The 60,948-nt window shown below is 47.9% G+C and overlaps 1 protein-coding gene, 1 long non-coding RNA gene and 3 other non-coding genes across 5 annotated transcripts; 4 read left to right on the plus strand and 1 right to left on the minus strand.

Annotated features, from left to right (window-relative positions):
• The first annotated feature begins 8,623 nt into the window (after positions 1–8,623).
• LOC144496116 (dnaJ homolog subfamily C member 5-like) lies at positions 8,624–30,611 on the plus strand. The gene is made up of 4 exons (XM_078217089.1): positions 8,624–8,730; positions 16,955–17,168; positions 24,730–24,904; positions 30,517–30,611. The coding sequence occupies exons 1-4, from the start codon at positions 8,624–8,626 to the stop codon at positions 30,609–30,611; spliced, it is 591 nt and encodes a 196-aa protein (XP_078073215.1).
• A 6,420-nt stretch (positions 30,612–37,031) lies between these two features.
• On the plus strand, positions 37,032–37,120 carry trnay-gua (transfer RNA tyrosine (anticodon GUA)). Its single transcript is given in 2 exon segments — positions 37,032–37,068; positions 37,085–37,120. It is a non-coding gene; the product is annotated as a tRNA-Tyr (tRNA).
• Positions 37,121–38,220: 1,100 nt separating this feature from the next.
• On the minus strand, positions 38,221–38,293 carry trnar-acg (transfer RNA arginine (anticodon ACG)). Its single transcript has one exon. It is a non-coding gene; the product is annotated as a tRNA-Arg (tRNA).
• Positions 38,294–41,336: 3,043 nt separating this feature from the next.
• Positions 41,337–41,425, plus strand: trnay-gua (transfer RNA tyrosine (anticodon GUA)). The gene is given in 2 exon segments: positions 41,337–41,373; positions 41,390–41,425. It is a non-coding gene; the product is annotated as a tRNA-Tyr (tRNA).
• A 2,597-nt stretch (positions 41,426–44,022) lies between these two features.
• On the plus strand, positions 44,023–45,735 carry LOC144495784 (uncharacterized). Its single transcript, XR_013498326.1, has 2 exons — positions 44,023–45,262; positions 45,509–45,735. It is a non-coding gene; the product is annotated as an uncharacterized LOC144495784 (long non-coding RNA).
• The last annotated feature ends 15,213 nt before the right edge of the window (positions 45,736–60,948 follow it).

Here is a 60,948-nt window from a genome sequence, read left to right on the forward strand (position 1 = left end):
GTATCACAGTGTGAACCCGGGCTGCTGTGTATCACAGTGTGAACCCGGGCTGCTGTGTATCAGTGTGTGAACCCGGGCTGCTGTGTATCAGAGTGTGAACCCGGGCTGCTGTGTATCACAGTGTGAACCCGGGCTGCTGTGTATCAGAGTGTGAACCCGGGCTGCTGTGTATCACAGTGTGAACCCAGGCTGCTGTGTATCAGAGTGTGAACCCGGGCTGCTGTGTATCACAGTGTGAACCCGGGCTGCTGTGTATCAGAGTGTGAACCCGGGGTGCTGTGTATCACAGTGTGAACCCAGGCTGCTGTGTATCAGAGAGTGAACCCGGACTGCTGTGTATCAGAGTGTGAACCCGGGCTGCTGTGTATCAGTGTGTGAACCTGTGCTGCTGTGTATCAGAGAGTGAACCCGGACTGCTGTGTATCAGAGAGTGAACCCGGGCTGCTGTGTATCAGAGTGTGAACCCGGGCTGCTGTGTATCAGTGTGTGAACCCGGGCTGCTGTGTATCAGAGTGTGAACCCGGGCTGCTGTGTATCAGTGTGTGAACCCGGGGTGCTGTGTATCAGAGTGTGAACCCGGGCTGCTGTGTATCAGTGTGTGAACCCGGGCTGCTGTGTATCAGTGTGTGAACCTGTGCTGCTGTGTATCAGAGAGTGAACCCGGACTGCTGTGTATCAGAGTGTGAACCCGGGCTGCTGTGTATCAGTGTGTGAACCCGGGCTGCTGTGTATCAGAGTGTGAACCCGGGCTGCTGTGTATCAGAGTGTGAACCCGGGCTGCTGTGTATCAGAGTGTGAACCCGGGCTGCTGTGTATCAGAGTGTGAACCCGGGCTGCTGTGTATCAGAGTGTGAACCCGGGCTGCTGTGTATCAGTGTGTGAACCCGGACTGCTGTGTATCAGAGTGTGAACCCGGGCTGCTGTGTATCACAGTGTGAACCCGGGCTGCTGTGTATCAGTGTGTGAACCCGGGCTGCTGTGTATCACAGTGTGAACCCAGGCTGCTGTGTATCAGTGTGTGAACCCGGGCTGCTGTGTATCAGTGTGTGAACCCGGGCTGCTGTGTATCAGTGTGTGAACCCGGACTGCTGTGTATCAGAGTGTGAACCCGGGCTGCTGTGTATCACAGTGTGAACCCGGGCTGCTGTGTATCAGTGTGTGAACCCGGGCTGCTGTGTATCACAGTGTGAACCCAGGCTGCTGTGTATCAGTGTGTGAACCCGGGCTGCTGTGTATCAGTGTGTGAACCCGGGCTGCTGTGTATCAGAGTGTGAACCCGGGCTGCTGTGTATCAGAGTGTGAACCCGGGCTGCTGTGTATCAGTGTGTGAACCCGGGCTGCTGTGTATCAGAGTGTGAACCCGGGCTGCTGTGTATCACAGTGTGAACCCGGGCTGCTGTGTATCAGTGTGTGAACCCGGGCTGCTGTGTATCACAGTGTGAACCCAGGCTGCTGTGTATCAGAGTGTGAACCCGGGCTGCTGTGTATCACAGTGTGAACCCAGGCTGCTGTGTATCAGAGTGTGAACCCGGGCTGCTGTGTATCACAGTGTGAACCCAGGCTGCTGTGTATCAGAGTGTGAACCCGGGCTGCTGTGTATCACAGTGTGAACCCAGGCTGCTGTGTATCAGAGTGTGAACCCAGGCTGCTGTGTATCACAGTGTGAACCCGGGCTGCTGTGTATCACAGTGTGAACCCGGGCTGCTGTGTATCACAGTGTGAACCCGGGCTGCTGTGTATCAGTATGTGAACCCGGGCTGCTGTGTATCACAGTGTGAACCCGGGCTGCTGTGTATCAGTGTGTGAACCCGGGCTGCTGTGTATCAGTGTGTGAACCCGGGCTGCTGTGTATCAGTGTGAACCCAGGCTGCTGTGTATCAGTGTGTGAACCCGGGCTGCTGTGTATCAGAGTGTGAACCCGGGCTGCTGTGTATCAGTGTGTGAACCCGGGCTGCTGTGTATCACAGTGTGAACCCGGGCTGCTGTGTATCACAGTGTGAACCCGGGCTGCTGTGTATCAGTGTGTGAACCCGGGCTGCTGTGTATCAGAGTGTGAACCCGGGCTGCTGTGTATCACAGTGTGAACCCGGGCTGCTGTGTATCAGAGTGTGAACTGGGGTGCTGTATCAGAGTGTGAACCCGGGCTGCTGTGTATCAGAGTGTGAACCCGGGCTGCTGTGTATCACAGTGTGAACCCGGGCTGCTGTGTATCACAGTGTGAACCCGGGCTGCTGTGTATCAGAGTGTGAACTGGGGTGCTGTATCAGTGTGTGAACCCAGGCTGCTGTGTATCAGAGTGTGAACCCGGGCTGCTGTGTATCACAGTGTGAACCCGGGCTGCTGTGTATCACAGTGTGAACCCGGGCTGCTGTGTATCACAGTGTGAACCCGGGCTGCTGTGTATCAGAGTGTGAACTGGGGTGCTGTATCAGAGTGTGAACCCAGGCTGCTGTGTATCAGAGTGTGAACCCGGGCTGCTGTGTATCAGTGTGTGGACCCGGGCTGCTGTGTATCACAGTGTGAACCCAGGCTGCTGTGTATCAGAGTGTGAACCCGGGCTGCTGTGTATCAGTGTGTGAACCCGGACTGCTGTGTATCAGAGAGTGAACCCGGGCTGCTGTGTATCAGAGTGTGAACCCGGGCTGCTGTGTATCAGTGTGTGAACCCGGGCTGCTGTGTATCAGTGTGTGAACCCGGACTGCTGTGTATCAGAGAGTGAACCCGGGCTGCTGTGTATCAGTGTGTGGACCCGGGCTGCTGTGTATCACAGTGTGAACCCAGGCTGCTGTGTATCAGAGTGTGAACCCGGGCTGCTGTGTATCAGTGTGTGAACCCGGACTGCTGTGTATCAGAGAGTGAACCCGGGCTGCTGTGTATCAGAGTGTGAACCCGGGCTGCTGTGTATCAGTGTGTGAACCCGGGCTGCTGTGTATCAGAGTGTGAACCCGGGCTGCTGTGTATCAGTGTGTGAACCCGGGGTGCTGTGTATCAGAGTGTGAACCCGGGCTGCTGTGTATCAGTGTGTGAACCCGGGCTGCTGTGTATCAGTGTGTGAACCTGTGCTGCTGTGTATCAGAGAGTGAACCCGGACTGCTGTGTATCAGAGTGTGAACCCGGGCTGCTGTGTATCACAGTGTGAACCCGGGCTGCTGTGTATCAGAGTGTGAACCCGGGCTGCTGTGTATCAGAGTGTGAACCCGGGCTGCTGTGTATCAGAGTGTGAACCCGGGCTGCTGTGTATCAGAGTGTGAACCCGGGCTGCTGTGTATCAGTGTGTGAACCCGGACTGCTGTGTATCAGAGTGTGAACCCGGGCTGCTGTGTATCAGAGTGTGAACCCGGGCTGCTGTGTATCACAGTGTGAACCCGGGCTGCTGTGTATCAGAGTGTGAACCCGGGCTGCTGTGTATCAGAGTGTGAACCCGGGCTGCTGTGTATCAGTGTGTGAACCCGGACTGCTGTGTATCACAGTGTGAACCCGGGCTGCTGTGTATCAGTGTGTGAACCCGGGCTGCTGTGTATCAGTGTGTGAACCCGGGCTGCTGTGTATCAGTGTGTGAACCCGGGCTGCTGTGTATCACAGTGTGAACCCGGGCTGCTGTGTATCAGTGTGTGAACCCGGGCTGCTGTGTTTCAGAGAGTGAACCCGGGCTGCTGTGTATCAGAGTGTGAACCCGGGCTGCTGTGTATCAGAGTGTGAACCCGGGGTGCTGTGTATCAGTGTGTGGACCCGGGCTGCTGTGTATCACAGTGTGAACCCAGGCTGCTGTGTATCAGAGTGTGAACCCGGGCTGCTGTGTATCAGTGTGTGAACCCGGGCTGCTGTGTATCAGTGAGTGAACCCGGGCTGCTGTGTATCAGAGTGTGAACCCGGGGTGCTGTGTATCAGAGTGTGAACCCGGGCTGCTGTGTATCAGTGTGTGAACCCGGGCTGCTGTGTATCACAGTGTGAACCCGGGCTGCTGTGTATCAGTGTGTGAACCCGGGCTGCTGTGTATCAGAGTGTGAACCCGGGGTGCTGTGTATCAGTGTGTGAACCCAGGCTGCTGTGTATCAGAGTGTGAACCCGGGGTGCTGTGTATCAGTGTGTGAACCCAGGCTGCTGTGTATCAGAGTGTGAACCCGGGCTGCTGTGTATCAGTGTGTGAACCCGGGCTGCTGTGTATGAGAGAGTGAACCCGGGCTGCTGTGTATCAGTGTGTGAACCCGGGCTGCTGTGTATCAGAGTGTGAACCTGTGCTGCTGTGTATCAGAGTGTGAACCCGGGCTGCTGTGTATCAGTGTGTGAACCCGGGCTGCTGTGTATCAGAGTGTGAACCTGTGCTGCTGTGTATCAGTGTGTGAACCCGGGCTGCTGTGTATCAGAGTGTGAACCTGTGCTGCTGTGTATCAGTGTGTGAACCTGTGCTGCTGTGTATCAGAGTGTGAACCCGGGCTGCTGTGTATCAGAGTGTGAACTCGGGCTGCTGTGTATCAGTGTGTGAACCCGGGCTGCTGTGTATCAGAGTGTGAACCCGGGCTGCTGTGTATCAGAGTGTGAACCCGGGCTGCTGTGTATCAGTGTGTGAACCCGGGCTGCTGTGTATCAGAGTGTGAACCCGTGCTGCTGTGTATCAGAGTGTGAACCCGGGCTGCTGTGTATCAGTGTGTGAACCCGGGCTGCTGTGTATCAGTGAGTGAACCCGAGCTGCTGTGTATCAGAGTGTGAACCCGGGCTGCTGTGTATCAGTGTGTGAACCCGGGCTGCTGTGTATCACAGTGTGAACCCGGGCTGCTGTGTATCAGTGTGTGAACCCGGGCTGCTGTGTATCAGTGTGAACCCGGGCTGCTGTGTATCAGTGTGTGAACCCGGGCTGCTGTGTATCAGAGAGTGAACCCGGGCTGCTGTGTATCACAGTGTGAACCCGGGCTGCTGTGTATCAGTGTGTGAACCCGTGCTGCTGTGTATCAGAGTGTGAACCCGGGGTGCTGTGTATCAGAGTGTGAACCCGTGCTGCTGTGTATCAGAGTGTGAACCCAGGGTGCTGTGTATCAGTGTATGAACCCGGGCTGCTGTGTATCAGAGTGTGAACCCGGGCTGCTGTGTATCAGAGTGTGAACCCGGGCTGCTGTGTATCAGTGTGTGAACCCGGGCTGCTGTGTATCAGAGTGTGAACCCGGGCTGCTGTGTATCAGTGTGTGAACCCGGGCTGCTGTGTATCAGAGTGTGAACCCGGGGTGCTGTGTATCAGTGTGAACCCGGGCTGCTGTGTATCAGAGTGTGAACCCGGGCTGCTGTGTATCAGAGTGTGAACCCGGGCTGCTGTGTATCAGTGTGAACCCGGGCTGCTGTGTATCAGAGTGTGAACCTGTGCTGCTGTGTATCAGAGTGTGAACCCGGGCTGCTGTGTATCAGTGTGAACCCGGGCTGCTGTGTATCAGAGTGTGAACCCGGGCTGCTGTGTATCAGTGTGTGAACCCGGGCTGCTGTGTATCAGAGTGTGAACCCGGGCTGCTGTGTATCAGAGTGTGAACCCGGGCTGCTGTGTATCAGAGTGTGAACCTGTGCTGCTGTGTATCAGAGTGTGAACCCGGGCTGCTGTGTATCAGTGTGAACCCGGGCTGCTGTGTATCAGTGAGTGAACCCGGGCTGCTGTGTATCAGTGTGAACCTGTGCTGCTGTGTATCAGTGAGTGAACCCGGGCTGCTGTGTATCAGAGAGTGAACCCGGGCTGCTGTGTATCAGTGTGAACCCGGGGTGCTGTGTATCACAGTGTGAACCCGGGCTGCTGTGTATCAGAGTGTGAACCCAGGCTGCTGTGTATCAGAGTGTGAACCCGGGCTGCTGTGTATCACAGTGTGAACCCGGGCTGCTGTGTATCACAGTGTGAACCCGGGCTGCTGTGTATCAGAGTGTGAACCCGGGCTGCTGTGTATCAGTGTGTGAACCCGGGCTGCTGTGTATCACAGTGTGAACCCGGGCTGCTGTGTATCAGTGTGTGAACCCGGGCTGCTGTGTATCAGTGTGTGAACCCGGGCTGCTGTGTATCAGAGTGTGAACCCGGGCTGCTGTGTATCAGTGTGTGAACCCGGGCTGCTGTGTATCAGTGAGTGAACCCGGGCTGCTGTGTATCAGTGTGAACCCGGGCTGCTGTGTATCAGTGTGAACCCGGGCTGCTGTGTATCAGTGTGAACCCGGGCTGCTGTGTATCACAGTGTGAACCCGGGCTGCTGTGTATCAGTGAGTGAACCCGGGCTGCTGTGTATCAGTGTGAACCTGTGCTGCTGTGTATCAGTGAGTGAACCCGGGCTGCTGTGTATCAGTGTGTGAACCCGGGCTGCTGTGTATCAGTGTGAACCCAGGCTGCTGTGTATCAGAGTGTGAACCCGGGCTGCTGTGTATCAGTGTGAACCCGGGCTGCTGTGTATCAGAGTGTGAACCCGGGGTGCTGTGTATCACAGTGTGAACCCGGGGTGCTGTGTATCAGAGTGTGAACCCGGGCTGCTGTGTATCAGAGTGTGAACCCGTGCTGCTGTGTATCAGAGTGTGAACCCGGGCTGCTGTGTATCAGTGTGTGAACCCGGGCTGCTGTGTATCAGAGTGTGAACCCGGGCTGCTGTGTATCAGAGTGTGAACCCGGGCTGCTGTGTATCAGAGTGTGAACCCGGGCTGCTGTGTATCACAGTGTGAACCCGGGCTGCTGTGTATCAGAGTGTGAACCCGGGCTGCTGTGTATCAGTGTGTGAACCCGGGCTGCTGTGTATCACAGTGTGAACCCGGGCTGCTGTGTATCAGAGTGTGAACCCGGGGTGCTGTGTATCAGTGAGTGAACCCGGGCTGCTGTGTATCAGTGTGTGAACCCGGGCTGCTGTGTATCAGTGTGTGAACCCGGGCTGCTGTGTATCAGTGAGTGAACCCGGGCTGCTGTGTATCAGAGTGTGAACCCGGGCTGCTGTGTATCAGTGTGTGAACCCGGGCTGCTGTGTATCACAGTGTGAACACGGGGTGCTGTGTATCAGAGTGTGAACCCGGGCTGCTGTGTATCAGTGTGTGAACCCGGGCTGCTGTGTATCAGAGTGTGAACCCGGGCTGCTGTGTATCAGTGTGTGAACCCGGGCTGCTGTGTATCAGAGTGTGAACCCGGGCTGCTGTGTATCAGTGTGTGAACCCGGGCTGCTGTGTATCACAGTGTGAACCCGTGCTGCTGTGTATCAGAGTGTGAACCCGGGCTGCTGTGTATCAGTGTGTGAACCCGGGCTGCTGTGTATCAGTGTGTGAACCCGGGCTGCTGTGTATCAGAGTGTGAACCCGGGCTGCTGTGTATCAGTGTGAACCCGGGCTGCTGTGTATCAGTGTGTGAACCCGGGCTGCTGTGTATCAGAGTGTGAACCCGGGCTGCTGTGTATCAGAGTGTGAACCCGGGGTGCTGTGTATCAGTGTGTGAACCCAGGCTGCTGTGTATCAGAGTGTGAACCCGGGCTGCTGTGTATCAGAGTGTGAACCCGGGGTGCTGTGTATCAGTGTGTGAACCCGGGCTGCTGTGTATCAGTGTGTGAACCCGGGGTGCTGTATCAGAGTGTGAACCCGGGGTGCTGTGTATCAGAGTGTGAACCCGGGCTGCTGTGTATCAGAGTGTGAACCCGGGGTGCTGTGTATCAGTGAGTGAACCCGGGCTGCTGTGTATCAGAGTGTGAATCCAGGCTGCTGTGTATCAGTGTGTGAACCCGTGCTGCTGTGTATCAGTGTGTGAATCCAGGCTCCTGTGTATCAGAGTGTGAACCTGTGCTGCTGTGTATCAGAGAGTGAACCCGGGCTGCTGTGTATCAGAGTGTGAACCCGGGCTGCTGTGTATCAGAGTGTGAACCCGGGCTGCTGTGTATCAGTGTGTGAACCTGTGCTGCTGTGTATCAGTGTGTGAACCCGGGCTGCTGTGTATCAGAGTGTGAACCCGGGCTGCTGTGTATCAGTGTGTGAACCTGTGCTGCTGTGTATCAGTGTGTGAACCCGGGCTGCTGTGTATCAGAGTGTGAACCCGGGCTGCTGTGTATCAGAGTGTGAACCCGGGCTGCTGTGTATCAGAGTGTGAACGCCACACTGACGTCTTGCCAGCTCTCTCTGCAAAGCTGCATATTTGCCGCCTGCATAGTCTGTGCGGTGAATTTTTTCTCTTAACCCACAGGTGTGCCTCTGCACAAAGTTACTTAATGTGACACTGCGCTCGGCAGTATGGTTTGTGTTTGCCTGTGTCACTGGGAATATTCCATCTCCAGTTTATAGCAGCTGATGATTCATTCCTTGTCCCACGACAGAAAGACAAAAGGTTTGCAGAGTATTTCATAAGCATACAGCGAGCTTTCAAGCCGTGTATTTCTGGTCCTGCTGGGACGTCTTTTTGTCAAGACTGCCTTTTAGTTCATTCAGGATGTTGTTATAAGCTTCAAGTCGAAAAAACTGTCAGGAATTGGAATGTAAAAACTTTCCACCGAGCGTACTCCACGCAGGCAAAAACCAATCTTGTCAGCTGATTTGTCTGATATTAATTGTTAAATAAATATATCAGTCTATCCTTTCGTCGCCAGTGTAATTGGCTTGATGAATATAATTCTGTTTTTCAGAAAGCTGGCAGAAACAGACCTAAGTTAAAATGGCTGAACAAAGACAACGAGCACTTTCTACATCTGGAGAAGCACTTTACCAAATTCTGGGCCTAGAGAAAGGAGCGTCACACGAGGAGATTAAAAAATCCTATCGGTATGTCGAACAGTTTACCAAGTCCCACACCAAAGTATTGTATCAGGATCAAAATACTGGGAAGTAAATTTTAAATTCTGGTCCCATTCACCAGAACTATTACAATCAAGCTCAAAAAGCCCTTCTATGGACTGAAGGCCAATCAGGATAGATCGAGGAGAGAACAACAAGTTATGTTTCGGCATGCGTTCCACTGCATTACTTTCACAAAGCAACTGCTTGGAGCAGTCGCATTTTACATGCATGCCAAATATCAGACAGCATTTTGGAGTTCTTGTCAGTATATGTTGACAGAAATTGGCATAAACCTCCCCTCCCCCTTCCCTCGCCACTCTCCTAATTAATGCTTCTATCTGGATCTGTCCGTCTCTCATTGCTGCTTGTGTTGGTCTCTTGTAGACAGGAACTTTAGTTTCCCATTTGCAGTGTGCAGTGATCCAGCAGTTCTTGCCGGTAATATGTGCAGCAGTGAATAGAGTGACTGGCTTGGTGCTTTCGTGGCCAGATTTGGATGGGAGCAAGGTGGGACGGTACTGAGTCAGGATGGAAAACTAAACGGCAAGAAAAGAGAGAAGTGATCGCAATTGAGGTGGAAAGACATTGGTGGTAATGAAGGAAAGGGGAAAGGTTAAGGATGGTGGAAGAGGAGAGAAGCTTGGAACAGCATTTTGGCACAGGGAGAAAGGAGGGTTCCAATATTAACAGAGAGGGAAACTGTTAAGAATGAACTAGGAGAAGGTGCGATGATAGCACAGATTCTGATGAGGAGTGAATAAAGTAGCAGCTTGAATTGGACGACTTCATGAAGTGTTAACAAGTTTGATGGGGAAGAATGATGCCAGGTTGAATTAATGGGGAGAGGAAGAAGCATTGCTATCAATCAGAGTATGAGGAGAGAGTGAGAAATTAGATCGGGTATAGTGGGTGAGAAATTAGGCTGGTGGTGCCTAATTTTGGGCAGTACTAATGCCCTTACAGCTCCAAGGTGGCATGCAGGCATACACTGGAAACAAATTACACCAGGAGCTATATTGGTGCTGGCATTAGAGAACTGATGATGAACATTCTCCAGAAGAATGGCACAAAAGGCTGATCTGATAACAGCAATGTCATTTTGAAGCTCAACATTCCAGCCAGTGCTCTCTTTTAGCCTCACTCAGCCCCGCAGCTGCAAACCAGGAAGCTGACAATGATTCTGAAGTCAGCAGCAGGTCGACCTTCACCGATGTTCTATAGAAGGAGCAGCAATTCCTTACAGATTAGTTGCTGAATGGCATATTCTGCCTGTTGGTCCAAATCTACAAGTGTTTGACGCTTTCCACAGTTGTTTTAATAACAACTTGCATTTATATAACACCTTAGAGTCGTAAAATATCTCAAGACACTTGACGGGAGCTTTATGATACAACATTTGACACTGGGCCACGTAGAGAAATGTTGAGCTGAATTTTAACTTTGAAAAAACAGGCAAGATTGAGTCATGTGGGGAGCTCGAGTCTTGAAAATCTTCTTCCCAAACTGAAACCAACTCCGACCTGCCCAGTGTTAGAACATAAGAACATAAGAAATAGGAGCAGGAGTAGGCCATCTAGCCCCTCGAGCCTGCCCCGCCATTCAATAAGATCATAGCTGATCTGAAGTGGATCAGTTCCACTTACCCTCCTGATCCCTATAACCCCTAATTCCCTTACTGATCAGGAATCCATCTATCCGTGATTTAAACATATTCAACGAGGTAGCCTCCACCACTTCAGTGGGCAGAGAATTCCAGAGATTCACCACCCTCTGAGAGAAGAAGTTCCTCCTCAACTCTGTCCTAAACTGACCCCCCTTTATTTTGAGGCTGTGCCCTCTAGTTCTAGTTTCCTTTCTAAGTGGAAAGAATCTCTCCACCTCTACCCTATCCAGCCCCTTCATTATCTTATAGGTCTCTATACGATCCCCCCTCAGCCTTCTAAATTCCAACGAATACAAACCCAATCTGCTCAGTCTCTCCTCATAATCAACACCCCTCATCTCTGGTATCAACCTGGTGAACCTTCTCTGCACTCCCTCCAAGGCCAATATATCCTTCCGCAAATAAGGGGACCAATACTGCACACAGTATTCCAGCTGCGGCCTCACCAATGCCCTGTACAGATGCAGCAAGACATCTCTGCTTTTATATTCTATCCCCCTTGCGATATAGACCTGCCCAGTGTTAGCTTTAACTGAGTCTGGAAGCTGGGCGGCCAACCAACCCTGATCCAAGGAGGCAGGTTGAAACTTTAAATATGAGTGAGCCTCATTGTCATTCAGTTTTTCAACTTGCACTTTCAACTTTAGGATTCTAAATATCAGATAACATGGCAACTTCCTGGAGGTGATGACCTGGTGGATTCACGAGGCAAGTGCCTTCATGCTTGCTTTTTGGATCCAGGTACCCGTCTCTGAGAGATGCCTCTGCGATTGGAACTTCCTCCACTACTCCTCCTCACCACCCCCCCAGCCCCTCACCACTCAAGGCCTATAAGCACTTCGACGAGGCTTCTGTGGTATTGTCACTGGACAAGTAATCCAGGAACCTGAGTTTGAATCCCACCATGGCAGATAGTGAATTTTAGATTCCATAAAAATCTGGTACTAAAAGCCTGATGATGACCATGAAACCATTGTCGTAAAAATCCAACTGGTTCACTAATGTTCTTTATGGAAGGAAATCTGCCATCCTTACCCAGTCTGAGCCACATATTACTTCAAAGAGATGTGGTTAACTCTTAAATACCCTCTGCAATGGCCTAGCCACTCAGGTCATGGGCAAGTAGGGAAGGGCAATAACTGTTGGCCCAGCCAGCGACGCCTACATTTAATGAATATAAAAAAGTTGCACACCACATGTGTGTCGGTGTAAATGAAAGCTCATAAGTGAATAAAGACTGGGCAGTTCTGGCTGTCCAAATAATAACAAAAGGAAATGTGGTGCAGGAAGAAGGGTAAGAAGTATATGTGTACACCATCTCCATCTTGTAAAACAGAAGTGAGTATGGGATGAGGGAGATGCGAGATAAGAAATGAATCTTCTGCCATCTTAATGGTTTCAGACCTGTCTGTGGCCAATGCTTCAGCAATGGCTGTCTCGATATTAGTCAGCACCACCTCCTCCATGGAGGCTGGGATATACAGACATGGCTGACCAACTTTGGTTAGCTCCGGCTGCCTCTGGTGTGCATCACCTTGTCCTACAGTGCCTGTAAGAAGGACAAATTGGAAAGCAAAAATAAGCTCAAGTTGTGATCTAAAATGAATAAGAGATGAGGTAGTTTTCAGCAAATATTGTGCAAGGGTGATACTGCCAGATACTTTCAACACTGGTTCTGAAACTCCTGACATTGGTTTAGTGCAATTATATTTGTTTATGTAATTTAGTTTTTCACAAATGCACATCTGCATTAATTTCCCCTCATTCTTCACTATCCTTATTAGTCACGTGAGATGGCCTTGATCACAGAATTCTCCATGACTGACCTCACCACCACGTCATTGGTAGACAGATATTCAAGCATGGACTATTGGTTATTTCCAGTTTTTCTTCACCAAGATGGAACTTTTCATTTTTGCACATTGCTCCATTCAGTATTTCAGACACCTGACAAAACTCACCTGACTTAGCTGTACAACTTTAAAACATATTTTGTAATATACAGGCTGTGTACCTGCATTCACATATGTGAGAAGGTAGTACGTAGGGGCAAGAATAGGCCATTCAACTTCTCCATCCTGTTCTCTAGTTTAGCTGTACCGCAAATTCCATTTACTCACCAATATTCAATATCCCTTGATATCCTTGTCCAATGAAAGTCTATCGATTCGCCCACTTAAAAAGGTTAAATGGCTGAGCATCCATAGCCTTTTTGGGGAAGTGAATACCAGATTTTCATGACCTATTGTGTGGGGGAAAAAATGAGTCCTCCTGTCACTAGCACTAACTGTGAAATTGTGTCCCTTTTGTTCAGAACTCCACCATCAGGGAAATAAGCAGCCAGATTTTGCCGTCCTGATGTGGCTGAATTGCGATTGGCAGCATTAAAAATGGCAGCCGTGACCTGATTTTGGGCATTCCGCTCATATTCCTGGCTCCAGCAATTTTCATCAGCAAGGAAAAGTGGGGCTGGTTACGAGCCTGCACCTAACTGTCCCAACATTGTTGGCCCCATTGCATGAGTGGTCATTTCAGACCTGCAATTTTCAAGGCGTCAGGCCACTTTTGGAAGGTGAACCAGCTGACAGACGTTGTGAACCACGGGGGAACCATGGTTTCCATAGAAACTAGAAGCAGGAGTAGGCCATTTGGCCCTTTGAGCCTTCTCTGCTCCGTTTAGAGTGAGAAACCATATGATAGCTAAATTCAAAGGTTTTGCCAATTTCACATACCATAATGAAATGCTGTATCATAAGTTATTTTTGTTTTAACGCTGTTATTGAGGATATTGCTTTATTTTGAATAGATAAATGACTGTTAAATTGAACAGCATTATGAAAGTACTAAAGTCTTCAGATGCATTAAAATACATTATCCACGTGATAAAGTGCTCTTCTGCGTTGCACTAAAATGAAATTCAGATTTGATTGTATAAATTGTTCCCTTTGCCTTCATATTTTCCTTGATGTCTCGCTCAGGTGGTTGTTTGGCTGTTTCAAAGCTTTGACAGATGGCTGAGCATCTTACTGTCTTCAAAGGGTTAAATGTATTCAACTCATGAGGTTTTGTTGGAGCAGTGGTTGAAATGAATCTCATTATGAATACTTGGCTGAGTTCCAAATTCCAAACATACTAATGGATTCTGTTAAGCAGCTATTTTCTTTATTAATTTAAAGGATGTGTGCTTCATTGGCTAGATCAGTGTTTATTGCTGATCCCTAATTGCCCTTAAAAAGGTGATGGTGTGCTGCCTTTTTCAACTGCTACTGTCCATGTGGTGTCGGTATGGCCACAGTGCTGTTAGGGAGCGAGATCCAGGATTTTGACCCAGCAACAGTGAACGAACAGCAATACATTTCCAAGTCAGGTTGTTCAGTGACTTGGACAGGAACTTCCAGGTGGTGATATTCTCAGGCATCTGCTACCCTTGTCCTTCTGGATGGTAGTGTTCAAGGGCTTGGATAGTGCTGTCTAAGGAGGTTTGGTGAGTCCCTGCAGTGCACCTTGTAGATGGTGCACATTGCTGCTGCTGTGCATCGGTGATGGAGGGAGCACATATTTATCAATATGTTGCTATGTCCTGGATGGTGTCCAGCTTTTTGAGTGTTGTTGGAGCTGCACTCATCCAAATAAGGTGAGGGTATTCTATCACTCTCCTGACTTGTGCCTTTCAGATTGTGGACAGGTTTTGGGGAGTTAGGAAATGAGTTACTCACTGCAAGATTCCTAGCCTCTGACCTGCTCTTGTAGCCGCAGTATTTATATGGCTAGATCAGTTAAGGTTCTGGTGAATGGTAATTCCCCCCAAGATGTTGGGGGATTCATTGGTGGTAATACCATTGAATGTCAAGTTTGCCTCTCGTCAACCCAAACTTGGATATTGTCCAGACCTTGTTGCATATGGACATGAACTAGTTCAGTATCTGAAGAGCCTTGAATAGTGCTGATCATTGTGCAATCATCAGCGAGCACCCCCACTTCTGACCTTATGATGGACTTGATAAAGCAGCTGAAGATGGTTGGACGTAGGACACAATCCTGAAGAACTCCTATAGTTATGTCCTGGAGCTAAGATGACTGGCTTCCAACAACCATAAACATCTTCCTTTGTGCTGGATATGATTCCAACCAATGGAGTGTTTTCCCTCTGATTCCCATAGACTACAGTTTTGCTAGGACTCCTTAATGCCACACTTAAGTCAAATGGGGCCTTGATGTCAAGGCCAGTCATTCTCACCTCATGTCTGGAATTCTGCTGTTTGACAAATTTATGAGCTTAAATAACTTTATAAAGTTATTTTCAAACACTTTTTGTTTACTTAGACAGATTTATAAGCTTCGCAAAGAATTCCCAATGCTATTATAGGGCTTGTGAGTTCTGTTCACAGTAAATATTGGATAAGTGGGTTTGGGGGGAGGTATAGTTGAGAGATAAGGAGGGGTATGTGACTGAAGGGAGGGTTAAGGGGTGAGAGTCAGGCGGCCTCACACTCATCTCCGGAACTGGATCAATGTCTCAGCGAATGGAGGCAGGCCCTTTAAATTGGCCGCCTTGGCACTGGCTGTCTCTCCAGCTCTAACCCATCCCCAACTCTCCATCGCGAAAATAGCATGGGGAAGGGGGGAGTGGCAGGAGGGGATCACAATGTCAGGAAATCCCTGAACTCCTGATTCCCACCTCATAGATGAAAATCCGGTCCAGCATCTCTCTTTACTCAGTCAACTCCTTGAAAATCTTTCAACTAGGTCACCCCTCATCTATCTCAATTCATGGGATTATAAGCCATATTGATGCAATCTGTCCACAAACATTAACCCTTTAAGCCATTGTAACATTCTGCTGAGTTGTACCCTTTCCAAGCCCAACATATCTTTCCTGAAGTTTTGTGACTGAAACTGAACTCAGAACTCCAGATGGGGTTTGACTGCAGCTCTGTACAATTGGGCATAATTTTCTTGGCTTTGAATCCCAGCCTCTTGAGCTAAATGTCAATATTACATTTTCCTTTTTTTTTGCTTTTTGTACCTGTGCTCTAGCTTTTACAGATTTGTTTTTGGTGTCCTGCACCACAGCCACAGGGACTGCCAGGAGTTGAGGCAAGCTGGTTAAAAGGCTGGAAGCTTTGCTCTGGGATTTTGACCTACCTTAATAAAACAAGAAACTAAAAAACAGTCCACCAGCCCTCACCCTTCAAAGCCACTCACTCCAAACTTTCCCCATCCAAGACATATCAGCTCAAGCCACCTCACCCAACCCCATGGCCTCTCATATCTCCATGCCAACCTATTTCCACCTACCCAAACCCATGGCCCCTCATTCCCACCATGACAATTTATGCCACTCTAGTCACATCCATGGCTCCTTATAACCCCTTTGCCAACCTAGTGCCAACTCATGCTAACCCAACACCTCCCACTCACCCCCTGACCCTTTAAATTGTCCATGTCAGCTTGGTACTAACTCATGCTACTACATGACCCCCACCTACCACCCTTTTCCCTCACCACCCCCCATGCCAAATTATCGTGGCAGATCTTGGAACCATTGTGGGATGAAATAAAATAAAATTGTAAGGAGGGATTTTCTGCTCCTTTTCAGGGTGGGGGCAGGAGCGAGAAATCTCACAGGGGGGTCCCAAAATACTATTTACGCCAGTGGAATTTCCTGTTCCGATTGTTCCTGTCAATGGTGTAACAGGAATCCTGACTTCGAGTGTTGGAACCCCCATTTTAATACATTTAAATATTATTAGGCATTAGATTGTCCATTCATGTCAGTATGCCAATGTGAATCACATTAGGTCTCCAGGGTATGTACCAGGTGAGCAGAAACCGCCTGAAGAGTTCAGGTGATTTCCTGTCCAATGGCTCCTTGAAGTTTATACAGATAATATCCATGGACACTTTTTTGTTAACTATTTTTGTGACAGCTTCAAAAATTTTTTTAGATTACCTACCCTTTCCAAATTGATGCTGACTCTCTGATTCGCTCATACTTATTAAAATGCTCAGTCAATAGATTCCAGTAACTTATGCACAAATTGCATTAAACAACAGAAACCATAGTTTCCTGATTCCCCTGTCCTCCTTTGTTAAATAATGGAGTGACATTTTCAGTTTTTCAATCCAAAGGCAAACTTCTTGAAACTGGAGAGCTTTGGAAAATGATTAAACCGTGGATTCGGGGTTACCTAGGGCATGGTTGGCAATCAAAAGAAGGAAATTCTTGGCAATAGGTTCATTGTTATGATTTTTCAATTGTCGAGTTCCTATAAAGGGATCAAATTGAGGTCAAAATTTTCTCCAGAGACAGAAAGGGAAATATCACTTTATCGGCTATTTTCAACTTGCAACTGGCCTAAGAGCAGCTAAGTTGACAAAAATCTCTGAAGGGGTTGTCTACCTGTTGTAGTGTGTGGCATTGGGGAAATGTGCAAACTTGCAATGAAAATTTTGAACATATTTGAATGATTTAAACCGTTAAGAAATGCACTGCTCAGCCAGTTTTTAGACACATTTAAATCTCGTGGTTGTCACATTCCACAGAAAACTTGCTTTGAAACACCATCCAGACAAAAACCTTGACAACCCAGATGCATCTGATAAATTCAAAGAGATCAACAATGCTCATTCAATATTGTCAGATATAACCAAACGAAACATTTATGACAAATATGGCTCCTTGGGACTCTACGTAGCTGAACAGTTTGGTGAAGAGAATGTGAACACGTACTTCATGCTGTCTAGCTGGTGGGCAAAGGTAACTTTTGTTTTTCTTTTTATTTTGTTTTAATGTACAGTAATATTTTGTGCTGCTGTAAGTTACATCAAAGCTGCGGTTTGAAAAGGTCAAAATTCAAAAAGAAGGAAACCGGAATTTTCATGATAAAAATTTAAGTGCTTTCAATGCAACATGTTCACTGGTTTACATATAGGTTCAAAATGCAACTTATGGTTTAAGCACACAAACAGCACAAAGTTTAAAAAAAAGTTCCTTTATTCCACTGGAATCAAAACTGGAATCCTCCAATCTGAAATTATCACCCCCATGTTTAAATGTCAAGGGGCAATATAAATCTAACAAATTATTTACAGAGAATATTCACCACCGATGCTCCAGATCTCTGTCCTGGTCAGGGCCTCAGCTCCTCACCAGTTGTGTTCAGGTTTGTTTTGCTGCCATCCTGTTCCCCTCTCTCTCTCTCTCTACATGAGGCTTCTCAGACTGCCAGTCAGTCTGGCTAGGTCGCAATTCTCTTTCCTGGTTCTTCAGCCACCTTCAGGGGGCTTCAAGCTACCCTAGGCTCCTGTCACACTGCCACTCACCGGTCCTGGCTTTGTCCTGGCTACTTTCTCCCTTGCCTCATGACATCTAGCTCTGACCCTCAGCTTGACAAAGAGCCTGCTCCCTGCAGGGAGGGACTCAGAGGGGATAATCGGTCCCCCTGTTTGGTGCTCTCATCCACCAGTGCCAACTGCCGCTAGAGGCTCCACTACAAAAAGACACTGGCTGGGATTCTGGATTACTGGAGTAACACCCGCTAGTATTTTTAGTGGGATTTTCAAAATGAATCTCCCTGAGACACTCTGTGATACACAGAGTGTGGGAGATTCACACTGAAAATCTGGGGGCGGGGCCTATTTCTGTTGGCAAGGCTGGCAGCATAGCGCTGAGCGGGCCACCGCGTATGTGAAGATCTGTCATAGAGGAGATTGGCACAGTAGCCCCGCACTGCCAGCCTCCCGATCGCTGTCCAGCTCAATTGCTGGCCAGCACAGCCACCACCCCCCATCGCTGGCTTACAGAGCTCCCCACCCACCCTGGCCTCCTGGTCATCTCCAGGACAGCCCCTCGGCCCGCCCCGATCTCCCTGTACTCACCCCCCCTCCCTACCTCCCCCGCAGCTCCTGCACCCCGATGGCCAGCCCCGATCAGCTCCTCCCCTCCCTCCCCTTCCCCCTAACCCGCGATCCCTATGCAGAGTGGCAGCGGAGACACATGGAGGCCGTGTCGCCCAGCGGGGTGCCCGCTAAACAGCCTCCGCTGATGTCTCCTGGCCTGTTACACTGCCAGAGCAGCACAGCGGGCTGGAAGAATCACCTCCATCGTGTCTTGCCTATCCAGAATATGTCACTTGGCCCAAAACCTTCCTACATAAAACGATCCCATGTTATGTTAAAGTTTTAAATGACTCAGGGTGATTTTTTTCAATGGAAACTATTACAGGGCTTTCCTGTCCGCTTGTCACAAGATCACCAGAACCCCTGGAGAGAGTGGGCAAGGGTGATACTTTCCATTATAAACTGGCCTTGGTTGGGTGGTGAGCTGATTGATTGAGTCATGGGCCTGGTAAATTCACCAGAGGCTGCAGCTATTAACATAGTTGGATCACATTCGCATTTGGCAAGTGCATAAATGTCATCAAATGTGCGGCAAGCCTGAATCAGACTTTGTCTCTCTTCCCAAGCCCCAATCATGGGAGGTGGGGTGGGAAGATTTTTGTGGGACCAGGCAGATCGTTCCTGCTGCCCCAACTCTACAAGAGTCAGTAGAAAGACAGAAACTCACTATTTATTTTGTGCAGCTTCTTTAAGGACTATTGGATCTCATACCATTGGGCAGATTGTGGATCTCACACACTCCACCTGTTGATCCCTGAAAATTGCATTGGGAATCACATTTTAATGAAACTCCTGCCTTAAACCAGCGTGCTCTGGTTGCCTGTTTCCATGACCAATTGGAAGTGGCAGCAGGAGGATTGCAATCCTGAAATAGGCATAAGCTCAGCACTGTGATTTTCAGGGGTCACCCATCCCATTCCCTCTGCTGGATGCAATGTAAATCATCCCCAGTGTAAATGGCCATGTTTGTCTGGTTGTTTGCATCAAAGCAACGTTGGGCCATTGGGAAAATTTCCATGGAAATTTTACTCCCTGATCTTTTCCCTCCTTTTCCCATGGAGGGCAGGGATGAGATCAGAAAATCACTGCAGTAATAACCATAGTAATGATACTGGTATTGGACCTGATCATTCTGCAGTGCACTGTGTGTGAATGCTAAAACCCTGCCCCATTGTGCAATTCCAACATCACAGAATTGTTACAGTGCAGAAGGAGCCCTTTGGCCCATCGTGCCTGCAACAGCTCTCCAAATGAGTGACTCATCTGCACCATTCCCCCACCTTCTCCCTGTAACCCTGCACATTCTTCCTTTTCACATAACTGTCTAATTCCCTTTTGAATGCTTCAGTTGAACCTGCCTCCACCTAACTCTCCATTCCAGCATTCCAGACCTGCTCTGTCCTGACCCCTCATGATTTTGAACACCTTTATCAAATCTCTTCTCAGCCTTCTTTTCTCAAAGAAGAACTGTCTTTATTTATCCAATCTATCTTCATAACTGAAGTTCCTCAACACTGGAGCCATATTTTAATTATTTTATAATCTCCCATTTACTGAGGGAGAGGATTATTATTGGGTGCAATGCACACAACTCTGCTTCGAACTTTCTTGCATAAACTGGACACTTGTGGCAGCAAAGTTGAGCATGACAGAGACGATTCTGAAGAATATTTGTCTTATTTTACACATCCAATCACATGGAAGAAAAATTGAAATTCAAAATGTTCACCCAAAAAGTGGTCTTTCCCTTAACTCCCTGTACTGCATTTGATTATTTTACTCTAAAATTTGTGAAGATGCAGCAAAGAATACAACCTGAATTAGTTATATTAACATTACACAATGATTATCTTTTGCTAACTCATAGAAAAGCTGTGCATCTTTCAGTTCCTTGCCTCCTCCATCACTGCCACATTGCATTGAGGCACAAAAACAGGCCATTCTGCCCAGCCATGCCAGTGTTTATACTATATCTGAACCTCCTCTAATCTCTATTCATCAAACTTTATCAGTATAATCTTCAGTTCCATTTTCACTCATGTGCTTATCTCACTTCCCTTTAAATGCATCCATGCTATTCGCCTCAACTACTTGTGGTAACTTGTTCCACAATCTTACTCTTTTTGTGACTGTGACTTTGGTGCATTATTATTCTTGATCTTACACAGCATATAACATGTTGACTGGATTGTCCCCCATTCCTGCCAGTTCCCTCCTCTATTATCCAGCCCTGTGGGACTGCTCTTGGATGTTTCCACTCTTCTCCATCGAAGACAGTCAGCGCAACACTTGCAATAGCCATTCTTGTTTTTCCTGCACCGTCATATTTGGAGACCGCAAACATCTATATTGGATTCCTTTCATTTCATCACCTATTTGTTGCCCCTCTCTGACATTATCCATAAACATATGTTTAACTTCATGCTCACGTACAAATTTTACTACAGACTGCAAGATAGAAACCAATCTGGGTGATTTAAACAGTGGGGGGAATTTACACATTGTGCCCGCCATGGGAATCGTAGTGGGGGGTGGGGGGGAACCATGCAAATGTCTGTTGACCTTGAATGGGATTTTCTGGTTTTGGGGTAAGCGCTGCCCTAAATCCCACCCAGTGAGCGATATTAGCAATTATGTAACTCATAGAAAACAACAGGCTTGGGGCTTATCTTTTTGTAAACAATAAATTTTGTGGCTAGATTAGCAATGTGGTTGACTCTTAATGCCCTCTGAAATGAGCGAGCAAGCCACTCAGTTGTATCCAACTGCTACAAAGAAAACACAAAGGAATGAAACCAAACGGACCATCTGACATTGACCTAGGAACCAGAAATGACAGCAGCAAACCCAGCTCTGTCGACCCTGGAATGTCTTTTTTACTAATATCTGGGGGCTTGTGCCAAAATTGGGAGGTCTGTCAAACAGGCTAGTCAAACAACAGCCTGACATAGTCACACTCATGGAATCATACCTTACAGATAATGTCCCAGACGCCACCATCCTGGGTATGGCCTGTCCCAGCAGAGGTGATGGCGGCACAGTGGTATACAGCCGGGATGGATTTGCCCTGGTAGTCCTCAACATCAGCTCTGGATCCCATGAAGTTAAGTGGCATCAAGTCAAACATGGGCAAGAAACCTCTTGCTGATTACCCTGTGCCATTCCCCCCTCAGCTGATGAATTAGGACTCCTCCATGTTGAACACCACTTGGAAGAAGCAGTGAGGATGACGAGGGCACAGAATGTATACTGGGTGGGGGGGACATCAGTGTCCATCACCAAGAGTGGCTCAGTGGCACCACAGACCGAGCTGGGGGGTCATAAAGAACATAGCTACTAGACTAGGTCTGCGGCTGGCAGGTTGGTGAGGGAACCAACAATAACAAAAAACATAGTTGACCTCATCCGCACCAACCTGCCTGCTGCAGATGCTTCTGTCCATGACAGTATTGGTCATAGTGACCATGGCACCGTCCTTGTGGAGACAAAGTCCTGTCCTCAGAGTGAGGATATCCTCCATCGTGTTGAGCACCACTACCTGTGCTCAATGGGAGGGATTTCAAACAGATCTAGCAACTTAAAGCTGGGCATGCATGAGGCACTGTGGGCCTTTAGCAGCAGCAGGACTGTACTCAACCATAATCTGTAACCCTACTCTATCACTATCACCAAACCACCTGATGAAGGAGCAGTGCTCCGAAAGCTTGTGATACCAAATAAACTTGTTGGATTTTAACCTGGTGTTGCGAGACTTCTTACTAAGCCAGGGGATCATGAGTGCAGAAGCATGCGAGGAGCAGCAGCAGGCATTACTAAAAGAAATGAGGTGTCAACCTGGTGAAGCTACATCACAAGACTACTTGCATGCCAAACAACACAAGCAGTGAGTGATGGACAGAGCTAAGCGATTCTACAATCAACAGATGAAATCTAAGCTCTGCAGTCATACCACATCCAGTCGAGAATGGTGGTGGACAATTAAACAACTCACTGGAGGAGGAGGCTCCACAAATATCCCCATCCTCAATGATGGAGGAGCCCAGTATATCAGGGTAAAAGACAAGGCTGAAGCATTCACAGCAATCTTCAGCCAGAAGTGCCGAGTGGATGATCCATCTCGGCCTCCTCCTGAAGTTCCCTGCATCACAGATGCCAGTCTTCAGCCAATTTGATTCACTCCATGTAATATCGGAACTCGCCCAGATATGATATGCCAAAGGGCCTTTTTTTGTGCTCTGTGACTTTATGGCTGAAGTCATTGGATACGGCAAAGGCCTGACAATATCCCTGACAATATTCCAGCAATAATACTGAAGACTTGTGCTCCAGAACTTGCTGCACCTCTAGCCCAGCTTTTCCAGTATACAGCCACAACACTGGCATCTACTGAGCAACATGGAACATTGCCCAGATATGTCCTGTACCCAAGAAACAGAACAAATCCAACCCGGCCAATTAATGCCCAGTCAGTCTACTCTCGATCATCAGTAAAGTGATGGAAGGAGTCATCAACAGTGCTATCAAGCAGCACTTGCTCAGCAATAACCTACTCACTGCTGCTCAGTTTGGGTTCCACCACGGTCACTCAGCTCCTGACCTCATTACAGCCTCGATTCAAACATAGACAAAAGAGCTGAATGCCAGAGGTGAGGTGAGAACGACTGCCCTTGACAACAAAGCATCATTTGACCAAGTGTGGCATCAAGGAGCCCTCGCAAATCTGGAATTAGTGGGAATCATGGGGAAAGGCCTCTGCTGTTTGGAGTCATATCTGGCACAAAGGAAAATGGTTTTGGTTGTTGGAGGTCAATCATCTAGGTTCCAGGGTAATGTCCTCAGCCAAACCTTCAACTGCTTCATCAATAACCTCTCCCCGTCATAAAGTCAGATGTGGGGATGTTCACTGATGCTTGCACAATGTTCGGCACCATTCATGACTCCTCAAATACTGAAGCAGTCCATATCCAAGTGTAGCAAGACCTGGACAATATCCAGGCTTGGGCTGACAAGTGGCAAGTAACATTTGCCCCACACAAGTGCCAGGAAGTGACCATCTCCAAGAAGAGAAAATCAAACCATCGTCCCTTGACATTCAGTGACATTACCATCGCTGAATCCCCCACTCTCAACAGCTGGGGGTTAGCATTGATTAGAAACTGAACTGGAATATCCATGTATCTACAAGAGTAGATCAGAGCCTAGGAATCCTGCAGCGAGTAATTCACCTCCTCACTCCCCAAAGCCTGTCCGTTATCTACAAGGCACATGTCAGGAGTGTGATAGAATTCTCTCCACTTGCCTGGATGAGTGCAGCTCCAATTACACTGAAGCTCAATGCCATCCAGGGCAAAGCAGCCTGCTTGATTGGTACCTCTTCCACAAACAGGCACTCCCTCCACTGCCAACGAACAGTGACAGCAGTGTGTACCATCTACAAGCTGGAGTGCAGGAACTCACTAAGCCTACTTAGGCAGCACCTTCCAAATCCAAAATTGCTACCATCTAGAAGGACAAGGTCAGCAGATAGCTAAGACCATCACCACATGGAAATTCCCCTCCAAGCCACTCACCATCCTGACTTGGAAATATATCACCCCCGTTCCTTCACTGTCACTGGGTCAACACCCTGGAACTCCCTCCCTAACAGCACAGTGGGTGTACCTACACCTCAGGGACTGCAGCAGTTCAAGAAGGCAGCTCACCACCACCTTCTCCAGGGCGACTAGGGATCGGCAATAAATGCTGACCAGTGACACCCAGATCCAGTAATTTTTTTTAAAATTCCTAATTTTATATGGACAGATATGCAAATTTTGTGCACCTCCTAGAATGCCAAAGATTTTGTTTTTTAAACCAGTTGAAGGGTTATTTCTTTACTTGGAAAGTGGGGGAAGAGCACTGATACTGTGTCATCGTCCAATCTTCTATTAAAATGGATTACAAATTTGACCACAGTGGAATAACAACCACCCACTAGTTTGCTGTCAGTATGAAAACAAATGATCACAGAATGTTAATTCTGTCTATATGCTCAGCAAGGTTTTACGTGTTTAATGACAGGCTTTAAAGGAACAGAATACTTTGAAATTCTCATGGAAAAGAGGGGCCTATTTTCAATGTGGTAGCTACACCCTTAAGTCTGGAAGACAAAGGTAAAGCAAAACCTATTTTTTGTAAAAGAACCCAGTGCCTTTAATGACTATTGGAGCAGGAAACTTGGAGTTCACACAGGTAGGGTCATGCACAACGTAGACAGTCACAGAGCTTGTTGTGTAACCTCCCACCTACCAAAGCACAACCAATGGAAAATCCAGCACATAACTCTCAACATCGGAGAGTTCAGTAACATAGAGGGACAAAATAAATTATGTATCGCTTCTGATCGGTTGCATTTGTTTGTTTTCTGATTTGCATTTTAGGGTCTTTTTGTGTTCTGTGGTTTGATCACTGGCTGTTACTTCTGCTGCTGCCTCTGCTGCTGCTGTAACTGTTGCTTTGGTAAATGTAAACCCAAGTCCCCAGGGGCTGAAGAATATGAATACTATGTCTCACCAGAGGACCTGGAAGAACAAATCCGCACAGACATGGAGAATGGTAAGTGCCAAAGGCTATTAAGATGCCTGTTTTCCTTCAGGATGAGCCTTCCACAGACAAGAAGCTCTGCTATAAGTCCTCAATTGGCAAGAAAATGTGCAAAATCTTGGCCCTGATATTTCTGGCTCCTCTCCTGCATTCGGTTCCTCTCCCCTATATGCTCTTGTTGGCCTACAGAGACTCCCAATCCTCCAATCTGAAATGATCATCCCCATCTTTAAATGTCTTAAATACCCTGCTCTTCCCTATCTCTCTCCTCTCCCCAAGCACTGTCTTCCTTTTACTCTGGCCTGTCGTGCATCCTCATTTCACCCTGACATTGGTGGATGTGCCCAGATCCCACACACTGAAGTTTTGTCTCCAAACCTCTCCACCTCTCTACCTTCATCTGTTTCTTTTAGACCATCTTTAAAATGCACAAACCAAAAGAGAAAATGCTAGAAAATCTCAGCAGGTCTGGCAGCAACCGTAGGGAGAGAAAAGAGCTGACGTTTCGAGTCCAGATGATACTATGTCAAAGCTAAAAGGCATAGAAAGTGGGAGATATTTATACTGCAGGGTGAGGGGATGAAAGATGGGCCATAGCCACAGAAACCAGGGGAAAAGGCTGCTAATGGCTGCCCATAGAGAGAAGAAAGGGTGTGAATGACCAAACGGCAGAGAAGCTGAAATGAGAAGGTAAACTGTGACAGATGAAGATGTGGGGGAGGAGGGAGGTGGAATGGGTGGGAGAGAGGTAAAATTTAGAAAAAAGGGGAGAGGGGGAGCAAAGGGGGAGAAAAGATAAGGAAAGGGGGGGTAAAGTAGGGGGAAAGAGTGGGGGGAAGAAAAATGAAGAAAGACAATAAGAAAGTCAAAGGTAGAGAACAGTAAACAATTAAATAAAATGAAAACAAGGGGGTCGAGGTGGGGTAGAGCTAATCATCTGAAGTTGTTAAATTCGATGTTGAGGCTGGAAGATGAGATGTTGTTCCTCCAGCATCTCATCTTCCAGCTAGGCACTTTACAGCTAATAGAATACTGTGGTGAATATGATTGGCTGCAGCCTGGTCAGTTACCTGGGGGTCATCCGATGGAATCTAGAGCCCCTCAGGCACTTAGGTTGCCACAGGCCAGCATCCCTCATGATTGATGTATTTGATGTGGAGATGTCGGCATTGGACTGGGGTAGGCACAGTAAGAAGTCTCACAACACCAGGTTAAATCCAACAGGTTTATTTGGTACCACGAGCTTTCAGAGCGCTGCCCCTTCATCAGATAAGTGGCTCACCTGATGAAGGAGCAGCGCTCTGAAAGCTCGTGATACCAAATAAACCTGTTGGACTTTAACTTGGTGTTGTGAGATTGATGTCTTTGTCAGTGAAAGTTCTCCCACTGGGAGCTTCTGGTCAATCAGAGGCTGGCAGCTACTCGTCCTGCCAGCACCAGCGAGAGTGGTGATTGCAGATGGCAGAGACCCAGAAACATTGTGGAACCCCAGACCAAAGGTGAGTGAATGCACATAGGAGATCTTGAGAGAGGGAGGGCAGCGGGATCAGAGAAAAGGGCAAGGGGATGGCTTTCAGAGCCCAACACCTCCCCCCCCCCCCCCCCCCCCCCCCCAACTTCCTCCACCTTTCCAAATACTGTGCAGACACAGGGTTTCCTGGTGGCCTTCTAAATGAATGGGAAACATGTGGCTCCCATTAAATCACTGAGATAAATTGCAGTGTCCTCATGGATAAAGGGTGTCAGTTGGCTCATTAATGATTCTCGCCGACATCCCACCACCGGTGATTGGGAATCGCGAGTAAGCCCCTTTCACCCTCCAACTTAACCTGGGGATGTTCTCCGCTGCGGGAGACTGACTGAAGGGGGCCCTTCTCACATGAATAAATGGACCCAGCCACAGTGGTTCCCACCATGATGGGCTGCATTAAATCTAGTCTGCTATGTGGGAATTCAAAGCATTTAGGATCTTTTCACCAGTGGATGCCTCATGATAAACTCACTCGCCTATTACTCATTGTCACATCTATTGTTGAACGGAAGACTGACAGCTTATTTTTAGAAGTTAAGCCATTATACTTTATTTAGCTTCCATTTACAAGTGGTTTATTGAATTAATCTGCAGTGTTTTCTGTTTGTTCTAAGAGCTAAAACTGCCACGGCCTGAATGTGAATGACAGGGTTTGATTTCTCGCAATGTATAAATGACTGATTGGAAAGGACAGGTGGAAAAATAAGTTTAAAATTCATTTTGGAAACAAATTTCTAACTGTACTGTACAGAATAAAATCAACACACTAAGTGGTCCACTGAAACATACTCGACGTCAATATCTAACAGGGAACAAAATTCTCACTGTGGTTTTGCTAGAAATTTAAATCACCCAGCATAGATTAGTAGGAAAAATGTACTGTCACCACATCTATAAACCCAAGGCACTATCTGTACAGTGAGGAATGTACTGCATTACGAATGGTTTGAAATTCCTCAGACAGCCTGCCGCACTAACTTTCTATGTTTAAATATTAGAAAAATAACTATTCCAGACTCAACATCTTATAATCATCATAAATTTAAATCACATTCAGAGGTTGATGCTGGGCAGAGTTCCACCTAAAAGCCTGAGTTAGTATTCACAGAACTCTGCTCTCCACCACTCAATAGTAATGAGAGACTGTGGTGTGACTATGACTGATTTGCTTGCACTGCTTTTATAGGTGTCCCTATTATTGCTGTCCACAATGCACAGGCAGCGGGACAGGTAGATAAGGTGGTTAAGAAGGCATGTTGAATACTAGCCTTTATTAGCCGAGGCATAGAACATAAGAGCAGGGAGGTTATGATGGAGCTGGATAAAATGCTCATTAGGCCACAGCTAGAGTACTGTGTGCAGACCAGGCCACTACATTATGGGAAGGACAGGATTGCATGAGAGAGGATGCAGAGAAGATTCACCAGGATGTTGCCTGGGCTGGAGCCTTTTAGCTATGAGGCTGGTTAGGCTGGGGTTGTTCTCCTTAAAACAGTGAAAGTTGAGGAAGGATCTGACTGAGGTATACAACATTATGAGGAGCAGAGATAGGGCAGATAGCAAGAAACTTTCCCCCTTAGTAGTGTCCAGGGGACATAGATTTAAGGTAAGGGGCACTAGATTTAGAGGAGATTTGAGGAAAAACTTTTGAGTAATCTGGAACTCACTGCCTGAAAGGGTTTTAAGAGACAGAAACCCTCACAACATTTAAGAAGCATTTAAATGAGCACTTGAAATGGCATAGCATACAAGGCTATGGACCAAGTGCTGAAAAATGGGATTAGAATAGATAGGTGTTTGATGGTCGGCATGGACATGATGGGCTGAAGGACCTCTTTGCTGTAAAGGTCTATGACTCTATGACTAACCGCCATGAATGACAACAGTTTCTTTTGTTTATTTTTTCAGAATGACCTTTCTGTCAATGGCTTACTTTTTTGAGAGTTGTATATTTTTTCTCCCCACCTTCCCATTTCTCAGCTCCACTTCACCCCCATTCTCAGAAAGTGAAGTCCAATTTCACAGGAGCTGGCTACCGCCACTGTCAGTACCTATTCTTCATGTGTGAACCTAAACAGTGTATTTCAGCAGGCTTTTCTAACATGAGGACATCCCTGCAAAACCTAATCATGTCCTCACCAAATAACTCCTCCGGTTCCCTTGGGTTTCCTCCGGGTGCTCCGGTTTCCTCCCATGGTCCAAAGATGTGCAGGTTAGGTGGATTGGCCATGCTAAATTGCCCCTTAGTGACAGGGGGACTGGCTAGGGTAAATGCATGAGGTTATGGGGATAGGACCTGTGTGGGATTGTGGTCGATGCAGACCCGATGGGCCGAATGGCCTCCTTTTGCACTGTAAGATTCTAAGATTCTGTGAACCACCACAGTTCACAAAGGCATTACACAGTGACCAGGAACAAAAATCTCTTCTCTGAACATACCAAATTTTGAACCTGGGAATTTGGTAGTTTGCATTTAATCAGATGGTGAGTTTACTTGACAAGTCACATGAGGGAGCCAAGTGATATATTTTTAAAGAGGTACCATCTAAATATAGCAACTCTGGAGTGGAGCTTATCATATTCCTTCCACATGTATCATCATGTTTAACTGGTCATGTTTCACTCTCCTGAAAATCTACTTGTATTTAAATTCTGTTTTCTTGATTCATTTTGTGTAGGAAACCCGTAAAAGCAACACATCGGCTGGTACTGATCCAGCATAATGCAACAATTAATTTTCTTTTACTCTGAAATGTGCGCACATTTCCAAAATAGGAAATAATATTCCATTCTACCGCATGCAGTTCACTCAGCAGCTGATACCAGGGAATGTTTCTTCAGCTGCTGTTCTCTGCCAAAATAAGTTCTATCAATGGTTTAGCAGTGGATGATCATCTGAATACTTGCAGTACTGCCCGTGCTGTACATCATATAAGTGCACAGTGAAAGCAGGACTTTTTCCTGATGCAGTGCAAATCCATATTTATTATGTACATGTGAAAAACAGAATATAACTATTTCTAGAAGTTGGTCTGGTTTTACAGGAGGTGAAATTAATTAATTAATAATGTCCGCTCTTTTGGGAACAAAGGGACATAAATTCAACATTGTTGTATCATAAAGCATGACCATTTTGATCAGAAGACATTAATTTTGCTGCAGCATAAACAAAACTCGCAGTAAATAAATTAAAAACATTGCATTGTATGCTCTTCCACAAAGCTTTGTTAGCTATAAGCCCACATTCTCGTGGAGGTGAGCAAAGTTGGGAGGCCTTTAAATCCAATTCCAGGATTTCCATCCCCATTCCCCATTTTTTACTGGGGGTACAGGTGACGGTAGCGAACACTCATGGAGCACTCCCAACCCTGCCCCCACCTCACCCCACCACCCACTAACTTGATGGAGTTAGTAGATGTGGTTAATGGCACCTCAGAGGAGTCATAAACCATGGGAGCACCCTAGTCGAGAACTGAAAAAAAAAACAGCCATTCAACATTTTCTTTGAATTATATTGCCCTCTTACCGTCTCATAAAACTGTCAATCAACCACAGCCATTCATAGGGTCAATGACAAAAAACTTCACACCTCATAATATTTTGTCAATAAACGCACAGGCATTGAAAAAGAACTCTTCAAAGATTTGATTATTACAAGATAATAAATGCATTATTCAAACAAATCTATCACTCTCTTCTGCAGCTATGTAAGCAGACCCTTGCTGAGACCTAAGTGAATTAGCAATTTCTGGAGCTTAGCCAAGAATTCATAATGAGGCCATCTGGAAAAAACAATTCATTCCAATTGCTTCTGTGGATCCAGTTGCCTTGAGAGCCGAACATTCTTGATTGTAAGTAGGTTGGTGTCCCAGTGAATGAAGAATGAAGAATTAATCCCAGTCCACCCTTCCCAGAATGAAAATATGGTGGGCAGTGATCTCCGTAATGGAGATCCTTTTTTCCATCTCCATCACGAAATTCCAGCCCACAGTATCAGATGATATATTTTTAAACTTCAGAACTGTAGGTTGAGGCAAACCGAGACAGTATTTCAATGCACTGATTCATATTTCCTGTTGCTTTAATGTTGCAGATGGGGAGAACCCAATCATGCTGCAGCCTACAAATGCAAATGAGAAAACTCAGCTTATTGGTGACGGTCGACGTAGCTACAACACAGAGGGGTAGAATTTAAAAAGCGGCAAGTTGAGCTGAAAATCCAGGCAACTGTTACAATGTGGACATGCCATGGAGTGTGGTTGTATTTTTCATTTGGAAAATGACATAATCAACTACCGATCTTGATATTACTTATAACAACCACCATCAATAGTACCCACAGCTGTAAAATGCAGTTTGAAAAAAACCTATTAAGGAGCAAAGTCTAATTTAGCTTTGTTGCTCTAAACACTTCAAAATCAAATACTTGGTTTTTCTCACTTTACTTTATAACATCATCTGGAATTGAGCATTCTGTTATTTTAAACACTTCTGCTGACTGTGTTTAATAGACTTTCTCCCTCAAGTATTTGTCATGTTTTGTATACTGTGTAAGCAAATTGCACTTTTTTGGATAAGCAGATGTATTTCATTAAATAGACTCCAACTAACTATGAGGCTGGGAAAGAACACTAATTCTCTCATTTCCACTTGACTAGCTATTCATTGTCCCAACAGCAAGAAAGTTAGAAATAAATCTTTCACTGCAAAATATTGTAGTAGTTCTGCTACTTGCTACTGAATTCTTTATGACTGGGACATTGTCATTGCACCTCGGAGTAATGGACTGACTGACTCGGTTACAGCTATAACAAAATGACTGGGTGACAAATGCAAGGAGGAGCAAGATCAGCACTTCAATCATTTATAGTTTTGGAAGCTTTTTGTGGAGTATAAATGAACTGTGATAGAGACTCTAGCAAGGTTCCTTAGGTCAAAGGAAACCATGAAAAGGATTTGAATAGATACCATATAGGACCTATTTGATGTACCTTTGGAGTAAAGACTGTGATATACTTCCAACCTATCTGAATCATAACCTCAGCTTAGTCATCTCCATTTCAGCTCTCTGATTACTGGGTGCCTTTTCATAACATTTCTCAAATAACCACCACCTAAATGAACACTTTTCTAGTTTAGTGCACAGTAGGATTAGAGAAATCTTCCAAAACCATCGGAAATGTCATCCCTGCATTTCTGGAGGAAATATGTCATTTTGTTATTTTGTTTTGATGTTCATTCAGTGTTCAAAAGCTTAAATCATCTGCTTTTCACTCCTTCATGGACTCGATGGAAATATTATAAATTCTGTTGAATTATCATGCAATTCTACATCTTGCTTCTCACCCCACTGACCTCAAGGGCACATATCAAAAATTCCAGCATACACTGTGCTGTGTTTTACAAACACCTTGAGCACAAAGTTGTCAAATGACCCCCATTAGAACACAAGAAATAGAAGCAGGATAGGCCACCAGGCCCTTCTAGTCACCCCACTATTCAATATGATCATGGCTGATTTATGCTGGCCTCAACTCCTTTATTGTGCCATTTCCCCATAACCCTCTGGACCTTAACCTATCAAATATTTATCCTTTACCACTTTAAATATTTCTAATGATCCATCTTCCACCACACGTTTGGACAGAGAACTCCAGAGATTCACCACCCTCTGCAAGAAGAAATTTCAGTGCACCTTAGTTTTAAATAACTGGCCCTTTATCTTGTAGCTATGTCCCCTTGTTCGACTCTCCCACTCATGAAAACATCTCATCATCCATCCTGTCAAGCCCCGTCAGGACCTTTTGTTTGAATTAGGTCACCCCTCACTCTTCTAAATTCTGAAGGAATACAGACCCAGACTATTTAGTCTCTCTCAATAGGACAACACTCTCATCCCAGAAATTTGCCTGATGAATCTCCTTTGGACTGCTTCCAATGTTACTATAGCCTTTTTAGGTAAGGGGATCAAAACTATATGCAGGATTCCAGGTTAGGCCTCACTAACACCCTGTACAATTGCAACAAAACCTTCCAATTTTTAAAAAGTAAAGTTTATTTATTAATCACAAGTAAAGCTTACATTAACACTGCAATGAAGTTACTGTGAAATTCCCCTAGTCGCCACACTCCGGCACCTGTTCGGGTCAATGCATCTAAACTCCAACCCCCTTGCAATAAAGGCCATAATGCCGTTTGCCTTCTTAACTACTTGTTGGACCTGCCTGCTAGCTTTTTGTGATTCACGCACCAGAACACCTAGATCTCTCTGTACTTCACTCACCTGCAATATCTCTACATTTAGATAATAATCTACCTTTTAATTCCTCCTACCGAAGTGCATGACCTCACATGTCCCCACATTAAACTCCATTTGCCAGTTTTTCACCCAGGTACCCAATCTATCTATATCCCGTTGCAGAATCATAATCTCCTCGTCACATACCTTCATATCAATGGCATTAGTGTAAAATGTTCCATCTTGTGATCCAATAAAATCCTTCTCATCATGCTCCACATTGAGGCAGTGATTCTGAATGAAATTTTTCATTCATAATGTCACCTGGACAGAAATTATGTTGCAGTTCTACATAAAAGTTTGCATTTTTCATGTACTGCCAGCAGCAAGAATCCTGCTGTCCATCAGCACATACTGGAATTTCTAACAATTAAATAGTAGTGATAACATAGAAACATAGAAAAACTACAGCACAAAACAGGCCCTTCGGCCCCACGAGTTGTGCCGAACATATCCCTACCTTCTAGGCCTACCTAATAGAAACATAGAAAAACTACCGCACAAAACAGGCCTACTAAGATTCCCCACTTATTCAGCCCCTTTGCCTCTAAACTTGAAGCAGAGTAACCACCTGTGTACATATTTCTCTCTAATGAAATATGCACACTGTGGAATGTTGGATAATTTCATTACTTCCTATTAAAATAAAGATACACGTGTTCGACTTCACACCTTCCACACTTCTCATATCAGTAAAGATTGGTAAATAGCAACAGCAATTTCTAAAAAAATTACAGGAAGGTTTTATCAAGGCAGATGATTTCGTCTTTGTCAACATTTTAAAAATGAACAGTGTAGAAATTAACAATTGATTTGTGTAGTTTTATTTTGTAAGTTGCTGTAGGTAATGTATTAAAACATAATAGCTATCCATGTATGATAATGCTTTTGCTTGACCTTTTATTTGTAAAGACAAAACCTTTGTTCAGTCCGTTGTGGGAATACTGTCTGCCCACTGCAGATAAATCAGTTGTGAAGAGAATGTAATTTTCAGGTTTTGCATATTTTCTACTAGTCCAGTTCATATCCCATGCAGTTTCAAGTGTTCTCAGTTGTAAGCTGCTATCTTTGGCCACTGTACTTGCCTAGAACAAGCATAAATGGCATTCAGATTCCAAAATGATCTGATTTCTCCTTACTTCCCCAAATGTGCAATCAAGTGAAACTCTTGAATAGTTTTGCAAGCTCACATCTTGCACAAAACATGACCACTTTCCTTGGCATATTTTCAAGGTTCCAGTGATCAGGAGATACTGTGTTCAATGTAGGCTTCAGTCATCACCAGTTGTAGAGACCGTTAAAATCCCCGATCTTTAACCAGATATGAAGTGCCCTACAATTAACAGCATCACTTCTGAGACAGTGATACCTGACTACTTAGCCTCACTTCTTTGGTGTTTACCCAACACAATGTGATACAAAGTACGGGTGGTGCAAATACGAATGAAAAACAAGTGGGGATATAAAAAAGTATTTATTTTCTGACATATAAAATGTATTGCACAGCTCTCAGAAACATGCTGCATAACTAAATATTTATTCGTTAGTGTCTATTAGTATGTTGTCACCATCCTATCCACTTCTTGCTGAGCTGTTACATTAATAAAGTGGAGAAAACTACTAACTTCCATGAAATAAACTTTATTCAAAGCATTTCTTTTACCTGTTGTATTTTACGTTTACCTCATTTTTTTCTTTCTATTCTGTTTGACATGTGAACGTAAACTGTGAGGAAAGAAAAGAAATACAGTGTTTGAACAAGAAAACTTCTTAAAGATGTATGGTTGCACTGGAGCTAAACAAAATAAAAAATAGAGAAGATGTTAGCAAAATGTCTGCAATCAGTAAAATGATTTAATATTTGTTTAAATATGTAAATGATTATACATTTGCCGATATGAAAGAATCTGTATGTTATTAAAAAAGTACTGTTCTAAACAAAGGCCTAGTTGAATGTTGATTTGATGTCTGATATTTCAATATCTATAACTCTTTTATGGTTATATTCTTTTTCTCTCTTCAGGCACAATCCCCTAAGAGGGTTTGGCACCCACGAACTTAAAGATTTTGGTCCAGGGATAGAGGCGGATTTACAGTTAGTGGGGTCCTATGCTCACCTTCATTAATTTAATGGGTCTCACATATTGTTCTTCCTGGCAGCACGGTGGCACAGTGGTTAGTACTGCTGCCTCACAGCACTAGGGATCTAGGTTCAATTCTGGCCTTGGTCACTGTCTATGTGGAGTTTGCTTGTTCTCCCCGTGTGTCTGCATGGGTTTCCTCCCACAGTCCAAAGATGTGTGGAGTGACCGTGGTGGATTGACCATGCTAAATTGACCCTAGTGCCAGGGGGATTAGCAGGGTAAGTGTGTGGGGTTACAGGAATAGGGCCTGGATGGGATTGTGGTTGGTACAGACTCAATGGGCCGAATTACCTCCTTCTGTACTGTAGTGATTCTATGGCTGCAAAGCTGGCATTGGGGGTGACATTCTCAGAATTATTGTCAATGTCCTCCAGTGTTCACTGCAGATGGGTTTCTACTTATTCCTCACTATTTAGGTTTCTTCTTGATAGTGCACTTGTACAGCCCTATAAATGTTTATCATTCTGGATGCCTGGTTTTGGTTTCCAAGTAGAACTCAGGGTGGTCTCAGACCCCAATCACCACTTCCCCACACCTCAAGCCACTCTGTTTCCTCAAGATCAAACCATCCTGAGGCACAGAATCCTAGAAAGATGCACCACAACAAGTGGCCATTCAGCTCATCATGCTGGCGCCAGCTCAATGAAAGAGCCATCTTAATAATCTCACTTCTCTGTTCTCCAGAGTCCTGTCACTTTTCTCTCCTTCAAGTATGTCTCCAATTCTCTTTTGATGGTTATTATTGAAGAAACTTTCTTTCAGCCAGTGCATTCCAGATCATAACAACTCATTGTGGAACATGTCACCTCTAGTTATTTTACCAATGACCTTGTGTATTCCATGCCTCTATTTATAAATGAGGTGGAGATGCCGCCAACCAGATCTTAAAGATACAGACAATGTGGGTGGGGGGAGCATTAAGCACAGGTTAAAGAGATGTGTATTGTCTCCAGACAGGACAGCCTGCAAGTCCAGGAGGCAAGCTGTGGGGGTTACTGATAATGTGACAAGGATTCGCATTCTAATCAGTATTCTGTAACTTGATTTTGTGTCTCTGTGCACTGTTTGAGAGCACATTTCCACTCCATCTGACGAAGGAGCAGCGCTCCGAAAGCTAATGGTATTTGCTACCAAATAAACCTGTTGGACTTTAACCTGGTGTCGTTAAAACTATTACTCTATTTATAAAGCCAAGGATTCCAAATGATTTTTAACTGTGTTTTCAATCTTGATCCACATACCAGTCTATATCCTCTTGAAGTCATAGTCATAGAGCTTTACAGTACAGAAAGAGGCCCTTCAGTCCAAAATGTCTGTGCCTTACATGCTATGGCATTTCAAGTGCTCATCCAAATGCTTCTTAAATGTTGTGAAGGTTAATATCACCAACACCTTTTCGGGCTTTAGATTCCTTAAAAGTTTTTTCCTCAAATCCCCTCTAAATTTCGTGCCCTTTACCTTAAATCTATGTTGGTTATTATCCTCCTCACCCTTTGCAATTTTTCCAAGTTTTGTGTCATCTGTTGCTATTTGGAGTGACTCCAGGCACTGCATAACAGAAAAACAGAAAATGCTGGAAAATCTCAGCAGGTCTGATAGCATCTGTGGAGAGAGAATAGAGCCAAAGTTTTGAGTCTGGGTGACCACACAACCAACTGATGAAGGGTCGTCCAGATTCGAAACTTTGGCTCTATTGTCTCTCCACAGTTGCTGTCAGACCTGCTGAGATTTTCCAGCATTTTCTGTCTTTGTTCTAGATTCCAGGATCCGCAGTATTTTGCTTTTATAAATGCATAACATAAGGTAGGAATTACCGTGAGAGTAATATATGGTAGGTAGATTCACTTGTTTGACTTGGATGTCAGGGACCTGAGGGGAACATGAAGAGTGAGGGAGACGAGAGGCAAAGACAAGGGAGAAAGGGAAAATGCAAAGTTAAACAGCAATAGCAGCCTTTGGGCTGGAGAGGATAAAGATTGCAAGGATGAATTAGGGTGAAAAAATGCCAGGTTGAACATGCGAACAGTTTGAATGGAAGGTCATGTGTAGAAGGAAACTAAAGACAACTAGTTTTCTATTTTTAGGATTTCCTAACCATCCAGTACTTAGCTTGTGACAATATTTGACCAGTATTATCACTGAACAGGTGAAGCATTGTTTCCAGCCCCTTCGATAGCTCAGTTGGTAGAGCGGAGGACTGTAGAGGTTAAACACAGGAAATCCTTAGGTCGCTGGTTCAAATCCGGCTCGAAGGACACTTTTACTTTATAATTTCAGTTTTTGGTTGATATTTTCAATAACCATGTAAATTATACGGAAGAAGCATTCCTGGCCTCTAATCCTCGCATTCAGGATAGGTTTTTTGGCTGCTGCTTGATAACCGTATGTTAATTATGTTCACTTGTGTTCAGATTGTGGACATTAAGTGGTTCAATTGTGCCCTTATACAAAGGAGCGGACTGAAACTGGTTGTTGGATCTTGGATCATGTTTATAGAGAGTCATGCATGAGTCTAAGGGAAAGTGGATCTTTGTAAATAAATCTTATAGAGCTAAAGACTGAAAGGTTATGCAATAGATATTTTGCATATATTTAGATACCTAATTTGGTCATTTTGATTTTACCATGTTGCGAAAACCACTGAGCATGTTACACTGGGACTTGGAGTCTTGAGACTGGGGAAGTGCCAAGATCAATTGAAGGCAGGAATTGCAGGAGTGATAGCATGGCAGAAAATATATCCCAGAAACTTTAAGCAACCTTGTTAGCTCACTTCCAGCACGCAAGCAACAATTCTAGGATTAATTGTCCAGGAATGTTTTGGTTGACTAAGTGAATCTCTCGGCAGCATAGTAGATTGTAGAACTACAACGTGAAGCAGGAAATACTTTTCTCTTATGAAGTAAGTTCCAGTCTTTAGGCAATGTAAAATCAACACCATCATGTCTGTTGTCACTGATGTGTATTTATCATAAATGCGAACTGATGATTTATGGTGTACTATATTTGAAGCAATACTTTTTCTGACTTACAAAATTTTGCTATGTATCACTTGGTAAATGCTAGTGAATGCATCATTTTAAAATGTGAGTCCTGTGCTTCCGACCTTTTAATAATGCGCCTTGGAACTTTTTATTATTTTAAGGTATTGTGCAAATGCAAATTTGTGCTTTCATTCATAACGTGTATCGTTTGTTATAGTTACTGATATTACCCTGAAAAGACAATAAATCCCCATGCAGTGAAGAATTAATTCAATGACGGACACTTAAAGTCCAAGGAACAGCAAAACAAAAAGATGCATTTCCTTCAGTGCAATGGACTGCAGGGAATTGAAAAAATAGCAAAAGAAAAGCGAGTCAGGCAGGAGTCGAACCTGCAATCTTCTGATCCGTAGTCAGACGCGTTATCCATTGCGCCACTGACCCGATATACATTCACTCTCCGTGTTACGATAATAGCAGAATATTGAATATAGACTGAGCTGGAGTTATCCCCTGAATTCCCCCCAGACAGCACTCACCCACCCACAGCCCCTGTTCACAGCTGAGCGCCGCTTCACTCGGGAGGAGCAGCTTTACAGACTAGAGTCCGGCAGTGGGAAATACAGTCAGCCCTGCACTGTAGGAGTGACAGGCTGTGTGTGTGAGAGAGAACACAATAAAAAGTTTAACAACATCAGGTTAAAGTCCAACAGGTTTATTTGGTAGCAAATGCCATTAGCTTTCGGAGCGCTGCTCCTTCGTCAGATGGAGTGGATATCTGCTCACAAATAAGGCACAGTAAGAAGTCTCACAACACCAGGTTAAAGTCCAACAGGTTTATTTGGTAGCAAATACCATAAGCTTTCGAAGCACTGCTCCTTCGTCAGATGGAGTGGAAATGTGCTCTCAAACAGTGCAAACAGACACAAAATCAGTATTCTGCAACTTGATTTTGTGTCTGTTTGCACTGTTTGAGAGCACATTTCCACTCCATCTGACGAAGGAGCAGTGCTCCGAAAGCTTATGGTATTTGCTACCAAATAAACCTGTTGGACTTTAACCTGGTGTTGTGAGACTTCTTACTGTGTTTACCCCAGTCCAACGCCAGCATCTCCACATCACAAATAAGGCATACAGAGACACAAACTCAAGTTACAGAATACTGATTAGAATGCGAATCTTTACAGCTAATCAAGTCTTAAAGATACAGACAATGTGAGTGGAGAGAGCATTAGGCACAGGTTAAAGAAATGTGTATTGTCTCCAGACAGGACAGCCAGTGAGATTCTGCAAGTCCAGGAGGCAAGCTGTGGGGGTTACCGATAGTGTGACATGAACCCAAGATCCCGGTTTAGGCCGTCCTCATGTGTGCGGAACTTGGCTATCAGTTTCTGCAGAAACTGATGTCCCGAGGCATGGTACATTGGGGAAACCATGCAGACGCTGCAACAACGGATGAATGAACACCGCTCAACAATCACCAGGCAAGACTGTTCTCTTCCTGTTGGGGAGCACTTCAGCGGTCACAGGCATTCAGCCTCTGATCTCCGGGTAAGCGATCTCCAAGGCGGCCTTCATGACATACGACAGCGCAGAGTCACTGAGCAGAGACTGATAGCTAGGTTCCGCACACATGAGGACGGCCTCAACCGGGATATTGGGTTCATGTCACACTATCTGTAACCCCCACAACCTGCCTGGATGTGCAAAATCTCACTAGCTGTCCTGTCTGGAGACAATATACATCTCTTTAACCTGTGCTTAATGCTCCCTCCACTCACATTGACTGTACCTTTAAGACTTGATTAGCTGTAAAGACTCACATTCCAATCATTATTCATGTAAATTGAGTTTGTGTCTTTGTGCCCTGTTTGTGATCAGAACTCCCACCCACCTGATGAAGGAACAGCCTGTTCCAAAAGCTAGTGGCTTTTGCTACCAAATAAACCTGTTGGACTTTAGCCTGGTGTTGTTAGACCTCTTACTGTGTTTACCCCAGTCCAATGCCGGCATCTCCACATCATGTGTGAGAGAGATTCAGACTGATCCCAGAGTAAGAGTTTTAAGAACACCAGATTAAAGTCCAACAGGTTTATTTGGTAGCAAATACCATTAGCTTTCGGAGCGCTGCTCCTTCGTCAGATGGAGTGGAAATGTGCTCTCAAACAGGGCACAGAGACACAAAAATCAAGTTACAGAATACTGATTAGAATGCGAATCCCTACAACCAGCCAGATCTTAAAGATACAGACAATGTGGGTGGAGGGAGCATTAAAGAGATGTGTATTGTCTCCAGACAGGACAGCCCGCAAGTCCAGGAGGCAAGCTGTGGGGGTTACTGATAATGTGACATAAATTCACAGTCATGAGCATTCAGCCTCTGGTCTTCAGGTAAGCATTCTCCAAGGCGGCCTTCACGACACACGACAGCGCAGAGTCGCTGAGCAGAAACTGATAGCCAAGTTCCGCACACATGAGGATGGCCTAAACCGGGATGTTGGATTTATGTCACATTATCAGTAACCCCCACAGCTTGTCTCCTGGACTTGCAGGCTGTCCTGTCTGGAGACAATACACATCTCTTTAACCTGTGCTTAATGCTCCCTCCACCCACATTGTCTGTATCTTTAAGATCTGGCTGGTTGTAGGGATTCGCATTCTAATCAGTATTCTGTAACTTGATTTTTGTGTCTCTGTGCCCTGTTTGAGAGCACATTTCCACTCCATCTGACGAAGGAGCAGCGCTCCGAAAGCTAATGGTATTTGCTACCAAATAAACCTGTTGGATTTTAACCTGGTGTTCTTAAAACTCTTACTGTGTTCACCCCAGTCCAACGCCGGCATCTCCACATCATGATCCCAGAGTGACAGGTTGTGTGTGAGAGACTCTGACTGATCCCAGAGTGAGAAGCTGTGTGTGAGAGAAAGACTCAGACTGATCCCAGAGTGAGAGGGAATCGGGATTGTTTATTTGTTTGGGATGGAGAGATCTCAGAGGAAGAGGAAAGTCAGCAGCTGCTCCTGTTCGTGAGAGTGCAGACTGACACCGGGTCTCTCTCTTCCCAGTCCTGTTGGGAAGCTCCTGTCGCTCCCTTACTGCTCAGAGTGAGAGCGGCAGCTCCGTCCCAGTCTGCACAGTCCCAGCCGGAGCCCCGGTCCCCGGCCCGGGTCGGTGAGTCCCAGCCAGAGCCCCGGTCCCCGGCCCGGGTCAGTGAGTCCCAGCCGGAGCCGCGGTTCCCGGTCCGGGTCGGTGAGCCTGAGCCGGAGCCGGAGCCCCAGCCCGGGTCGGTGAGTCCCAGCCGGAGCCCCGGTCCCCGGCCCGGGTCAGTGAGTCCCAGCCGCAACCCCGGTCCCAGGTCCGGGTCGGTGAGTCCCAGGTCCGGGTCAGTGAGTCCCAGCCGGAGCTCCGGTCCCAGGTTCCCGGTCCGGGTCGGTGGTGTGTGGGACGCGGCTTGTTGAGCACTCGGGCTGTTTCTCTTTCCCAGCGCCTTCGATAGCTCAGCTGGTAGAGCGGAGGACTGTAGAGGAGAAACTCAGGAAATCCTTAGGTCGCTGGTTCGATTCCGGCTCGAAGGACGTTTCATTTTTTTATGATTTCACTTCTCGATAATTTTCCACCGATATTCGCGGCCGTTTTAAGAACATTTTGAACGTCATAAATACTTTCCGGCTGATATTTTACCAGTAAAACAGTTTCAATGTCTGAATTCGCAGCTATGTTCATGTGGGCTGCACATATGGGGACTTTGGACAAATGGGTTTAACACAGGAGTTGTATAGAGGAGTTTAAACACAGGGATTAGGCACACACCAGCTGTACACATGGGTTTGATGTAGGGGCTATGTGCATATTGACTGTACACGCTATATTCACATGGGCTGGAGATACAAGTTCTATAGCTTATCTTGTGGAAACTCTCCTTTATTGAGGCTAAGCCTAAGGAACGGTTTAGAAATGTTGCTGCTCTATAAGAAATGCCCAAATATTGACAGCTCACCCCCGCCCCGCCATCTCTAAATTTTTGACGTGTCAACAATTTGGGTCAGCTCTGACTGAGACTCCCAATTCAAAGTTGTTACCTTCACCTAGAACCTGACTTCAAGGAGCTCAAGGAGAAAGGGAGAAATTTGGACCATGCTATCTTGCAGCACAGAGGGAGGCCATTCAGCCCATCACTGCTGCACCAGCTCTTTGAAAGAGCGATCCGATTTAATTCCAAACCCAGCTTTTAAACTTACAAATCAGTCCTATTCAAAATGTCCAACTGCCTTTTAAAAGTTCCCATGGAATGAGATTCCTCCAACTTTTCAGGTAGTATGTTCAAGATCTTAATAATCCACTGTGTGAAGACATTTTCCTCATTTCTATTTTAGTTATTTTAAATCTCTAACCTCTGAAATGAATTCTCTCTATTTGCTCTATCAGAACTCCTTAGGATTTTAAATATCTCTATCAGGGCTCTTCATAACCTTCCCTGGTCAACAACCCCAGCTTCTCCAATCTAGCCATGCAATCCAACTTCCTCAAGCCTAGCATCGTCCTGATAAACCTCTTCCAAATGTTCTCTGGTATCTTGACATTTCTTTCAAACTGCAGTGCCCAGAATTGAACACAATACTCCAGGTGATGTCTAACAAGAGATTTGTGAAGTTTGGCATGACTGTTTTTTGTATACAGTGCCAAGTATACAAAACGTATCCTGTACGTTTTCTTAACCATCATAGATCATAGAATCCCTACAGTACAGATGGAGGCCATTTGACCCATCAAGTCTGTTCCAACTGCAATCCCACCCAGGCCCAATTCCCGTAACCTCACGCATTTACCCTGCTAATCCCCCTGACACTAGGGTCAATTTAGCATGGCCAATCAACCTAACCTGCACATCTTTGGACTGTGGGAGGAAACCGGAGCACCCAGAGGAAACCCATGAAGTCACGGGGAGAATGTGCAAACTCCACACAGACAGTGACCAGAGGCCAGAATTGAACCTGGGACCCTGAGGCAGCAGTGCTAACCATTGTGCCACCGTGCCATCCTAAATGGCCAGGGGGCATCTTGGCACTGCCCATCGGGAATCAGGCAGTGCCACCTTCTCAATTTATCCTGTCCCCTTCAAAGATTTGTGAATGTGCACCCTCAGGTTCCACTGTTTTCCCCATACCCCTGCACCTCTCCATGTTGTTTTACCCAATAATATGTCACTTCACCAATGCAGTTAAAAGTATCTGCCATCTCTGCCAATTCCACCAGTCTGTATGTCCGCCTGAAGTCTACTACCATATCATAATGACTATTTTGTACTGTCTGCAAATTGCATTTCCTATACTCAAGTTCAGATCATTTATAAGAGAAATAGTACGAATACCATATCATGAGATGGTCTGTGGATAGTTCTCTCCAGTCAGAAAAGCATGCAATAACATTTGCAAATATCACATGATCAAGCATCATGTGATCTCATATGATCAAGCCTCAAGGAATACATCCAACCAAAATGGGAGGGCAGCACGAACTCCCTGAAAATTGTCAAGCTCCTTGCCAACATGACGGGCGGCACGGTAGCACAGTGGTTAGCACTGCTGCTTCATAGCTCCAGGGACCTGGGTTCGATTCCCGGCTTGGGTCACTGTCTGTGTGGAGTTTGTACATTCTCCTTGTGTCTGCGTGGGTTTCCTCCGGTTTCCTCCCACAGTCCAAAGATGTGCGGGATAGGTTGATTGGCCATGCTAAAAAATTGCCCCTTAGTGTCCTGAGATGTGTAGATTAGAGGGACTAGCGGGTAAAATATGGGGGTAGGGCCTGGGTGGGATTGTGGTCGGTGCAGACTCGATGGGCCGAATGGCCTCTTTCTGTACTATAGGATTTCTATGATGACTGTCCAGCTTTAGCAATTGGCACATCTAGCTCATCGTTCTATTGATACTGCACCATAGAGCATCTAGTGCCTCGAACTATATCAGATTTAATTCCACTATCTTATCAAGAACACTATTCCAAGCATTACTTATTGCATGAATCATGATTTTGATGCTGAATTAATCTTTTATCAGATTATTCTCCATCACTGGTGCATCGCTATGAGGGATTTGCTTATGAAGTTTTCAATTTTGTTCCAACATCTGGGGGCAGGCAAGGCTCTCCATTGATAACAAAACTTGCAAAATTACCCACATGGTTTTTCAGTTTACCACTATGTGAATAAAATCCACAGAAAGGTCTCACCATGTGGAGTGCTGCTGCTAGAATTCTGCCAATTAGATTGTAAGGCACTCAATAAACTGCTAATAGTTTTACCAATTTAATATTGTAAGGCTCTCAGCGACTGGGCCCCAATTAGGTGAGGCCTTAATGAGAGATTTGTAAAGTTTGGCAAATTGCTGGGGCTGCAGGCTGACAAATCCCTGGGTCCTAATGGACTTCATTCTGGGGTTTTAATTGGAGCAAAATTCCGTTAGATTGGAAAATAGCAAGTGTAACTCCTTTCTTCGAAAGGGGAAGTAGACAGAAAGCAGAAGGCTACAGGCCTGTTAGCTTAACATCTGTCACAGAAGCTGTTGTAGCAGGGCACTTAGATAATTTCAAGGTAATCAGGCAGAGTCAACCAGGTTTTGTGGGAGGGAAATCATGGTTTAACCAACTTATTGGAGTTCTTTGAATAAGTTTAAAGTTCATTTATTAATGTCATAAGTAGGCTTACATTAACACTGCGATTAAGTTACTGTGAAAATCCCCCAGCCACCACACTCCGGCACCTGTTCAGGTACACTGAGGGAGAATTTAGCATGTCCAATGCACCTATCCAGCACATCTTTCAGACTGTGGGAAAAAACGAGATCACCCAGAGGGAACCCACGCAGACACGAGAAGAACCTGCAGATTTTGCACAAACAGTGACCCAAACAGGGAATTAAACCTGGGTCCGTGGTGCTGTGAGGCAGCAGTGCTAACCACTGTACCGCCCCCAAGGTGGCACAGCGGTTAGCACTGTTGTGACATGTGCTGTGGATAAAGTGGAACTGGTGGATGTACTGGACTTAGATTTCCAGAAGGCAAGTTAAGTGAGTGGGCAAATATCTGGCAAATGCAGTATCATGTGGGAAAATGTGAAGTTGTCCATTTTGGCAAGACAAATAAAAAAGAATATTGGCCCATAACTTCCGATCAGTGGCAGAAAGCCAGGAGGGCCACCAGAAATAAAAAAAAAATTTTGCGCACTTATCTGAGTTGAAAAATTGCACCCAAACCTCCAATGAGAGCAGCGGCCTTCAGCAGAACCATCTCTACAGGTCCCAGAGCGACGCAGGAGGATAAGCCATGCCCCCTATGACATGTTCAGGCTGGGAATGCCCATTGAGTCCAGCTTGGAAATAGCAATTTGCATTGAAAGGATTACCCTGCTGTTATAAAAGGTATGTTGAAGCTTTTTTATCATTTTTATTTGCTATATCTTTTAAGTAGTTAATCCTATTGTCATTGGCTCCTTTAAAGTGTAATTTTAAATTTTATGATTGAAGATGGGTATTATTTAAAATGTATAAATGAACATAGGTTTTGTTATTTGTTTTAAATCTGTGAAACTCCTATTTAAATCTGCATTATATACTATATAACTTTACATGTGGCATGCTTATGAGTGTTCGTATGTTTCAATTTAGAATATGGAAACTAAAATGTAATTGGGAAGAAGAGGTCAGAACTTCTCGGACCATGATTTGGATACCATATTGCAAGAGTTTGAGCAAAGGAGGGTTCATATTTTGGGCCATGGAAAATCTAAATGTGTTTATCATTAACATTCTTCTGCCTTGCTTACTTCATATATATTTATCTGATATCTAACTGCTCTATTTTGATGTTTCAATAAAGCATTTGTCTACTTTCATGTTTGAATGTTTTGTTTTTATGTTTCATTGAAGCATGAGTAGAATTTTGTAAAGTTCAATGGAAAAATTTATTGACAAATATAACGTTGTAAATACAAAACTTTGGTACCATGTTAACATGTAACTAAACATTTTACTTCAGCAACTGCACTTTGACATTTTGTTTAATTGCCTCATCTTTTCAAATTTTTTACAAAATATATTTTTCTCTTTAACACAACGATCAATAAAATTTATATAGGAACACAACAGTTCTGTTGTCTCAAACAAGGAGGCAAGAGAGGGAGGGATATGAGGAGGGGTAGGAAGGGAGGGGAGGGAAGGGGGAGGGGTCAGGGGAAGGGGAAAGGGGGAGGGTAGGGTTCGGACATAGAAATTGTACATTTTACATAAAGCCTGACTTTTCTGCGCTGAAAAGATGATGTACCAGTGGTGGTGGAATAAGACTCCAGATTTTCAATCTGTACTGGATTCTGCAATATCTGTCAGCCAGAGAGTTCATATAAGCTTCTAGGAGACTTGCATATTAAGGAATGCTTTCCTAAAGCATTTGAACTACGAGTCAAGTTGCATACGTTCCACTGTAAATGTAGAACTCATTACACCAAGAGGCTTCTAAGGATCAGCGTTGCATCAAGAAGACTCTTAAAATTGGGATAAACAAATAGGATGGGATTCTCCCAAAAAAATTCAAAGTGTTGAATTCACATAAAAACTGGAGTAAATCCCATTAGTTTTTTTCAATTGGACTTTCAAAATGAATCTCCCGCACTCTGTGCACTGCAGAATGTGGGAGATTCACTAACGTGAATCTTGCGAAAAATCAGTGGGCAGGGCCTATTCCCGCTGGAGAGGCCGACAGCATAGCGCTGAGCGGGCCACTGCGTCTGTCAGAGCGAGATCGGTGCATGCACAGTAGCCCACACTGGTAGCCCACACGGCTGGCCTGCCGATCGCTGGCCTGCCGATCGCTTGCCAGCACAGCAACCCTGGATCAGTCCCCCCATGGCCCGATCACTGGCCCCCCGGACAAGTCTAGGCCAGCCTCGACCCTCACCCCCCCAGTCCCAACTCCCCCACCCCATGGCAGTACGGCCCCCCCACACCCCAATGTCCAGCCCCGATCACTAGCCTCCCTCCCTCTGTCACCACCAAGTGCAGTGGGACCACCCACCCCCACTGATCTCCCCCCTCAGAGGCCCTGTCCCTATATGCTACACTCCCATTAGGTCACACCAGCCCCTTGCCTGATGCCCGGTGGGCAGTGCCAGGGGGCCAGGCTGGCACTGCTAAGCTGGCAATACCCAGGGGGTAAGGCACCCCCTTACCCCAAATCCCCTTCACTCCAGCGGGGTTGGGCCGCCAGCCCCCTGCAAGTGGGGAGCAATTGTAAATCCTGCTGGAGTGAAACACTCCTGGCGAGGGGGGATCCACTAGCGGGCCCGGAGACTTCAGGCCCACACCCGCTAATTACATGCAAATGTTATTTTAAATAAATTATACAGCTCTGTGCCGATTTCTGGCTCGGAGCTGACAGCACCAGAAATCCGGCGGCTGGAGACTTGGCGAGGCCATGGTGCCCTGCAGGGAGCCCGCAAAACAACCTCCGCTTGAGTCTCCCGACCCACTACGATTGGTGAGGGGCGGTTGGGGGCGCGATTGGGGCTGGCCATGGATAGGAGTCGGGGTGGTGGTGATGACTGGGGCTGGCCTTGGGGGCAGTTCTGCTGGCCATGGGGGTTGGAGGTCAGGCAGGCCATCGAGGGAGGTGGGGTTTGGGGCTGGTGATCAGCCAGGGGGAGTGGCAGGGAGATGTGACAGAGGGCCCAATTTTACCATCGCATTTCACCCGTTTTTGGGCGTGAAAACTTGGTAAAGTCGGGTGTGAGGCGAGTAGCGCGATCCACGCCCGCCTCCATGCTGATTCCCCCTTTACCAAGGCCTGAAAATGGCCACGATCGGGACCGCGCTCGAAAGGGGCGCAACAGCCATTTAAATGCATTTGAATGCATTCAAATTGAATTAATGGGCTGCACGCCCAACTTTACCAGCACTTCCCCCTTAGCCACCATGTTCACCAATCTGGAATCAGCGTGAAACAGGCATGCTCCGTATAAGTGCGATTCGGGCGCTCCACCAGTGAGGGTTAGTGAGGAGGTAAGCGTATAACGTCCGACGGCTCTCTGCTGCTCACGGGTGTCCTTTTGTTGCGGCCATTTTCTGTCTCGGGTCGGTGGCGGCTCTGTGATTGTGTGTGTGGGGGGCGGGGGGGGGGGGGGGGGGAGGTGGGGGCTGTTGCTCAGCAGGGTCTCCGGGGTCCAACTTGCAGCACGGACCTTCTCAGCACTGACCTCGGGTCTTGTGGTGCTGCTGGGTCCTAGCTCACTCAGCACTCTTCCAGCTGAAGGATTTGCACAGAGCCCCTCCAAATTGCACTGCTGCAGTCTCTCAACTTTATCAGGCGCTGTGATTGTGGAGAGCATGTGGCTGGGGGAATTGGGGGGCTGTGATTGTGGGGAGCATGTGGCTGGGGGAATTGGGGAGCTGTGATTATGGAGAACATGTGGCTGGGGGAATTGGGGGGCTGTGATTGTGGGGAACATGTGGCTGGGGGAATTGGGAAGCTGTGATCGTGGGGAACATGTGGCTGGGGGAATTGGGGAGCTGTGATTGTGGGGAGCATGTGGCTGGGGATATTGGGGGGGGCAATGATTGTGGGGAGCATGCGGGTGGGGGTATTGGGGGGCTGTGATTGTGGGGAGCATGTGGCTGGGGGTATTGGGGGGGCAATGATTGTGGGGAGCATGCGGCTGGGGGTATTGGGGGGATCTGTGATTGTGGGGAACATGTGGCTGGGGGAATTGGGGGGCTGTGATTGTGGGGAACATGTGGCTGGGGATATTGGGGGGGGCAATGATTGTGGGGAGCATGCGGCTGGGGGTATTGGGGGGCTGTGATTGTGGGGAGCATGTGGCTGGGGGTATTGGGGGGTCTGTGATTGTGGGGAGCATGTGGCTGGGGGAATTGGGAAGCTGTGATTGTGGGGACCATGTGGCTGGGGGAATTGGGGGGGCAGCTGCGACTGTTGATGAGCTAGGGGCAAGCAGCGTTCCTTAACCTCCACATGTATTCCTCTCCATATCTCCATCTCCATCTGCCCCCTCCTCCCCTCCCCTTCAGAGTGATGAGATGGCTTTTGCAATGCAACCAATCGATCTTGCTGTTATTTTGGTTGCTGCTGGAGCTGAGGAGGAGAGGCTGGAGGAAGAATTGCGGGCACAGGAGGCCCGGGCCTTATCACTTGCAGGAGTAGAGGGAGACGACCACTAGAGGCAGGAGGTGGCCGCCATTCACCCGGCGGGGGAGGTGGGGGGGGGGGGGGGGCGCAGGAAAAGGAGGGAGCAGAGACTCCAACAGTTCTGTGCATGAGTGTCATTTGAACAGATGTCGGGTACCGTGTGCTGCCGGCATCTCCAACTCTGAAAGGAAACCGTGCGACACCTGTGCAACCTGTTGCAGGACTTGGCACCTAGAGACGGGGAGGGGTGGTGGGGGGGTGGCACCCACTCTCGGTGGCTGTCAAATTGACTGCCACTCTGAACTTTTATGCGACTGGTGATGCGCGACAATCAAGCACGAGGTACAAGGCTTCAGCGATTGAAGGCTTTTATTGACAAACAATGGAACTATCTAACACGAGTACACCAATCCAGACTGGAGGGGTCCCGCCTGAGCAGAGGGTCTTATACCTCTCCCCAGGAGGCGGGGCCCGACCGGGATGTGCCATAACAACATCCACCACAGGTATATTAATCCCACAGTGTAAACACCCTAACCCAACAACATTATAACAACCCCCACAGTGGCAACACCCTAACCCAACAGTAACATTGGAATAACCCCACAGTGGTAACCAACGATGGTTCACCACATTCACCCCTCCTTTAAAAACAAAGGCCGGCGGGGTGCGAAAACAGATCACATATATACAAAATTCACAAGTCCAGACGGTCTGGAGGACCGCACCGTCGCTGTGATCTCCTCAACACCGGTTGCGACACCGGAGCAGGTGCTTGCGGTGGCGTTCTCTCCAAAACAGCGTCCGGCTGTCCCCTCGAGGACTCCCGGGCCGGTTGACCCTGGTGAGGCGGTGGTGCAGGGGATCCTGGAACCTTCTGTGGTGGCGCCGATCTCCGAGTCTCAGGCAAGCTGTACATGGGAGTATAACTGTTATGCACTGGTCCCGGTGCTGACCGCGCCACGTCTGGGGAAGAAAGAAGTGAAAGGGGGTTCGTGACAGGGGGTATAGGAGCGACAGGAGTTGCTACGTCCCCTGCGGGCGCCAGGTCTCGAATCGAGACCGTGTCCTCTCGCCCGTCAGGATATGCCACATAGGCATACTGAGGGTTGGCGTGGAGGAGTTGGACCGGTTCGACCAAGGGGTCGGACTTGCGGGCCCTCACATGTCGCCGCAGAAGGACGGGTCCTGGGTACGTCAACCAGGCTGGTAAGGAGATCCCCGAGGACGACTTCCGAGGGAATGAGAACATCCTCTCGTGGGGAGTAGCATTGGTTGCCGTACACAGGAGGGAGCGAATGGAATGAAGCGCATTTGGAAGGACCTCCTGCCAACGGGAGACTGGAAGGCCCCTGGACTTCAGCGCCAATAGGACAGCCTTCCAGACTGTAGCATTCTCCCTCTCCATCTGTCCGTTACCCCTAGGGTTGTAGCTCGTGGTTCTACTAGAGGCAATCCCGTATGAGAGCAGGAATTGCCTCAAGTCGTTACTCATGAACGACGAGCCCCTGTCGCTATGTATGTAGCAGGGGTACCCAAACAGGGTAAAAAGACCACTGAATGCCTTAATCACTGTGGCAGTCGACGTGTCCGCACAGGGGACAACAAACGGGAACCGGGAGTATTCATCTATGATATTGAGAAAATAGACATTCCGGTCCGTTGAGGGAAGGGGGCCCTTAAAATCCACACTCAGCCTCTCGAAGGGGCGAGTGGCCTTGACCAATTGTGCCCGGTCCGGTCGATAAAAGTGCGGTTTGCATTCCGCGCAAATCCGACAGCTTCTCGTTACTGACCTGACATCCTCCACCGAGTAGGGCGGGCTTTTATGAAGTGGTAGAGTCGAGTGACTCCAGGATGGCACAGGTCATTGTGGAGGGCCTTCAAGCGGTCCTCCTGCATGATAGCGCATGTTCCGCGCGAGAGGGCATCCGAGGGCTCATTGAGCTTCCCTGGACGATACATAATATCGTAATTATAGGTGGAGAGCTCAATTCTCCACCGCAAGATCTTATCATTCTTGATCTTGCCCCTCTGCGTATTGCTGAACATAAACGCCACGGATCGTTGATCCGTGATCAGGGTGAACCGCTTCCCCGCCAGGTAATGGCGCCAGTGTCTGATGGCCTCCACAATGGCCCGAACCTCCTTCTCCACCGCTGAATGCCGAATTTCGGGACCTAGAAGGGTGCGGGAAAAAAACGCGACGGGCCTGCCTGCCTGGTTCAGTGTGGCGGCCAGGGCGAAATCCGATGCATCACTTTCCACCTGAAAAGGGATGGATTCATCCACCGCGTGCATCGTGGCTTTCGCAATGTCGCTTTTCAAAGCCTTGAAGGCCAATTGGGCCTCCGGCGTGAGTGGGAAGGTCGTGGACTTGATGAGCGGACGGGCTTTGTCCGCGTAGTTGGGGACCCACTGCGCATAATAAGAAAAAAAGCCGAGGCATCTCCTCAGTGCTTTTGTGCTAGCGGGCAAGGGAAGTTCAGTAAGGGGGCGCATACGGTCTGGATCAGGGCCGATGACCCCGTTTTCCACCACGTATCCAAGGATAGCTAACCTGCGCGTACGGAATACACACTTCTCCCTGTTATAGGTCAGATTCAGGCGAGATGCAGTGCGCAGAAAGTTTTGGAGATTCGTGTCATGGTCCTGCTGGTCATGGCCGCAGATGGTGACGTTATCCAGGTACGGGAAGGTAGCCTGCAACCCGTTCTGGTCCACCATTCGGTCCATAGCACGCTGGAAGACCGAGACCCCATTGGTGACACCAAATGGAACCCTAAGAAACTGATATAGACGACCATCCGCCTCAAAAGCCGTGTATTGTCGGTCCTCTGGGCGGATGGGGAGTTGGTGGTAGGCAGACTTAAGGTCTATGGTGGAGAACACCCGGTACTGCGCAATCTGATTGACCATATCAGATATGCGCGGGAGAGGATACGCGTCCAGCTGCGTATAACGATTAATGGTCTGACTGTAGTCGATGACCATCCGGGGTTTGTTCCCGCTTTTAACCACCACGACCTGCGCTCTCCACGGACTAGCACTGGGCTATATGATCCCTTCTTTGAGGAGCCGCTGAACCTCAGATCTGATAAAGATCCGGTCTTCAGCGCTGTAACGCCTACTTTTAGTAGCGATGGGCTTGCAGCCTGGTACCAGACTCTTAAATAAAGAAGGTGTGGTGATCTTTAGTGTGGAAAGATTGCATGCGGGGCGCTTTGGGCAATTTGGAGGCTGCGGCTGATTCCCTACTGCCAGTGAAGGGAGTGGCCCACCGTACTGTAGGATCACACTCTTCATGTGGACCATAAAGTTTAGTCCGAGGAGAATTGGCGCGCAAAGGTGCGGCAACACAAGGAGCCTGTATCGCTCGTAAATTGTGCCCTGCACCTCTAGGGTTACCATACAACGTCCTTGGATCGGTACAGACCGGGACCGTGATGCCATAGAAATTGTCTGTTTGGCAGGTAAAACCCGGAGTGCACACCTTTTTGCAGTGTCAGGGTGAATAAAACTCTCGGTGCTCCCACTGTCAAACAGACAATACACAGTACGACCATTTACCTTGATGTTCATCATCGAACAGTCAAGCCTGTGATGCTTTGTCTGGTCCAGAGAGATCGACGCCACCGTTGGCCCCAGGGCGTCACTGCATGCAGCCGAGGTTGATACTGAGGACCCCTGCTGGTCGCTCCTGGTCGTCGTCGACCATGATGGCCGCCCCCATGAATCGCACGTGGGTGAGGGCGCCAAGCGTAGCGACTCCTGGTGGTCATCCTCCTCCTCCGTCAGCCACGATGGCGCCGTCCTGGATTCGCACGTGGTCGGGCCTCGCGGGTACTGCGACGCTGAAGGAGATTGTCTCCGCTCTGGAGGGTCACAGGCTGCACTGCCGTTCTTGGGCTTCGACCTGCAGACTTTAGCATAGTGCCCCTTCTTACCGCACTGACTGCAGATCGCCGTTTTTGCTGGACACTGTTGCCGTGGATGCTTGGCTCCTCCGCAAAAATAGCATCGCTGGCCGCCTGGAGCTGCCGCCGTCGTCGGGTCGATATGGGAGCGCAAGCCCGTGGGGCGAGGAGGGATTTGTGCTTGCTCCTGCCACGTTGTCTCCACGTGGTCTTCGGGGTACAGAGCCAAGCTTTTCGACGTTGCCTCCAGCATCTCAGCCATCTCCATCGCTTGGGTCAAGTTGAGATTCCCTTTCTCCAATAACTTAAGCCGGATGTACGAGGACCCTACCCCTGCTACGAACGCATCTCGGGCGAGGTTGTACATATACTGCTCGGCCGACACAGCTTTGCAGTCGCAGCCCCTGGCAAGCTGCAAGAGCTCATTGGCGTAATCCTCCATGGTTTCGCCCGACTGCCGACGTCGTGTAGCGAGGAGGTAACGAGCGTGAATCTCGTTGGGTGGTCTCGTGTATCGTTTCTTCAAGAGCTCGATGGCCCTCGGGTAAGTGGTGGCCGCACGAATCGCAAGATAGACCGTGTCGCTTACCCTCGCGTGGAGGACCTGGAGTTTGTCGTCGTCCGTAGTAACTGCTGCAGAGGCCGCCAGGTAGTCCTCGAAACACTTCAGCCAGTGGTCGAAGGTGTTAGAGGCACCGACCGCACGTGGGTCCAGCGTCAGATGCTCTGGTTTCAGCATTTGCTCCATACTCTCTTTACTGTCGAGAGTTTTGTGTTTGTCAATAAAATTGATGCGCGACAATCAAGCACGAGGTACAAGGCTTCAGCGATTGAAGGCTTTTATTGACAAACAATGGAACTATCTAACACGAGTACACCAATCCAGACTGGAGGGGTCCCGCCTGAGCAGAGGGTCTTATACCTCTCCCCAGGAGGCGGGGCCCGACCGGGATGTGCCATAACAACATCCACCACAGGTATATTAATCCCACAGTGTAAACACCCTAACCCAACAACATTATAACAACCCCCACAGTGGCAACACCCTAACCCAACAGTAACATTGGAATAACCCCACAGTGGTAACCAACGATGGTTCACCACAACTGGCTCCTTCCAGACCTCTAGCAGAGATGTCTGTGGCATCTCCCAGTCAGCTGTGCGCACCTGTGAGGCAGATCACAGAAGCCCTGTATGCCCGGCTGGGCAGTACATCAAATTTAACCTGGACCAGGCCCATCAGGAAGCCCGGGCTGCAGGGTTCACAGCCATTGCAGGGATGCCTAACGTACTGGGGGCCATGGACTGCACCCACGTTGCCCTCAATGTCCCCCTACAGAATTCTCAAAAATTCATCAACAGGAAGGGGTTCCACTCCCTGAATGTTCAACTCATGTGTGACCATAATATGAACATTATGCATGTCTGCACAAGACACCAGGGAGTGTGCACAACAGCTTCATTGTCAGGAGCTCGGACATCCCGGAGGCATTTGAGGAGGAGCCCAGGCTGCGGGGGTGGCTTGTGGGTGATATGGGTTACCCACTTCGGACATGGCTGATGATGCCTGTACGGAGGCCTGTGCCTGAGGTGGAGACCCGCTATAATGAGGCCTATGTAGCCACCCACGAGATAGTGGAGAGGTGCATTGGGCTCCTCAAAATGCGATTCCGGTGCCTGGACCAATCTGATGGGTTCCTCCAATACAGCCCTGTGATCTCTTCCTGCATAGTGGTCGTGTGCTGTGCCTTGCACACTCTGGCTGTACAGAGAGGTGACCTCTTGGAGGAGGAGGAGGACGTGGAGGCTGACCAGCCGAGTGTCACTGGAGAGGATGACCAGCAGGAGGAGGAGGAGGAGGATGAGGAAGAGCACGCTGAGGAACACCACCCAGGCGCTGGAGGGCTGGCAGTTCAAATGAGGCATGCGAGGGCGGCAAGGGAGGCCTTAATCACCAGGTGGTTCAGTCACTAGGGCCTTGTGTCTGTGGGTTCCATTCCCCCCCTCCCCAAAATTCCTTCTATCTTCTGCAACATTGTCACACAAGAGTGGTGGACCTGGGTATTCTGTGTTAGCGAGTTTTTTGGCAGGCAGGAGGGTGATGATGACTCGCTAAGCACCATTATGATGATGCCCTGGTGCAAACTAGTCTGACTCCTACCTGAGCTGCACATGCACCCAGGCACCTGGGCCCACGTCTGTGTAGTGGTTAAGGGATCTGAAACCCCCATACAGGGCCCTGGGGCGGGTGGGGTGGGGGACGGAAGGGAATCACTCGTGGGTTCTGGGGAATCAATGGCTTCCTTTTCTCAGTGACACAGCATTGAGGGGCCTCCCCAACTGACATCAACATGAAGCATCGCTCCGGCGATCAACAATGGAAGAGGATTCCGATTCGAGACAAATTAAGTGGAAGGTGCAAATACATTTAATTGCAATAAAGGTGTTTAAATAAGATGTTCTAACATATATACTTGTGAACAGAAAATGTTAAGATGCTTAAATATCTTTCTAACTAGTGCAGCCCTTCACCCGTGCCATCTCAGTGCAACTACAACTTCCAAACCTTACGTGGCCTACCACTACATCTCAGTGACTCCCCAGAATGTACATCGGAGGTGGAGAGGGCCAGCTGCCTACCGTGTCCTGTGGTCTGTGATGTGTGTGGCGGTCGTCCTCTGAAGGCCCTGGACCTTGAGGGCCCTGGCCTGCTTCCAGGTGTCTGGGATGTTTCCATGACACCCTCTTCATCCCGCTGCCCCTGAGATGCCCCGGTGTCAGGAAGGGGGGAGTCAGAAGATGTAGCCACAGCCACAGTCTCCTGGCTGGAAGGCCCCGGCATGGGCTCAAGCCCTTCCTCCTCCTTTGGGGTTCCTGTGGGCCTCTGGGTCACTCCATGGAACACGGTGCTTCTACAATGAGCTCCAGAAGCTCCGACGTCACCTAGCATTGCCAGTCCTGGAGGACCACCTGCGTCCTACCCATGGTCATCGAGCCCTCTGCCATGGCCACTTGAGTCGGGGGCCACCTCTCAATGATCGCAGCAAGTTCCCCCTGAGACTGGGCCGCACTCTGCAAGCCCTCAGCCATGGCCCTCTGTGACTGGGCCACGTTTTCAAAGGCTGCTGGCGTGGCCCGCTGTGTCTCGGTGCTGACCCGCTGGGTCTCGGTGCTGACCCGCTGTGTCTCGGTGCTGACCCGCTGGGTCTCGGTGCTGACCCGCTGGGTCTCGGTGCTGACCCGCTGGGTCTCCTGCAAGCTCTTGACCCTCTCAGCCATGGGCTGCAGAATCTCAAGAAGCCTGTCCAGTCACTCAGCTGTGACTCGGCCATCGCTTGAAGCCTGCCACTCATGGTGAGGATCCCCTGCCCAGGCTTTCCACTGCAGACGCCACCCTTGCAGTGCTGGCCTGGGAAACATGCAAGACAGGCAATAGCTGGTCCACCTGAAAGCTTTGAGATTCCTCCCAACAGCCTTTCAGTTGATCCAGTGCGGCCGTCAGCCCCTCCTGCATGCCCTGGCTCTGTTGCTGCAACTCCAGCAGCTGAGGGAGAAGTGATCTCAGAGGCCCAGCATGTGGCCTGGGGCCAGCTGAGTCCTCGCCTCCAGCAGGCCCCCGCATGCCAGAGGTCTCGGACGTTCCATCTTCCACCCGATGTACATCAGCAGATGTGTCGTGCTCACCAGAGAGTGACCCAGAAGGCTCACCACTAACTGGACCCACCGATGTGTCAGTATCTGGGATGGTGAGTTGTGAGGTGGAAGCTGACGCCAAAACTGTTCCACCCTCGGAGGTCCCTTCAGCCATATCCTCGAAGGACTCACCTGAGTTGTCTGGACGAGGATATGCGGGAGCTGCAGTACAGGCCTGGAGTCCAGAAGGCCCTGAGGCATCCGGACCCCGAGGCAGTGAGGCTCTTGGGGAGATAGGAAGGAGGTGCTTCGGGGTCAGGAGCTGGAAACATGCAGGGTGCTGGGGATGGGAGGATCTGGGGGAAATTTGGGAGAAGGTGAAAGATGGGGTTCAGCACTTACCCTTGCTGCACGGATGAGGTCATTCACTTTTTTCCGGCACTGCTTCCCGGTTTGGGGGTCAGTGCCCTGGCACTGACCATGGCGGCAACTTCCTCCCAGGCCACATTTCCATCAGAGCCCCTGGGTCTGCTTCCTCCTGGGGGGAAGAGGGTGTCCTGCCTTGCCTCTGCTGCCTCCCCAGGTCGCCTTCAGAGAATCGGGGGGCTGGTTGTGCACACATTTGTGCAGGAATGCCTGCCTGCCTGTCCATTCTTGTGTTTTTAATGGAGATGCCCCTCGTTAGGGGCAGATCAACCACAGGCAGTTTGGCAGAACATTCCAGCAAGTTCCATGCAGTTTGCTTGTTAGCATTGAGGGGAAGGCAAGTGAGCACTTGCAGGTGTGCTGATGGGGAGATGGGGTGGGGGAGCTGGACGTGGTGGATCAGTGCCTCAATGATTGGGGACAGGGCAGAGAGAGGGAAGTGTCACATAGCCATCGGAGTCCGGAGGAGATGGGGGCCTTGTGCGGGAGGGTCCAGGGTGGGGGTGAGGGGGATCACTGTGCCTGATATCTGTAGGATAGAGAGGGGAGAGTGAACCGGCCTGTCTGAGATCATTGGAGGGAAAGGGGGGTCCACTGCCAATGTGCCTGAGATCACTGGGGGGAAAGGGGGGTCCACTGCCACTCTGCCTGAAATCATTGGGGAGGAAGGGGGGTCCACTGCCACTCTGCCTGGGAGCAGTGGTGGGAAGAGTGGGAGGGGCCTGGGATCATTCTGTAACACAGGACACAAGGTTAAGTGCAAGGGAGGGAGAGGAATCCGGGATGATTCCCATGATTCACATTTCTCCATTGAACATAGAACAAAGCACCAAAAAAAATTACATCACAGGAACAGGCCCTTCAGCTCTCCAAGCCTGTAGCAACCAGGCTGCCCATCTGATCTGTAACCCCCTACCCTTCCGTCAACCACATGCCTCTATTCCCATCCCATTCACATAGCTGTAGAGATGCCCCTTTAAAGGTCGCTATCGTATATGGATACGCAAACTCCCCCTGGCAGCGAATTCCAGGCACCCACTACCCTCTCTGTGCCAATAAACATGCCTCGTACATCTCCTTTAAACCTTGCCCCTCGCACCCGAAACTCGTGCCTCTGAGAGGTTGCCTCAGATTGAGTGGAGGAATAATAGATGCTCACGTCTTGATGGCAACCTGACCATGCTGTCCCTGACAGCCCACATCTCCCCTCCCCTTGACAGCTCCAGTGCCCGCTCCTCAAAGGGGGTGACGACCCGGTGGTCTGGCTCACCACCCCCTGTCTTCGTCCTCTCACGGGTTTTATGGTTGGTCTTCCTCTGTGGAGACAGAAGGAGCCATGAAAGAAATGGTGGTGTGACTACTGCAGAGCATCAGGTGGTGGCCCTTAGACGGCAGTGAGGCTCTTGGGGAAATAGGAAGGCGGTGCTTGGGGGTCAGGAGCTGGAACATGCAGGGTGCTGGGGATGGGAGGATCTGGGAGAAATTTGGGGGAAGATGAAAGATGGGGTTCAGCACTTACCCTTGCTGCACGGATGAGGTCATTCACTTTTTTTTGGCACTGCTTCCCGGTTCGGGGGGCCAGTGCCCTGGCACTGACCGAGGTGGCGACTTCCTCCCAGGCCACATTTCCATCAGAGCCCCTGGGTCTGCGTCCTCCTGGGGGGGAAGAGGGTGTCTTGCCTTGCCTCTGCTGCATCCAGCAGCCTTCCCAGGTCACCTTCAGAGAATCAGAGGTCGTGCACACTGGAATGCCTGCCTGCCTGTCCATTCTTGAGTTTTTAATGGAGATGCACCTCGTTAGGGCAGATCAGCCGCAGGCAGTTTGGCAGAACATTCCAGCAAATTACATGCAGTTTGCATGTAAGCTTGTTAGCATTGTTGGAGTAAACTCGAAATTAAAAGATACAAGATGGTTACCTGGCACAAAATGGACTCTGTGAAAAGACATTAAGATGTGCTGACTTAGGCACGGACATTGTGTAACGAGTTAAATCCTGTTAGTGTCTAATTACTACAGGAAATAAATCAGACCTTGAGGCCTAGATGATCACCTTAGCTTGAGATAAAGCAGAATCAAAACAGTGAGTTTTGGTAACGAGATCAGTCGTTGATGGGGGGGCATAAATGTATAACGATGTGGTAACTGCTAATGTCCGTACTTGTCCACTATTTGAAAATGTATAAAAGAAGCTCAGCTGCCATTTTAAAGTTGAGAAGGTGACTGCCAGCACTGTGGAGAGCCCAGCACTTCTCCCAAAGCTTTGTCTGATAAACTGCGTGTTGAATCTTTAAATCTGACTCCGAGTGGTGATTTTCCCACAACAGCATTGAGGGGAAGGCAAGTGAGCACTTGCAGGTGTGCTGATGGGGAGTGGGGGGTTGGGGGGGGGGGGGGGGGGGGGCGGGGAGGCAGGGGGATGGTGGTGGATCAGTGCCTCAATGATTGGGGACAGGGGAGAGAGAGGGGAGTGTCACATAGCCATCGGAGTCCGGAGGAGATGGGGGCCTTGTGCGGGAGGGTCCAGGGTGGGGGTGAGGGGGATCACTGTGCCTGATATCTGTAGGATAGAGAGGGGAGAGTGAATCTCCGTGTCTGAGATCATTGGAGGGAAAGGGGGGTCCACTGCCACTGTGCCTGAGATCATTGGGGATGAAGGGGGGTCTGCTGTCACTCTGCCTGAGATCATTGGGGGGAAAGGGGGGTCCACTGCCACTGTGCCTGAGATCATTGGGGATGAAGGGGGGTCTGCTGTCACTCTGCCTGAGATCATTGGGGGGAAAGGGGGTCCACTGCCACTCTGCCTGAGATCAGTGTTGGGAAGGGTGGGAGGGGCCCGGGATCATTCTGGGTGGCGGGTGGGTGGAGGGATAAGGGTGTCAGTAATATTGTGGGGGTGGGGCAATGTCGGTGGGGTCCAGGCGGAGGCATTATCCAACTCGGGAGCAAAGTGGTAGGGGAGACGCATTCTATCTTTTTTTCTGCGCATGTGCAGTTGGAGGCGCTGATCGGAGCTGCAGGATTTTGGGTGCGTTAAGCCCCACCCACAGGCTTATGCAGTGCGATTCGGAATTGCTGATATTTTTTCAGGCAGCATGTGTATGGGGGCGCCGGAGGACGGGTCTAAAAGTCGGATCTGAAACATTCACAGATTCAAGTCCGCCCAGCACTTAGAATCAAAATGGTAAAATAGGGCCCAATGAGTCAATATTAACCCCTGATTTTGATTTGGCAAGGATACCTGAGGATAGCAGAAATAAAAGGACAGAGGCTCCTCAGAACAGTAAAATAAATGACAGTATTGAGGATATGTATGGTTCGAGGGATCGGACAGGAGGTAGGTAGATAGCTAGAGATTAAACCTCAAACTCCAAAGTGTCTGAGCAAATGCATGGTTACTCCAGAAAATGTCACACCATGGGGTGGCGCTAGTGACAAACTAGTATCTTCTGCTATTATTGGTGAACATGATGTGGAGGTGCCGGCGTTGGACTGGGGTGAACACGGTAAGAAGTCTCACAACACCAGGTTAAAGTCCAACAGGTTTATTTGGTAGCAAATACCATAAGCTTTCGGAGCACTGCTCCTTCATCAGATGGAGTGGAAATGACCACTCCATCTGACGAAGGAGCAGTGCTCCGAAAGCTTATGGTATTTGCTACCAAATAAACCTGTTGGACTTTAACCTGGTGTTGTGAGACTTCTTACATTATTGGTGAACACAGAGGATTGGAAGGATTCTGTATCCATGGGTGAGCTCTCCACATCTTTGGTGAAGCAGGCAAACAAATAAATATTCTGGCAGATATGGACTCCATAGCTCATTCACTGACCTGATTTTGGAGGGAAGGTCATTGATGAAGCAGCTGAAGATATTTGGGCTTAGAAGACAATGACTAGAGGACCTCCTGCAGCGAAGTCTTGGGGCTGAGATTATTGT

The sequence above is a fragment of the Mustelus asterias genome, chromosome 7, assembly GCF_964213995.1.
Source record: "Mustelus asterias chromosome 7, sMusAst1.hap1.1, whole genome shotgun sequence".
NCBI lineage: Eukaryota > Metazoa > Chordata > Chondrichthyes > Carcharhiniformes > Triakidae > Mustelus > Mustelus asterias.

Bases quoted from the DNA above. Each gene is read 5' to 3' on its own strand.
- LOC144496116 (XM_078217089.1), top strand. From the start codon at position 8,624: ATGGCTGAACAAAGACAACGAGCACTTTCTACATCTGGAGAAGCACTT. The intron at 8,731-16,954 runs GTATGTCGAACA...CACATTCCACAG, and splicing joins GAGATTAAAAAATCCTATCG to AAAACTTGCTTTGAAACACC. The intron at 17,169-24,729 runs GTAACTTTTGTT...TTTGCATTTTAG, and splicing joins TGTCTAGCTGGTGGGCAAAG to GGTCTTTTTGTGTTCTGTGG.